Genomic DNA, 72,089 nt, shown 5'->3' with positions numbered 1-72,089 from the left:
TCCCAGAGGGAGAAGTAGGTTATAATATATTAGCTTCTGGGAGCTTGCTTTTAAGTCTCTGGATGTTGGCCATTGATGGGATTACATACACCTGGGTTCTGCTGCCGGTACCTTCATGCGTGAGGCCTGTCTGAACCTGTGGAGAGGGGCCTCGAGCATGGCTATGGCTAGGTTCCAGTGATCTTCGGCTGCCGGGAGCTCTGCTTGAGGTGGGGAGGGAAGCTGGAGCCCGTCCCCTCTGAGGGGCCCCGGGGAAGACAGACAGGCGTGCGGGCAAGAGACTCTCTGCATATACAATATTATGTGTATGCTGCATATGTGAACACATGTATATTTGCTGAATTGCATGTGCTGGTCTACATCCACTGTTCTGTACTATGCATGCTATATTAAAAAGACCAAGAGTATAATAGAGTTTAAGGTTGATGCCTGGCCATTACCTGCAAGAATTTTAAAAACAATTTAAATTGTTTTTAAAAACCAAGAGATTATCCGCTTGCCACAGAGGCGGGGCAGCTCTGGATGGGGGGCAGTGGGAATGTGGGAGGGATACTGGGATCATTGGTGGTGAAGAATGGGCACTGGTGGAGGGATGGGTACTTGATCATTCTATGACTGAAACATAAACATGAAAGTTTGTAAGTCTGTAACTGTATCTCACGGTGATTCATTAAAATAAAATAATAATTAAAAAATTAAAAAAAAACGAGAGTTTAAAAGAGTTCTTGGGAAATTATTAAATGCTAAATTAAATACAATATAGAGAAGCTTGCTTTCTAAGCTAATTAATTTATTTTTGTGTTTTGGATCACAAAAGACTCTGCTCAGTCTCATGCCTGCCTCTATGCTTGAGGCTTTTGTGTTCTGCATTCGTTTCTAGTGGTGTTCAGTGAACCATATGAAGTGCTGGGGATTTAACCCAGGTCAGCCACATGCAAGGCAAACTCCTTAACTGCTGTATGATTAAATAATTAAATGCTAAATTAAATACAATATAGAGAAGCTTGCTTTCTAAGCTAATTAATTTATTTTTGTGTTTTGGATCACAAAACACAGATCTATAAGAACCTACAACTCTTAGGTTCCTTATTTAACTTATTTATAGAATAGAATAGAATAGGAAGTTATCCTTGTTAGTATCTAAGGAAAGTGAAAATATTTGGATAGTGAAGAAGGGAGATAAACAGTTGTTGGGACTAAAATAACTATAGAAATGATGGTGTGATATCAAACAAAGACTTATTCACCAATGATATTTTGAGGAAGTCTTTGAACATTAATCAGAATAGTGAAATTAAAAAAAGAGGTTTTGTAAACTTTAGAAAGTAAGTTAATTTAATTTGAAGTACACTATAACTATAGAAAACTCAAAGCCTCTCCTATTGCAGATGCCCTTCTCTTTTTCGGTCAACACTTTCCTTGAGCATTTATCAGGATATGTCGGGATAAACCATTCTTTTTTCTCAGTCTTTTACTATTTCTGGTTGAATATATCTTCACTCTTGGGGCTGCCCTATGCATAGGAGAATGCTTAGTAACATCTCTGACTTCTTCCTGTGAGATGCCAGGACTTCTCTCACCAGTTGTAATAAGCAAAAATGTCTCTTGGTATCCACTGGTGGAATAATATTAGTAAGTATTACCTTTGTGGTCTCAAAAAAAGAATGCAAGTATATTTATAACAGGAATTCCCAGGCTACTAAAATGGCATAATTTATGCTGGCAATATGGAATCACTTAAAAATGCTAGATTTCAAAATACAGTTAAATACTGATACAGTCCAGTTGAGTGTCATAAACTCTGAGCGTATATCTTAAGGAAAAGATAGGTTTGGATGTAATTTTTGTTAGTTTTGGAAACCATCCATTATCAGTCATAAACATGTCAGCAAATTTGGCCTCCCCATTACTTTCTTATCATCTAAAACAAATTTTATTCTATTTCATATTAATTTTACTTGTTTTACTTCACTACAGTAACTTTACGTTGGTTCCTTCAGTTTTTCTCTTTTCAACCAAATCATAAACCTCTTGAGAACACTTTTCTTAGACACACATTATCTGCAAGTATGCTTTAAAAACTTCAATAAAACTTGATTTAAATGAGACTGTATTATTTTATATAACATTTCTATTCAAATCTATAGACTACATGCACACACTTAAAATATCAAAGATATGAATAATTTTATATAATGTCAGTTTAGTAATAAATAGCCAATAACCAATTTATGAAAGAATTACTAATAGGTAAGATACATTTCCTTTCTAAATTTCTAAAAATATTGATATAAACTCAAATAGTTTTAAATGAAGTTGAAAATTAAGTACAAAAATAATATCTTGCTTTTCTGGTTTTGGAAATTTTCTTGTATGCTCAAATTGAAATTATGTGATTTGAGTGCATGCTTTTTCAGTACAAATGCTATGGAAAATTTTGATTTGTAAAATAATGAAAATGCAATCACTTTAGTGAAGTGAGTACATCAGAGTTAAGCAGTATATTCAAGTGTTAAGAATGAATTATATATATAGGAATATGGACTTTATAATTTATGAGAGCAAATACAGCATGTTGACATCACCTTTTTCATTTGCCAGCTGGTACTGCCATCTGTGAACCCTGGTAGACGGAAAATGTTGGTAAAGAACCAGGAGTGTCTTCTAAGAAAGCCACCTGACAGTTTGGCCATCTGTTCCCCAAAATGCAGCCAGCATTCAATGGTCCTGCAATAATACACAGCAATAGTGCATCAGGACTATCTATACAGGCCTGTGTAGATACAGAGGCCTGTATAGCACTTACAGTGCTGTTTTTAGTACTCCTCCAGGGCACTCCCTCCTGTATTGCCTTCCTATGTCCATCTTTAATTTTCTATTTCTTATTTATAAAGCCTGCCTATCTATGCCCTGGAAACTGCAAAATTTCCATTCTTATACCTATGACCAAAGTCTGTCTTTTCTGTTATTTCTGCTATTTTCCTTAATAAAGAAATAAAATCCTCTCAAACTCTCAATCTGAGTATGCTAGGACACGTCTTACTCTTTGAGTTTTGTTTTTTTGTCCAGGACAACCAACCTGCAATGTCTCTAAAATGGATAGAAAATACAAACCAAAGTATCCTTGATATCAAAATGATTTTTCTCATTGGTTAGTGAGAATATAGAGTCTGGGACTGAGAAGGACACTTTATTGTCAAAGCACTTATAATTGGGCATTTAGTGCACTTTGGTTTCTTTTCATCCTGTTCCGGGAGGTCAAACAGCAAAAGCCATTTAATTCAGTTATTTGACTTTTCTCTCTCATCAATACTAGAAGCAAATTGTTGGCATAAATGCCTTTCCTTAATAGACATGCTACTGACCTTTTGCCAAGAATATGTCCTTCTAGAACAGTCCATTGAGTATCTACTTTAGTAGTTTTCCTATAATTCTCCAGGTTGTGGGAAAACCTATTCCTAGTTGCTAAACCTTGGGCACTCTAAAACTTATTCAAGTCTAACATTATTATTTGTGTTATTGCCGTACCAAGTTGCAGCTACGCAGTCATTGTATGCATTATATTTTTGGAATAATTGATTTTTAGGAAAGCAGTACACAATGCATTTCTATTCTCTTCAATATAAAAGAGTTTAGCATCTTTAGCTTTGAGCAATTTTAAACTTTGCCATTTCACTGAATCGGAGGGGAAATGCCTTAAGCAAATGAAATGACTCATTACTATTTCCTGAATCATGACTATATTAATCAATAATATGTAAAGGAGGGGAAGACATCCTTCCCCTCACCCTGCCTTCTAAATTCCCAAACATGTCATTTAGACTCAGGACAGTTCTATAAATTGTATCATTTAGGTACTATTTTATAGAATGGTATGAAGTAATTGCTGAATGAAAAGTAACATGAAGAAGGAAGGAAGAAAAAATTTCCACCAAGCACAATTTTACCTGGTTCTCTGTAGCCTCTGTGTTTGAAAGCAGGAACTATGATAACATAGAGAAATTGAAATGGCTACTAATAAGGAAATGGGGACATGAACTGTGATACTCATATAACAATATTGTATAATCATCAAAGTTAAATGTACAAAGATGATGGCAAGGATAATGGCACAGGGCAATGCTTATGATAGAAAATTATTTTTTAAATGCAGGATATCAATCTATTTGCCTGGATGGACTGATTGTAACTATTTAATGTATATACATAGAAAATAAATAAATGGGAAGCAACAAGGAGGTTATCAGGCTTACTTCTGGATAATGATATTACATGTTATTTCTATTTTTTATCACAATTTTGGTTTCCAACTTTTCTACCAATGGTTATTTAATTTTAGAAAGAAAATGGGGAACATTATTTTAAAAAGAAATAATATTTTAAAAAGAAATAAATGAATGTGGTGAATAGGGAAATATCCTGTAATATTAATACAAAGAAAGCATAGCTTAAAGTGAGGGTTGTGGGTGGAAGATATTACTTTATAGAGTATAACATCTTCTATAAATTGGAAAAAAGTCAAGTATAAAATAACATCTATGTAACCACTGAATAAACATAGGAAGATTTGGCATGTAAAGCTAACACTGAAACCAAAAAAATATAGGTGAAACATAAAATAATATCCCCTACAGAAGAAAGACAATGGAGGACTGTATGAACACTTTTGCTTATCAGTCTTTTAAAAACAAAATGAAATAAAAATCAAGTTCCGGGGCTGGAGCAATAGCACAGCGGGTAGGGCATTTGCCTTGCACATGGCTGACCCGAGTTTGATTCCCAGCATCCAATGTGGTCCCCCAAGCACTGCCAGGAGTAATTCCTGAGTGCAGAGCCAGGAGTAACCCCTGTGCATCGCCGGGTGTGACCCCCCAAAAAAATCAAGTTCCTTTTTGACCCCCCGAAATTTTTTTCTCCTTAATTTTGAAAATAAATTTTACTTAAATCTATGCAATCGGATCTGTCTGCTGAAAGTCAAATATTACGGAAAAAGACATTATCTGTGTTTTTTAGTGCTGACTCAGTACTTGTAAATAGAAATAGCAGGAGAGGAAAGCTAGAAAACAGAAAACAAAAACTAGGAAAAGGGGTTCTTCAGAGTTTTCAAACTAGAGCTGCACACATTTTGTTTGATAGAGAACATCTTAAGTTTTCTCAATTGCAGCTCCTTTCACCTCCCAAATTGGTATACAACCCCAGATACATACGTGGACAAGTAAAATATTTACTGAATAGACAATGTTTTAAAACAAATTTTAATTAAAATTCTTTTGGGATTTCATAGTGTGCAATATTATTGGAAGTCTTTGCTTTAGAGTTTTAGAACCATTACACCAACCCTTCCACGAGTGTTTCAGTACCCCTTGCAATATGGTATCCCATAGTCACTTCCACCTTCCCTCTCCTTTAACCTGATTTGTTCCTAATTCTATTGATCATATATCAAGAATTGTTTGCACCAGGGATAATCTAATTACTTTATTTGCTTATAGCCTACAGATGAGCAAAATAATATGGTGGTCATTCTCTCTTTCTGACTCTACTTAACATTACACTTTCCAATCCCATCCAAGTTTCAGCAAATTGCAAAGCTTCATCGTTTCTCATAGCTGAAGAGTACTCCAGTTCTATCTATCCACTGAATAGCCAAAGGAATAGAATATTTAGCATGCAAAACTAACACTGAAATGAAAAAGATATAGGTGAAATTAAAATGAAATACCCTATATAAGAAAGACACTGTATAGTAAGGGCTGTATGAACACAGGTGCCTATCACAATTTCTTTATCCACACATTTGTTTTGGGGTACTTGGAGTTTTCCATATCTAGACTATTGTAAATACTGCCATGATGAACATAAGTATGCATATGTCTTTTAGGATTAATATTTTTGGGTTATTCAGGCATATGCACAGGAGCAGAATCATTGGGCCATATGAAAATTCTATTTTGATGTTTTTAAATTTTAAATATCTTGGCCCCCATTCAGTTACACTATCCCATGTGGCTCGTGAACCATAGTTAAAGAAATTAAATTCCAATGTACATGCCAGAAAAATGTTGGATACTCAAGGAAAATAGAGGGAAGATACCTTACACTTGGAAGCAGCATGATGCAAAGGAATAGTTCTTGGAGGAAATAGGGAGTAGGGAATAGACAAATTTGTATGTGTACCATGTGTCAGTTTGTACATGCATATAGTGTATTAGAACTACAAGGCTTGGGAATTGGATTTAGTTCATGAATTTTAGAAAATAATATTTAGGAAATGGTATGGAACACTTGAAAATAAATAAGCAATTTGCTTCAAACTTTGAGTCTGACATAGAGAATCAGGAGAAAAGAAGTAAGAAAGAAGCAGTGGTCTATGCAATTTATGAATTGAAGTTAATCTAGAAAAGGGTCAATTACTCTAGTCTTTGGAAAATAATTTGTTCAGACCAGGTAAAAACCCTACTCTACTTTTAACACTTTGCCTTCTGCATTTTTAATAAAAACAGGATTATTTAAATCTGTATGTAATCATGTTAAATTTATTATGCTTTTCAAGATATTAGTCTCCCACATTCTAAAATCTTCTGAGGAGTTGAATTTGTACTCAGTTGAGCTGAAGTTCATCATCATCCCATTGATTGTCAAATTTCTCGAGTGGTCTCAGTAACGTTTCCATTCATCCTAGCCCTGAGATTTTAGAAGCCTCTCGAGCTGAAGTTACTGATTCTAAGTATGAAATTCTATTTAAGAAGTCATTATTACACTTAATAAGATAGTAGGGCTTTTGATGACTCTAGTAATAAAAACTTATGAATTTACATATAGTGCATTTTGCAATTCTTTTTGTACTTATAAAGAAAATTTATAACATTGTAATTTCTCTCAGAATGAAAGCAAAGACATCATAAAGGTAAAGGATGTAAATACTTAAATTATAAAAATAATTATAAACTTTCTAATATTAAATTTATTTTGCCTTATGAATAATTGGTATTCACAAATATTTTAATTAGTTATTTATTTGGTCTTGGTGCAAAATAAATCTCTTAATTCTAAATTTATTATTTGATTCTAACTTTTATTATTCTCTGGAACACAATTTATCCAGAGGACCTGTAAGCCAAGTCTACTTGGAAGGTATCTAATTATGACAAACCCTTAAACTTGTATTACAAAACTGAGATTTTTTTGAGTTGGGTGGTAGGAGAGTGAGAGGAGAGAATATGGAGGGGAATGAAGAGGTAGATGATAACAAGGGTGTGGAAGATTTGGGCACTTGTGATGGTGGTGAGGTCAGTAACTTTGTACATAAAAATGATAAATGCTAACAATATTGGACTGTGTATTCTAAACTATAACACTAATTTAAAAAATAAACTTGAAAGACAAAGAATGAGAGAGAACCATAAAATAAGAGAGAGAAATTGCAAACCAAGATGGGGACCACTCTAGAAGTAATACCTAAACAAAATATATTCTTCAAAGTTTGTGACTACTATGTATTTTCTTTTCTGGTGACAAAAATAAATTTTTATTTCATTTGAAAATAAAAACGAGTTGTAAAATATCATCCAAGTTCCCAAAGACAGATGACTGAACAAAGAGGCTGCTCTATATGTACGTACTATATACAATGTAGCATATATATAAATATTTGACTTATATATACATATTTGAGTATAAGAAAATATGAAATATTGAATTTTGCTATAAAATGTGTGAAACTAGAAAGTGGTATTTTAAGCAAAAGTCAGAAGGGCAAAGACAAATATTGGATGCTCTTGCTTATATAGCTAATATATAAACAAAACAAAGGAAAAGATAATGTCCAATGAAAAAAATCCTTAGGGAAGAATAAATGGACAGAAAGGATCCCATGGATAGCGGTGAAGAGATATTGTAACTCTCTGGTAGGCATGTTATGTTAACATTGTACCCTTAAAGCACATTAGCATTTCTCCTCTTTTTAAGCCAATGTTAAAATAATAGTGAAAAATAATAAATCACATTTTTTCAAAAATAAAAGTTGAGTTTTCATATCCTTAGTATAATACATTTAAAAATATATAACTGGGATAAATATGATATTAAAAAATATCTAAAAGTCAACCTACTGGTATTTTTCATAATCATTCTAGGTAGAGAAATTTCCGCTTTAGTGTTACAAAGCTTAATACTAGTGTTAAAAACTGCAGAAATAGCTTGATGAAGCATTTTATTTAGAGATTCTGATACTAGGCAATACTTCATTATGTAGATCAGAAGTGTATATATTAGAATGGGGTTTTGTTTGTTTTTTGGCCCACGTATGGCAGTGCTCAAGGGTTACTCCTGTCTCTGCACTTAAGAATATATACTTCTGGTGGTGCTGAGAGGACCACATATGATGTCACAGATTGAATAACAGTTGCCTGTGTGCAAGGCAAGCATCCTACTCTCTGCTATAATGTAAACTTATGATTGAACATGCTTTATAATGTCTCTAATAGAATTTTACTTATATTTTAATGATGTCTTTTCCCTCTCACAAATTGCAGAATTTCTCTGATTTCTAGAGATCACTACAACTCAGTAATATCCATAGATAATTTTTTATTACAATGGCAATATAGGTTTTGGAAAACAACTATTTTCTCTTAGCTTTCTAAAAAAATTCTAAGTCTCTAAGTATATTGCCAAGGGGGAAAGACACTATGCTTCTTCCCATAATGGGCACAAAATTTAATCTAACACTAACTTAAATGTTTATGTACAATTCCTTTTTAATGCAAGGAATTTCAATATATCCATATACTAAATATATACATCTATATTTATATATACATCTATATTTATACACCAAATATAAACCAAGCTATTAAAAGATAATTAGGTGAGACATGTATGTTTTGTCATAATTAATATTCTGTCAATAGGCTAGATAAGAAAACTCCAAGGGTTAATGTTTTGCTGAGCTGCCAGATACTGTTGCCAGTGAATTTTTCTAGCTCACTCCATTAATCCAGTCAGCACAATGGATCAGACTAGAGATGTGTCTCCATAAATCACTCTGAAGTGCTGGGGGTAGGAGTATCTAATTAATCAGCACTGTCATTATGTTTGACTTGTAGCTGCCTTACTGTGTTTGGGATGGAGATTCAGTGTGTTTAACCCAAATGCTCTTAAACAGATCTCCAGTGGTGTGTAAATTTTAACCCATTTACAGAAAAAGTCAACCAGTGTGATTTGGCCGTATTTTTCAACAGTAATATGTCTTTTAAAGATATGACCCCTCATTAGTTTTAGATAATTTTTCATTTACCACATAGGTCTCTTTTAATAGTAATAAAAAACAGAGTATATTTGAATTTAGCTTTTTGTTAATATTGTGACTAGGACAAAAATGTCTCATAAACAGTTTCTCAAGCAACGGCATAGCAGGCTTTCAAAATGGAAAGAACTTGACACTTCCAGTTTGCTGTCATCATCATCAATAAACTTTACTATTCCTTTTTCAAATATAAAGATATGAAACGGTGTGCCCAAAATTTCTCTAATATTAGAAACAAATAGTAAATGAATAAAATTGCATTTTTAAGTAAATAAAATATAAGTAAACCATGTGTGTCTAATTGGGAATTCAAAACTCTTACACACTATTTAGAAACCACTTGCATTATTCTGTTTGGTCTACCTTAGCAAAACAGCAAAGATTGAATGCTTTGAATTATAGTAATTAATTTTCTTGCAAAAATGGACTATGTATGTGTTTTGCTTTGTGTTTTGCTCCTGAGTTTCATTATTTGAAAATTATCTATCGTTTTATGATGCAGTTTTTAAAGAGACTATCCTCTTAAAGCAATTAGTTTATAGTTGAAAATTGTTAACTATATATGACTTATTTTGCAAATAAGTAAACTACCTCAAAGTCTTGCCCAAGGGCTTATAGCTAATATAAACTGAACTTGGTCTAGGTCATGTTTTATATGACTAGAAATATTAGGAATATATAATGGATATTTGTAAAATAAATGTATTTTCCCATGGTGCTTGAAGAACCAACCATATTTCATATTCTCATTCTCTTTTATGGCAACTAATTATAAAATAATGTTATAAATTAGAACTTTCTTCCCCAGAAAAACACAAAATAATGGCATATAGGTAACACTATTCACCTTATAAAAACAGTCATTTTTCTTTCTTTATATACACGTTTGTGTACAATCATATAAGCACATATAATGCGCATGAAAGATATTTCCCAAAACATGTGATTCCTAAGAGGGATAAAATAAATCGATCTTTTGAGATAAAATTTTAATAATTATGCTCATCAGTTACTGAATAATTTAAAAATTTTATTCAAGGAGCAAAACATACAGAGCATAAGCTTGCATGTTGTTTTTTTATATCATATTGAGCATCACTGTATCACTGTCATCCCATTTTTCATCGATTTACTCGAGCGGGCACCAGAAACATTTCCATTTGTCCCAGCCCTGAGATGTTAGCAGCCTCTCCTTACTTGTCTTTCGCAGTGATTGGAGACTCTTTCAGGGCCAAGGAAACGAGACCTATCGTTACTGTTTTTTGGTATATCGAATATGCCACGGGTAGCTTGCCAGGATCATGCTGAGCATAGAATGTATAATATGTGGTGTTACACTTTGTTATAATAATTGTGTGTTTTATTGAAAGCATATTTAATGAAATTCAAAATCAAATTATGGTATCTTTACTACTTTACTACTGTCCTATATCTTTACTTGGTTCCTTATAATCAGAGTTGATGCTGGCACTCCTCATTGTTAGATTGATTTAGTTTTATATTCTAGTGTCAAAAAAAATCTATTAATGATGTCCAATTTAACTGTTTATGTTTATTATGCTACCACGTTGGATGTGGCTTTATAAGTACTATTATATGGGAGGAATCTGAAATTCCCACCTATCATGAACTCTGGGCAAGGTTTTAACCGTAATTTTATGCCATCTTGGGCCATTTATATTCAACCTTGTTTCCAGACACTTTATTTGGGAACTATATTACAATGAAGAATACTTATATTTCATAGTAAACTACAAAAATAGAATTTTTGAATTATATTTATTAATAATTTAATATATATGTAAATACAATAATCAAAACATCTCTTTTATCCAATAATATTATTTATGAGCGGAAGATGGGCTTTTCTCAGATAAAATGGTAAATACTGGTTAGGAATATATCTCAGCTTTTAAATTTGTTAAGGAAATTTTCAATCCTCTACATCAAGGAAAAAATATTTTTGTATGGAAATATGTACCTAATATGATCATTTTACTTTTCAACCAGGCTGGAAAATGTTTTCAAGTTTGCGTGGGAATCTTGTTCTAGCACTACGCAGTTTAGAGAATGCCTGTGAGCGGAGCTCACAGTGGGGAAAGGGCACGTTCTTCAAAAGAGACCCTGCTCACGAGAAGCCATGACACTGATAGATCAAACAACCATAATCATGATAATCATGATTAAGTATAGCAGCAGGGCTTAAGGGATTGCTAAAAAGCAGGACAGAGGGCTGGGGAAGGACAGCAGGTGACAGAAATTAGAAAAACTGACGAAGGCAGGTTCTGAGGTAGTTGAAAGTGAAGTAATTTGGTTTCATATTTGGGTTTAGGAGGCAAAATAATATTCAGAAATAACCAAGAAATAACCAAAGCAATAGAAATAAGATGGTTTAAAGGACTTGAGAAACCTGGGGTATTTAATGACATAATGTGAGATTGAGGTGAGTTTATCAAGACCGATGAATTCTGGCCAATAATTCAGAGTTTCTGAGCAGAGTATGCACCAGGACAGCTATCAAATAAGATAACTAAGTGATACTAATGAGAACAGTAATAAAGTGGCCAAAGTTTTAAAACACAAATCTATTATTTGTGTGTAAAGGTCTAAAGGAAATAAGAGAAGCACTTGAGAGTTGCTGTGAAGAAATTATCTTTAGCAATACCAGTTTACTGTGACAAAATCCTATAGCAGTTTGGAAGGAGAGGATTTCCAAAATTAACTATGCTATTAGAATGATTGAAAATCCAATATTAGCCACATTTGGCAAAATATGAAAGCGATAAGAGGAATATTCTAAAAAAGAAACTGAAAGTTTTACTTCAGATTGGAATGTAAAAGTGATATTGGTGAATAGGATTTTTAAAATATATATATATAAATTATCTCAATGCAAATACCGGATGTGAAGTGACTTTGAGATAATAGTCTCATTACATTGGCCAATGTGAAACTTTACATTGGACTTTAATTTAAATTATATCATTGGGATTAAATAATTTCATTTGGTTTCTTTCGTGTAAACCATAATTCTCATTTATCCATTATACTTTTCCTGTACAGAATCAATCTGTGTGTGATTTATATATAGAAGCTAAAAGTTTCATAGTCTTAGTACATAGAATATTTACTTTATAACCATGTGTTGGTACTGAAAATAAACATAAATATCATGCACATTTCTGCCGATATGTTGTTTTTAACTTAATAGAACATTTGGCTTAAGGTTAAAGCAATCTTATATTTGTACTCACAAGATAGAATTGGTATATAATATGCATATATAATGCATATATTATATGCAATAGCAAGTTTATATTCAAGACCATGGGAAAGTTCCTTTGTACATTCAGAATAAGACACATTGCCATTAACTGGATTGTATTTCTTTTTACAGGAGAGACACAATGGATCCAGATCACACCAATAAAGTTACAGAGTTGGAAATTTTAAACACACACACACACACACATACTTCATTAGAATCAAATATTGTTGATTATGAGTTAGAAACACCATGGTGGACTGTGTTCAGAAAACTTGAAAAATTTCTAGATGATTAATTTTATAACCTTGTGAACTGCAGGACAGAGGTCCCTTTTATTTTATCAGCACTATATGCTTTAAGCAAACAACCCACTAAAATCACAGGCTGTTACCATTTGCAGCAGGGAAAACTCTTGGGTGGTCCTTAGGGGAAACCTTACGCAAAAAGACTGCTGTAATCCAATCTGTACAGCAAATCATGATAGAAATGGGAAAAGGGAAATGGTAGAATTCTCCACATCAGTCAAGATGTGGGAAGTAAAGCAAATCCATTAATGGTAACACTGCTCAGAATTATAGGAACTTCTCTAACTCTAGTGCATATTATTCACCACACAGAGTATGACCTCCATTCATTTCTATGTTCATGGGATAAAACCCAATTCTTGTTTGATATGACAAATAGACTGGTATTCCCTAGGTACAGTGAAAGAGAGTAGGTTTTCAGAACTCCTCCTAAAGAATAATTTATCCTAGGTCTTTTCTTCATTGTTCTACATTATTCAATAGCTCATTCCAATTGAAGGATTTTTCTGAAACCAATGGAATCCAAGATTTTCACCTCCTTAAGGGTACTGGAAGGCACTAGTGGAAATAAGAAACTAAGGGATGATTTTATTTAGACACAACACTGTGAGCCAATAAATAAAATTAGCTACTTATTACTTATTCAGTTGCTTATATGTCAAAAGCCAAAAATATCATAGTAATTCCAGTAATTTTGTTCACTCATTAATTTGTTTATTTCATCATATATGTTCTTATTCAACCAATAGTTACAACAGTTTTTACAATGAGTGGGCAATGTCTGTTGGCCATGGTGGGTAAAAAATTGAGTTTTAAAAGGATACACAACTTATTATTTTCTGGCATATGCTATCACAATGAAGAAGACAATAATTAATAATACAAAAACTCAATGTGAAATCTATAATTGATAGCTGCAATAATGGATTAACTCCACAACCACAGTTGTTTTGATATATTCTTTGAATATATATGTATAACATTTGAAAAGTGCATTTGTTTTACATAGAATTAATTTTTACTAAAAGATATGCTTATATGACAATTATATAGGCAATAGATTTTTTTCTCAGATTGTTCTGTGTATACACTTACGGATAAATTTTAGCACAAATTTAACACTTAGAAATAGTCAACTTAAATTTATAGGGAAATAAATGTTTTATTATTGAGATTGCATCGTTATCATAGCAAAAAAATTTACTATAGAAACAACTACTTAAACTAGCTTTCTAATCCTTATAGGTAGTTTGTTAGTATGACTACTTTTACATTAATTTTTGTAAATCCCGAGGGTGAGGTAACAAGGAAATCAGTGAAAAGAGGCGAGCAACTGTAATACCAGTAATCACAATAAGATATTTAATATGCTTAGAGAGAGTTCTGAGTTGACTTAATAAGACACCAGGAACAAGAACAATGGGCAGCCTCCTTATAAATCAGTTTTTCATCTATTGGGGAGCTCATTCCTACCAATGTGAATCTCTTCCATGGAAATGGCAGCAGAAGCCTCCTGTATTCTCTGACATCTGGACATACGAACATCAGTGACAGGCGCACCAACCATAAGGGCATAAAACGAGGGTTGCGGTCTGGATGCATCATCTGGTACCTGTTATAAGTCAACAAAGATACTGTGCTAAGTGGTTCCACAGATTGCACCAAGCAAGGAGCAAGCCCCAGGAGAAAAAGCCAAAGGCAATATTGCACTGAAGGGCTATAGAATTGTGGCAGTGGTCTCAGTTTGTGACATTGATGATACTGATGACAATTAGGAAAGAGGGTTTAGAACACTGAATGGGGAGCAATTCAGCTGCTACAATATCCATCAGCAGACTGTTGCCGGAGGCAAAAAGACCCTGCTGTCCTTTGTTTTTATGTTTTTACAGGCAGATTGAGTGGGGTGGGGAAGCACTTTTATAAAGGGAACTTTATAAAACCTATAAGAAATTTAAGCGTAAAAAATGTCGAAGAATTAACGTGACCATCTTAAATGGAATTAATTGCTGCTTCTGTCTTCAATATGGGTGAATTATTTCTTGTCAATGGGATTATTCTCAATGAAAACTGTATTTGAAGAGGAAAGGTTTATAAATGCTCAGAAATCAACAAATTAATGCTACTAAATGTTCAACTATTTCCTCGTTGCCTTCATATGCTTATGTAATAATCCCCTCGAGGGCATTTCTAACCATTGTTTAGACTATCACCACATCTATGGATGATTGCTACTTAGAACAAATCTGAGCAAAATTTGTACTAGATTCCAAATACAACCCTTCTAATTAAGCCTACTGTAGATTCACACTAATAGCATTTTTTGGCTCACCCATTAAAAAAATTAAATGCTCATTTATATAAAATTATATATATATTATAAAATCATGTTTTGCCATGGCAATTAATATTTTATGAAAGATATCCAATAATTAGGTTCGGTTTATTACTGATAGACAATATTGCCACTAAAAGCTAAAACATGCAAAACTTAATAATATATAAAATCTAGAAAGGGTCAAAAGATAATGTTTAACCCATGTTTTAGCTCTGAAATGGTAATTGCAGTTAAATGTAGCAGATTGTCTTTATGTACAAGAAAGAAGAAATACTAAGTACAACAGTGACTTTTTATCATGTTCCATACTTCTGAGCATATTACCTAGATTGCCATAGAAGTATATTTATAATATTTATTGAGAAATTCTGCTTCAGATCTCAGATTTAAAACAAAATTTGCAAAATATTTGAAGAATCATGATCAGTGTTACTTGATTAAAAGTTAAAATTAGTTTTTCTTGAATTTCAACATATATATAATTTTCGAAAGCTAAAACTCTAACATATTCTTCAATATATCATAAAACTCCTTGTTACACTCTTTGTAAAATGAAGCTTAAGCGAGTTATTTTAAACCCTTCTTTAAGTTTCCATGTCTGATGGCAAAATAGAACTTAGAAAATGACAAGTTTTTAATCTTTGCAGAGAATATATTTTATTCGAGATTCATGACTTTCTTATACTTTAGTTAACTATATTATGAGCAGGTTGCCTCACATGTAAAATCTTAAATGTAATGCAATGTAAACATAACTCCAATAAAAGATTCTGCTATATTGCAATGGGTTTTATTTTTGATACTCTGTATTTGTTGCTAATTATGTTTACAAGGAAAGTACTAAAAACAGCTTATCACCAAGAATTCTAAAATCATCCAAATTTGTACCTGAGAAGAATTTTTAATGGAGAAACAAAATCAGGGCAATCTCAATTGTGGCTTATTAAATTACAGCTGGTTCAAAACTGTTTGATATTCAAGCAGCTTAATTAGCAATGGAGATGCCTAATTCAAACTCTGAGCTTTGATCTCTTGCTTCTCCCAATATTAGGTTATTTTAAAAAGAATGAAGAGGGGAAAGATCCTGAAAGCTGGAGGAGACAGTCTGAACAGTAGTTTACTTATAATTTACAGACTGTGGTACTTAATATATAAAGCAATAATCTTCCTGTTGCCATTTGTCATTTGGATGCAGCCTGGGATTATAGCTTAGGGCACTGCATCTGTGCACAGATCTGGCAGGAAATGGTCTAAAATCTTGAACAGCTGAGCATGATGTTCCGGTACAGTTGGAAAATTCAACCTCTGCTCCAGAGGTCACTGCATGCTTCTGTCCTGACAGCCCAAATTGTTAAGCATGTGACTAATATGCATACAGAACACAGGCTGCCTGACGTCTGCTACAAGCTTGATGGCTGGTTAGTGGCTAGTCTTAATTTTATGTGACAATCCTATGTGGGAAGTGCTGTGTGGGTGACTAAATGGAGCATATTGATGTCCCACTGGGTGTAGCCCCTGTTGTTTTGACAAATTCTCCTTAGCATTTATCAATCAGGCCTTCAATGGGGAGTGTGCTGAATATCTAATTCAGACATGCTAGTCAGGGCTAATAGAGCAAGATAGCATGTTATTCAATTTGTACTTGTTAGCGATGTCCCACTGTCACTGGGCAATTTACCTTCACACTTCACAAATGAAAAGAGAAATTTGCTGGGCTTCAAACACTTACATGAGCTACAAGCAAAATTTTAATTAGCATGTCATTACAGCAATAATTTATTGCTTCTTTGTAGTTTTCCAAGCATACAGATTGTGCTTTTCCTTTTCCAGAAGGGATTTCCTCAGGAGCTATGAAGCAGGTAATGATGAGGACAGCTTTACCAAAAAGTGCATATTGATGTTTGCTCTTTGTGGAATTTTACATTTTTACGCATAGAAGCAAAATTGATTTCTTAAATTTCCCTTTTGTCATGATGCCTCTCAATGTTCCATCAGTTCTATTTTTAATATTGTTGTATTTATTTTAAGAGGTTTTATTGTCTTCAAAATAAGTATAATTTTGTTTATTTTGAAACTTGCACATGGGTAAACAAAAGAATGTACAGCTTGCTGCTAAAAAGTACTTAATGTAAGCTAGGTGAACTTCTGTAGTTCTTACAACGTGAGCACTTGAGAATATACAAGGGTCTTCCAGATTGTGAACAAAATAGCATTCTATTTTTGACCAACTGTTGGGAGAGTTGTCTAGAAACACAATCTTTAATCAGTTGGCACATAAAACATGTTAAGAAAAGGGAGCAAAGAGGAGGAGCTGATAGTTGTGTTCCATGTGTGGCCTTAATATGGCATCCCAAGAGTACAGAAGGACAAAACGACCTGTATTGTCCAAGACAGAAAAAAAAAAGGCAATGACATAAAATACACAAAATGACAATATAAAAGGAATAAAATATAAATGGAGAAAAGACTTTGATCATGGTATTGGCATACTTGAAAAGTTATCACTGTCAAAACTTCTTTCAGTGGAAAATACAGTCAGACACTTAAAAACAATAGTGTTTCATAGTAAGCAGAAAAGTGAAAGAAAATAAACACAACTAAGGTGCTGGAGTGATAGCACAGCGGGTAGGGTGTTTGCCTTGCACACGGCCGACCCGGGTTCGTTTCCCAGCATCCCATATGGTCCCCTGAGCATGGCCAGGGATAATTCCTGAGTACAGAGCCAGGAGTGACTCCTGAGCATTGCTGGGTTGCTGGGTGTGACCCAAAAAGCAAAAAAAAAAAAAAAAAAAAAAAACCCACAGCTAAGTGTTATTTCATCTACATTAAACTAATTATGATTGCATGTTTAAGTACTGAATTTCCCTCATGTATTTCAAAGTTCTTAAAAATAGGATTTTATGACTATTTTGCTACTGGATTATATATATATATGTATACATATATATGTGCATACACATGTGTGTGTGAGTGTATGTGTGTATAATCTAAAAGGTTGGGACCATTTTGCATCAAAATTTATTGTTGTGGTATTGATTTCATTTTGGTTATACTTAAAGTGGTAGGGAATGTTCTTTATATTTCTGTGTGCCATTAGTTAACTACCATGGTGTAGAGCATCTGGCAAGAACTCAATACATAGCTATTAAAAGAATGAACATATAAATGATTTGAAAAATGAATCAAAGAAGGAAGACTAGAGTAAAATCCTAGTTTGCCTTTTTTCCTTTATCCAAAATATCATTGAACATGTGTTCATATCTGTCAGAAATTAGAAAACTCTTTATAGAAACCTAATATTTTTGAAATTGGTAAAGAATATATGAGACAGAGAGGTTTGCTTGTATTGTGAGCCATAACAGCATATTCAATACGTATTCATCTTCCCTAGCTCAATACGTTCCATAATCAGCCTTAAAAAAACATAAGGTCTACATGTATATAAATTCATGAGACTGACAGTTAATTGACTAATTTCAAAATCACTGTGCTGAATATTTTGAATATATATATTGCTGGTGTATTTTTCCCTCTGGAATATTTTTGGTGTTACCCTTCTGAATTCAATTTTATTTTTCTAAGTCAGATTTAACTATATATATATTTTTCTGTTTTAAACTTTAAAAAAATAATTTTATTTGAGCACCATGATTTACAAACTATTATTAGTAGGGTTTCATACATAAAATGTTCCAGCACCACACCCTCACCCAGGTGTCTGCCTCCCTCCACCGTTGTCCCAGTGTCCTTTCACCAACTTCCTACCTGTGAGGACCTTCCTACTGAAAATAGTTCTCAGTTTTACTTGGTTTTGGACATTTATTTCCCAGTGATTCTTTGTATCCCATATATGAGAGAGATTATTCTGTGTCTTTCCCTCTCCTTTTAACTAACTTCAGTCAGTATGATACTATCCAGCTCCATCCACGTAGCAACAAATTTTTTTTTTTTTTGGTTTTTGGGTCACACCTGGCGATGCACAGGGGTTACTCCTGGCTCTGCACTCAGAAATCACCCCTGGTGATGCTCAGGGGACCATATGGGATGCTGGGATTTGAACCCGGGTCGGCCGCGTGCAAGGCAAACGCCCTACCCGCTATGCTATCACTCCAGCCCCGCGTAGCAACAAATTTTATGATTTATTTTTTTTCTCTTAGCAGAGAAGTAGTCCACTGTGTATATGTACCTGTTTCCTTATCCACTCATCTGTTCTTAGGTAACTGGGCTGTTTCCACTTTTTGCTATTGTGAATAGTGCTGAATAAACACAGGAGTGAAGTTATATTTTCTGAATGGAGTTTTTAGGTGTTTGAAGTAGATACCCAGAAGTGGGATTGCTGGGTCATATGGAAGTTCAACTGCATAGTTTTTCTAGAAAGGTGCTAAATAAACATGCATATTTGTCTTCAAAGTACATTTCACATGCTTACAAAAACATGTTACTGGGGTTGGAGTTATCACTCCATAGTGGGTAGGGCATTTGCCTTACACACGGCCAACTTGGGTTCGATTCCCAGCATCCCATATGGTCTCCTGAGCACCACCAGGAGTAATTCCTGAGTGCAGAGCCAGGAGTAACCCCTGAGCATCGCTGGGTGTGACCCAAAATGCAAAACAAAACAAAACAAAACATGTTACTATCTTTCATATGTTCATAAAAACATTTTAAGAATAACATACAGTCTTAGTCAAGGGTTGACAGCAATTTCAAACTCATTTTAACTTGATTTATAGATGTCTGCCTACCACATACAATCATATGTACATAAACATATGAGAGGGTATGAAGTACTCACCACAGTGCCCTACTCCCAATTTGGCTGCCAGTACAAATCAACATTTTCTCCCACTTTTTCATTCAAGGACTTTTACTTCCCCTTTCTCTAGTGTGTTCTGAAAAAGTCAACTATTTAGTATTTTAAAAATTTGAGACGATAACCAGGAAGTTTAATGGGTCTAGGTTTTAATGTCAATAAATATATTTTCATAATATCACTATGATCATAATACTGTCAGGGGCTACTGTGGAATAAGGCAAAGTAAATATTTTAAAAATCATATTAAAATGCAAAATGAGGGTCTCTAAAAATAACTAAACTTAATTTTTTGTTTTTGTTTGTTTTGAGGCCACACTGGGGAATACTCCTGACTCTGTGCTCAAGGATCACTTCTAGCAGTGTTTGGGAACCATACACAGTGCAAGGAATCAAGTGGGATCAATCAAGTGGAAAATTAGAACCTCAGCCCTATATTATCTCTCTAGCGTCTGTAAACATGATTCTAATTAGAAAATTAATTGAAAAAAGTGACATAAAAATAAAAGCCTAATGGGCCGCCGAGATGTGATCCTGGGGCCTCACGTGTGTGCGGCCTCTCCGCAGCTGCACGAGCGTGAATCCAGACCCAGCTAAACTACTTTTGGCATGGGCAGCTCCTCGCAGAATGTCTCCAGCCTGAGAACTAAGCCCGGCCCCATGCCCGCCCAGGAGGGGAAAGGTATTTCTCTCTCTCGCCTCTTCCTTTCCGGGGATGAAGGGCGTGGTGACCGCCATATTATGACGACCACAGATGGGGTTTACAAGCTTGCAATGATCCAATATCTGGAAGAAATCTCCCTGGACTTAGTTGTTAAAGTACAGATATCCAAAACCGGGCAGCCGCTACTGCGGCCGCGCGACCTCATTTCTCTTCACAACAGGTCTGACTCTAGTGGGGTACTCCTAACAATATTAGTGAGGTTTGTGTTGAAATATTGAATGTAACCAAAGTAAACAGAAAGTAAAGTGAAACTTATCAGTTACAAGGCGGGGAAGGGGTGGGCAGGGATGGGGGCGGGATGGTAGGTGTACTGTGTGGGTTTTTTTTTTTTTTGGTGGTGGGATATAGGCACTGGTGAAGGAATGGTTGTTTCAGCATTGTATAACTGAGACTTAGAGCCTGAAATCATTGTAATTTTCCACATGGTGATTCAATAAAATAAAATTCTTATTAAAAAATAAATAAAAAGCCATATGTCTGAACGAATGAAAATATTCAGATAAATTTTTGCTAAAATCTTGGAAAGTACATAACTGTGTTTTACATATATACATAGGAAGTATATATTCCCAAAAGCAAGAAGTGTCTAAATTATTTTGATAAAGAAATCAAGTGAAAATTTAAACTTATCCCTAATCATCTTCACGTCCATATCCAACCCATTAGATCATATGGATTTTACCATTAAAATATTTCTATAGATATTAAAATTACTCCATATTCATCTCTATCTCACAAATTCAATATGCTAAATTACTTTTCTGGATGACTCAAAAGATACACTTTTCATATTTTAATTTTATTTCCAATAATATGTATCTAAAGCAGTACACATGTGTTTGGTTTTAACATACTTGCTTGTATTCTCTGATATGCTCCTCGTGGCATATTTGATATGACAAATACAGTAACAAAAACAGGTCTCATTCCCCTGACCCTGAAAGAGCCTCCAATCATTGGGAAAGACGAGTAAGGAGAGGCTGCGACAATCTAAGGGCTGGAACGAATGGAGACATTACTGGTGCCTGCTCAAGCAAATCAATGAACAACGGGATGACAGTGATACAGTGATACAGTGATTCCTACAATATAGTCAGGGTAGTCTTTAAAAATGTATATATGATCATGCAATATGTTCTATTTGAAGTGTTCTCTTGCCTGTGGCCTCATCAATTCTCATTTTCTGTAAGTTCTATTTATCTTTTCTTGATTCTCCACAATGGTCAACAAGTCCTTCTTTCAAATACACTCAGAGTATCACATGTGCAATTCCATGTTTATTTGTATGCTTATTTGATAAATGTATATATAACTATACATATTTATATGTTAATATTTTTTGGAAGGGGGGCATACCTAGAAGTCTTCAGGATTTACTCCAAATTCCTTGCTTAGGGATCAGTCACTCTTCGAGGAGCTCATGGTACCAAATGTGGTGTTGGATTGATCTGGGGTCTGTGCATGCAAAAAATCTGCTTTTTTTAATCCTCTGCAAGTCTGTCTTGCCTGATATCTATCTTCCTTACAAAGTTGTAATTTCTTAATTAAAAAAAAATACGTAAGTTTCACATATTGCAAATAATCATTAAATATTTTGTAAATAAGTGAATGTGAAAATGAGGGGAAAAAAGGCTATAATTTTATGTTTCCAGCACTGTGATCCTGAGAAGGAAAGGAAAAAAGAATTCCTTTTGATCTCCCCCAATGGCCCTGCTTAGTCCTACCCTCCACCCACTTCGTACATTTCAGGCTTGCAGTGTCTTCTGGTGTCTGTGTGGTGTGGTAAGCAGAAGTGGATATGAGGGAGGAAAACTTAAAAGAAAAAGGAACAGTGGTTTAAAGGTACTCACTATCTCTGTAAAAGCTCTTGCAAATTTTGCCAATTATTCACTTAATTTTATTTATTTTTATTTTTTATTAAGGTTCCATAATTTTCCAAGTTATAGTTAAATTTCAGGCATCCAAAATCCATCTCCAATCCCATCACCAGTGTGAACATTCCTCTACCAATGTTCAGAGTTTTCTTCTACATAGCCTGACTCCTTGACTAGAACATTTGCAGTTTGGTTGTGTTGGTTTATATCACACTTTCAGTTGTGTTGGATCTGTGGCTCAGACACATAGGTCTACCATAGGTCTACACTGCCAGTGTGTTCAACTGAACTGGGCTCTCTCCTCCGCCCCTGCTTATTTAAATAAAATATATATTCTAGAGAAATGAGGAAATAGGAGAAAATCTAAGAAAATACAAAATTGATATATTGTGATTATAAGCTTCTTAAAGTTCAATGATAGACAAAGATAAATATTTTATGACTTTACTATTTGTGTACTGGAATGATAGCAAAGTGGGTAAGGCATTTTCCTTGCACACGGCCGGCCTGGGTTTGATTCCTCTGTCCCTCTCAGAGAGCCCAGCAAGCTACCGAGAGTATCCCGCCTGCATGGTAGAGCCTGGCAAGCTACCTGTGGTGTATTCGATATGCCAAAAACAGTAACAAGTCTCACAATGGAGACGATACTGGTGCCTGCTCGAGAATCGTTGAACAATGGGACGACAGTGCTACAGTGCAGTGCTACCACTTGTAGTAGATAAAAGAAATAAAGCAAATGAACCAACAAGAGAGTCTCTTGCCCGCACGCCTGGCTGTCTTCCCCGGGGCCCCTCGGAGGGAATGGGCTCCAGTTTCCCTCCTCGCCCAGAGCAGAGCTTCTGGCGGCCAAAGACCACCGGAACCTAGCCACATCTATTCTCAAGGCCCCTCTTCACACTTTTGGACAGGCCTCATGCACACATGAAGGTAACGGCAGAGGAACCCAGGTGTGTGTAATCCCATCAGCGGCCAACATTCAGAGACTTAAAAGCAAGCCCCCAGAAGCGCAAGGCCAAAAAGCGGGCAAAGAGGCTGCGCGATATCTTATAACCTACTTCTCCCTCTGGGAGAAACTGGCAAGCTACTGAGAGTTTCCTGCCCACATGGGACAGCCTTGCAAGCTTCCCATGGTCTATTCATATGCTAAACCCAGTAACAAGCTGATCTCATTCCCCTGACCCTGAAAGAGCCTCCAATGCAGCATCACTGGGAGAGCCCAGTGGAGAGAGGCTTCTAAAACCTCAGGGATAGGACAAATGGAGACATTACTGAGACCGCTCGAGAAATCCACAATCAACGGGGTTTCGTGATTTGTGATTCATGAACCAACAAGAGAAAAGAAAAAAATTTTAAGACTGCATAAACAAAATAATTATGAAGTAAGGGACAAGTGGGTAAATTGGGTAAAATGGGTCGACCGTATCAAGTATGGAAAATAGATTTATGATAAGAGCTTAGCATATAATGTATAGATTAGTATGTATAAATATTGGTATATCTGGACACTTGAGACCTAAACATCAAAAAATGTTGCTATTCTTTAAAAAAACTTAGATGTACTATGATCGTGAAAGAAATAACAGAAGAAAGAAATATGCTCATCTTCAAGTATAAACATTTATGAAATGTTTTTAAAAATATATTTTGAATACTAATAAAGTATGAGAAATAATTTTAAGTTTTTAATATTAAAATTTTAAAGACATAAAAATGCAAGCATATTTATAAAAGCAATTAAAATTTAAAGCACGAAGATATTTATAAAACTAAAATAGTCAAAATACAAGTTCAACATTAAATCTATAACCAAAATTAAGCTGTACAAATCTATAGAAACATAAGAACTATTTAAAGAACTATTTATAATATGATATTTTTTTAAATTAGCATGAAGGATATGGTCCATGTATAAGTTTATCTTCTTTTCTATACAAAATAAAATAATATGGCTACATAAAAGAAATCTACTGGAGGGGTTGGATTGATAGTACAGTGGGTAGGGCTTTTGCCTTACACGCAGCCAACCTGGATTCGATTCCCAGCATCCTATGTGAACCCCCCCAGCACCACCAGGAGTGATTCCTGGGTGCAGAGCCAGGAGTAACCCCTGAGCATTGCCAGGTGTGACCCAAAAAGCAAAAAGAAAAAAAGAAATCTACTGGAATAGTGGCATGAGTAGTTGACTTTAAATTTCCAAATAAATTTCATGTAGCTATATTATTTCTATCACTTAATATAGGAAGAAATTTGGAGTTAAAAGACATTATATTGCACCCTATTTTGAATGCACAGTTGAAGGAAAATTCAAACTCTACTAGCCAATACTTCAATTGATGAGCAAATTTAGGAATGAAGAGGTTATGTATCTTTCCCAAACATTACCATTCTCTCCTGGGTGCCACTTGAAGATTTTCATTTTTGTGATGCTTCACAGAAAGTCAGATTCAGGAGTTTTTACTTGGGTCACATTCCTGAATGTAGACCAGAGTCATGTTGGAGGTGATAGAACTAGAAGGAATTAGATGCACTATCGTCGCAATATTGTTCGTTGTTCACTGATTTGCTCGAGCAGGCACCAGTGACATCTCCATTGTGAGACTTGTTATTGTTTTGGGCATATTGAATATGCCATGGGTAGCTTGCCAGGCTCTGTTGTGTGGGCAGGATACTCTCGGTAGCTTGTTGGACTGTCCGAGAGGGACAGAGGAATCAAACCCGGGTTGGCTGTGTGCAAGGTAAATGCCCTACCCGCTGTGCTATCACTCCAGTCCTTAAATTAGTATAAGAAATTGCAAGAGGAAAGACATAGCCCACTGAAAATAAAATCTGCATGTAATATTAAAAAATGGAACAAATTCCAAGATATTAGCAACTGGGACCACAAAAAAGTTGTAATCTATAAATAGCTCTTCAGGAGAAAGACATCAAGAAATAAATAAACATCAAATTCACAAAGGAAAAAATTAATACAGTCAACAAATATATAAAACTAAACATCTCAGAAATAAAGAAGAGGTAAAAATTGGGGCAAAGAGGAATCACCTTCCAGTTACGAGGAAACACTTGGAGGAAATTCCATGCACTATGAACCTGACCTTTGCCAAAATCATCTGGAACCTACTCTGGGAAGTGCTTTAGGAACACACACCCAAAGTCTCCATTTCAAGACTGGTTAGACCCCTTTAGGAAACTGTTCAAAGGAAATGCCCGGCAAGTATAGAAAAGAAAAAAAAATTGTCTTGGTTTGGGAGCTACACCTAGCAGGATTGGGAGCAACAGCCAGTGATGCTCAGGGGACATGTGGTGCCAAGGACTGAATCCAGGCCTTCTGCATGAAAATAATGTACTGAGTCCTTTATTATTATTATTATTATTATTTTAAAATATTAAATCACCATGAGATAAACAGTTACAAAGTGGTCTATGATTGGGTTTCAGTATAATAAAACATTTTATTTTTGAATTTTTTCCAATACCATCCTCTTATAAGTTTGTAAGCACTGCACTGTAGCACTGTCATATGGTTGTTCATCGATTTGCTCGAGTGGGCACCAGTAACATCTCCATTGTGAGACTTGTTACTGTTGTTGGCATATCAAATATGTCATGGGTAGCTTGCTAGGCTCTGCCTTGCGGGCGGGATACTCTGGGTAGCTTGCCGGACCATCCGAGAGGAATAGAGGAATTGAACCTGGGTTGGCCACCCTACCTGCTATGCTATCGCTCCAGTCCAAGATTGTAAGAAATAAATAAAATTTTAAAGTCTTGTACATTTGATAGTGTTTTGGATATTTTTTTCCAAGTATTGTATTTGAACTTTTTGTTGTAAATATTAACTGCTGAATAACACATTTCTACAATTATTCTTGGACCAGAGATATAGTATAGTGGATAGGGTGTTTGCCTTGCATGCCTCTGAATATCGCCAGGTGTGGTCCAAATTGCCTCCCACTCCACACATACATATTTATTTTTTAGTCTTTTGGTTTATTTGACTGTATTAAATCTGTTATCTACATTTTCTAGAAGTTTGAAATCGTATGTATTTGGGTTCCTGCATTTTATACCATGAATGCTGTTAAATATTCTAACTGAAGTTTATGTTTCTGAACATGTGAAAAAATCATAGTTTTATAATAAAATATAGATATCTATTAAATGCAAAAGGAAATGATTTTCATAGAGAGTTGTGACACTAGTCAACTTTTATTGGCTATATGCTTGTACAGAATGCGAAGTAAAGATTTTAAAGTAGCTAAAGACATATACTATGCCTTAATAGCTTTAATGAATCATTGTTTTTCTTTATAGTTTTCATGTCATTGTGGATCTTTTCAAGTAGTTTTTTCCACTAGAATATTTATAAGATACTCTAATGTATGCTTTATATTTTAATGTATAATACACATATCAAATATATGGAATTGTGTAAAATCACAAAGTCAAAAGTACACAAATTTTTAATACCCATATGAAAAATTTATGATGTAATAAAAATAGTACTCAAATAGAAAATTAAATTTTAATCTTTAAATTGAAAGGTTTGACTTAGAGATCTGACTTACAAAGTTGGAACCAATAGGAAGGTACAAACAAATTTGCACAGAATTGTTGAATCACGTTAAATTAACGTTCATATGCAAGTGATTTTATTGATTTTTAAGGTCATACATACACTTCTTTATTGCCTATTAAAATGTCTTGATTAGTTTTGTGTGAGCCATATTTATGTGTTTTGATTCTGATTTTAAAAGAGACAGGATTTTCTACACAGAAGACATACGTAGGAGGCTTATATCTGTGAATGACACTCTTGTCTATGAACAACACTTTGCTCTATGCTTTCCTTGATTTGGCCAGGAAATAAATGTGACACAGTAAAGAACTTTCCCCTCTCCATTCTTTGAAGTGCCTCAACTCACATGGCAATTCACCTAATGATTTCAGGGAACTGTGATTTGGAATGATCCAAAAAATCTTCACTTGGAAAAAGGATAAGGATGGAGAGGTTGGTTGATTATAAGAATACTATATAGAACAAGATTATAAGAGATAAAATTTCCATGTAAGATAAACATAATTATGCAAATAAACATCATGATTCCTAACATAAAAATATGTTCTGCAGTTCCATTGTCATTAAATGATTTTAAAACACTAAGCCTCTGATATGATGAATATTACTCTAATGTCAAAAATTATGGATTCAAAGAAGATGAGCAGATTTCACATATTTTATTATCTCATCCGCAGTTTAGCATTTCAATTTTCCACTGACTCACATAAACTGGTACATTTTATGATGCGGATGTGGAAAAAAATCCTAAGATGAAAAACTTAATCTAAGAAAGGCATTGTTTTTCCTCTGTTGATTATTTTTTTAAAAAAAGGTAAAACAAAGCAAATGATCATTTTCCTCATTGTATCTATCTTTTGATTTTCTGCTTCTGAGTTTTCAGTCCTCAAGTTCAGAAACTCTTTGTTAGTTTGCTGGAGTTTGAACATACACCTAATTAAAAAAAAATAAAACTCAGGCACCAGGAAAAGCATTGTCACCAAACAATAAATAATGCTGCTCTCTAAAATATCACTTAAAGATGAATACGTTTGGGGAGTTGAAAGATGGCCTCGCACCTGCGACACAAACCTCAAATGAAAAAATAAAGACAACTGGGTTGAGGGGTGCCTTTTCCTCTTCAAAATAAAATTCTTTACAACGTACAAGACAAATGGCATAAAAGCGAAAGGGCAGCGATGCAGATTGGATAGGCTTACAGCGTAATTGAATTAAGGCTTGTGTGCTACATATGACCACAAAGCAGGCTGAGGCTCGGGCGCGCTGAATGGAGGTGGCCGGCCTGGCAATAAAGACCCTTTAAACTGGTTAAATACATCATAAGCGTGTTGCAGAGCGCTTTCTAGCTAACAGGTGGCTGAGTAAACCTCAGCTGGTGCCACACGGGGCTGGCGCATTGACCTTCTTTAGGATAATTTCAGTCCTCCTTTTCAAAAAAATTTGTTACTGTACTTGCTGTGGTGGAAACAATTTAGGGATGAATAATTTCTTTTGGTCCCTAGAGGCACTGGTGGCTGTGTGCTTCCCCCTCGCTTTTTTTCTTACACATACACACACATACACACACACACACACATACACACACACACACACACACACACACTCTGTCTCTCTCTCTCTCTCTCTCTCTCTCTCTCTCTCTCTCTCTCTCCCCCCCCCCTTTTTTTTTTCTCGGTCTTGCCACTGAATTAACATAAAGGAACAGTGACAACAGCAAGCTGAAAAGCATAGCTGGTGGGAGGATTAAGTATATCATTGAAAGGAATTATGTTGTAAATGCCTGGGAGGGGTAAGGGCTTCTGTTCCGTGGTCCCATCTGGTCCTTAAAGAATACCTTGTTGTAATTACCCCCAGATGGTTTGTGCCCCACTGGGGTCTGGACAGCCAGGTGCCACTGTGCCCTGCTGGGTGTGATATTCATTGCTCCACGCAGTGACAAAAATGGACTTTATTGGAACCTAATTTCTTCCACGGGTATTACACAAATATGAAATGAACCTAGCTCATCTAGATGGAGCTTTGTTTCCTACCCCAAACAGTCTCACCTACGATAACGCTGCCTGGTTATTTCAATTTTAACATCTATCCTAAAAGGAAGAAACAACCATTTTTAATGAGGGTTGATTTTAATTCCGTTTGGTTTTTTTTTTTTACAATGGAAGTAACCAACATCAGTGGCACACTTTTTTATTTCCCACTTTTAAGGTTTTAAAATTTAAGGTTTTAAAAAACGAAGATTTTTAAGAGCATGTTTAGACCACTTTAGAAATGAACAGGAAATAAAATGAATTACAGTATATCCACATCTAAACACTTTTTGATGGCAAATATTTATGCAAGTGATAATTTAGTCCAATATTATTCGTAATAAAATATAGTTCAGTTATTTTAAAAAACGAGTTTGAGCATTTTTTTCTTGTACTTTGGCAAGGATAGTATCACTGGAAAATAGGAAAATGAAAAAGAAACCATTTTGTGAAGTTAGCTCTTTAGATGTACAACAAGTTGGAATTTTATAAAATTATGCTCGCTTTAATTTCTATTGGATATTTAATTTTTAATATGCTTAACATATTTTTACAACAATTACCTTAAAAGATTAAAAACTCTTAGCTATATTTTTAACAGAATTTTTGTGCATTCTTTTTATGTTTGTAATGTCTACTAATTCTTACTTGACAAATCACACAACAGTATCTTCAAAGTCTTGTTAATTTAGAAAATGAATATTTATCCTATTGCTGCATACATTGATGTAAAAGCGAAGGTACTGGGTTCATTACTTTAATATATTTATCAACATAAAATTTGGAACATTAGAATTTGAAACTCAAACTGGAATTAAAACGGACAGAGAAAAATACTTTTGATAATACGTCTCTCTTATCCCAAAAGTGATGGTTATAGATACTACATGACACTAAGTGAATATAAACAGGGGAAATCTAATTAAGAATATTTAAAAATACAGTCTATAATAAGCTGGGACAGTGTCGACTTAAAATAAGACAAAATAAAGATGCCTGACACATACTGAGAGGAGTAGGCTACATAAACTGACAAATGGGGGGATGGTGCCAAAGACTTACAACTTTAGAAATTGTAACACTAAATTTTATCAGCTAAAGAATAGGTTTTATGTAATTTGTAACTAAGATTTTAAGATGAGCATATTTTTGTCTGAAATGAAATCTCTATTCTCTCAAAATTTAATTTTGGTGTGAAAATAATTGAATTAATATCCACAGTATAAGAAGAGTAGCTAAGAAGACAATGAGGTTATCACCTAACCTCATTATTATTTATTATATCTATCTATTTATTATATCTAAGTGCAGAAACTCTGGTGGAAAAATTGGAGTCTCTGAATCTCTGATCTTGGGCATCCACTTAACTTCATAACTCTTGGTATCCTCCATATATAAAATGCTTATAAAAGAAATAGGTTAAAAGATCAGATTTGTGTTTTTATTTTTTTTAAGAAAAAAATCTTTTTTAAAAAAAAAAACATTTTTATCCTGGGAGGTAGAAGAGAAGCTTTTTTATCTACATAAAAATCTACAGCCTATGCATTTATGATTTGGGTTTGAATGAGAACCAGTTCAGATGCAGTAGAGGAGGGTAAAACATTTAGGAGCACCAAGTTTTAATTATGACTTAAATGGACTGAAGTATTCCATCTCCCCTACTATCTTTCATATGCTTAAATACATTCCCTTAAATGCAATATACAAATGTGTTTTTTAAACTGCAGCTTTCCATTGTTGTTCTTTTCTGGTTTTATTTCATTTTCTTTGTTCAGTGGAATATTTCCATAGAACCTAGTTCCCTCATATTTTAATCACTTAGAAAAGGGTCTCTGAGAAAAAAAATTAAATTCTCTGCTTTCTCTCCTGACAAACATAACATTTAGGTGTCGGTAATTTTTGCTTAAATTTTGAATAATTATTTGTGCAAAAGAATAGTTTGGTGTCTCTTTACTAAGTAAAACACTCAAAAAAGTTCTGTTTTACAGTTGGTATAGCTAATGCTCAATTTAATATCCTACATCCACTTAGATTATCGCCAGCCTTTTTTTCTCCTTTTCTTTGTTTAGATATATAGAAATAGAGATGTAGATATAGATAGATATAAACAGATAAATACATATAGAACCTATGATGACATTTTAGGCCTTAAGAAATGAAAATTAGAATTCCTGTTACTCGGAAAATAGAGTGAATTTTGTTTGTGAATAGTTACAGTAATCCTTCAAAGAACGATTTTAATAAGACATCTTCTAATATCATCCTTCTTTGGGCTTTATTTCCGATTAAGGTTTTTGACTGAAAATTTATATCTTTTGTAGTAATTTCTTGGCACTTATAAGTATACTTATACTTTCATTATGCACATTTCACTTGATAGCCAATAATCTAAATTTTTACACCCTCTCAGTGATAGAAAGTGTTTCATGTTTGCAAAGCAACATGTTTCAATATGGAAAAGCTCTAAAATATTGCCCCCTATATGAGTTGAAATACACCTACTTATAGCTCAGGTATTTACAACCTTAACAATGATGTGATAAAGAATCAAATAAAGAAACAAAATTGTTAAGCATGCCTGAATTATAGATCTCTCTCACTAGATTTCATTCATCTTCATATTTTACTCATTTTCAGATTTTAATCTGAAGATTGTGTGTGTGTATGTGTATGTGTTAGGGCCACATTTGATCATGCTTATGCCTGGCTTTATGCCCAGGGATCATTCCTGGTGGGGTTGGAGGCACCACATGGGACACCTGAGATTGAACCCAGGTTGACCACAGACAAGACAAGCACCCTAACTGCTGTACTGTAGTCTAGCATCTCCGTATTTCTTAACACTCTTTCATCTTCTGCTATTTTTTTCTGCCTACTGTGTCCTTTCTTCACTCTAAAATAAGTACTTTTCATTTATATAAAGATATTTTGATATGAAAGACTATTTCTTATTTATTGATTAATTTCTAATGACTGACAAATTTTGCCTGGTTGTCATACAACACATTTTTCTGAATAAGTATCTGTTACTCATTCAGTATGTATTATTTATTACATATTATTATTTATTATACCTATGCACAGATACAGGATGCTGGCCAATCACCATCCACAAAGTTCAACTAGTAGAACTATGCCAATGAATTTCTTGGAGTAACTTAATAGCTTGTTTTTGTTTGCACAGTTCTTAAGAACTGATTATGATTTTAATATATAGGTACGGACTGTCAGAAATCATCCCAGAGGGAAAGGACTGTGAAAATGGAAGCTAATCAGAAAAGCTTTCAAATTTTAAGGTAATGAATTCAGACTCTATTCTTTGGGCGTAAACCATGAAATGTTTTTGAGTGTGTTGTTTGAAGAGCAGTGTATGTTGCAAAGATCCGGAAGAGAATAGGACTTGAAAGGTCAACTCTCTCACTAGGTGAAATAGAGTCCGATGTAATCCCAACTCTGTGTGTTGTCAACTCCAGGAGCCTCTGTCTTCATTTTTATCTTCATCCTGATTAGCAAATCTTTGAGAGACTGAAAGTCATAAAGCCTCCTATATTTTACAAAAATATATATTCTTCCTTTCATTTGGATTCCTTTTTCCCTGTTGCACTGTAGCTCTGTCATCCCATTGTTCATCTATTTGCTCGAGCGGGCACCAGTAATGTCTACATTGTGAGACTTGCTGTTGCTGTTTTTGGCATATCAAATATGCCATGGGTAGCTTGCCAGGCTCTGCCATGCCTTTTTCCCAAAAATAATTAAATTGAAATGTCTTATTAGCAATCAATAGGATACAGAATCAAGTAGTTAACAGAGAAATGAATAAATAAGATGCAACATATACAATGCAATATCATTTAGAAATATTAAAGAACAAAATCCTGACATTTGATACAATATACATGGACTCTAAGAACACTATTCTCAGTAAAATAAGTGAGACAAAGATAAATGCCAGACTTCCATGTGGGATAATAAAAAAACACTGGACTTATTGAAACAATTCAATGGGGACTACTTAGAATTGTTTAGACTACTTAGAGTTTGGAGTACAAGAATTGGGAAGATGCTGCTAAATAGAAGACATGCAAATAGAAGACAGAAAGTTCTGGATCTAAAATCTACTACAATGCTTCAAGGCTAACATGTCTTTATTATTATTTCAAAAATGCTCTGAGGTCTGTCTTAAATGTTTTCACCACAAAGAAGAAAACACATTTAAGTTATCTATTATGTTAGCTAGCACTTTCAAGGTACTTCCAGTGCATCACATGAATACATTGGCTTAACATACTGTACACCTTACACTTAGATAAAGGTGAATCTCAATTTCACCTCTGTAATAATTAAAGATAGAAAATTATTCACACAGGACATTAGAGAGATTATATAACTAAGGATGCTAATGCATCCACTTTGCTGCACAAACTATGATGAGAGAAAGGAGACTGGACTCCATTGAGGAGAAATGTCAGGTCAAGTGTTTGTTTAGGGGATGGGGGAAATAGTATAGCAGGTCAAGTGCTTGGCTTGCCTGAGGCCAACCTGAGTTTGATCTCCAGCATTCTGTATGGTCCCTCACAGTCAGCACCTCCAGGCCTGATCCTCAAATGAAGAGCCAGGATGAACGTGGGTGCTGTCAAATCTTTGATAAGGGAGCAAGAATGTGAAGTGGAGCAAGGAAAGCCTCTTCAACAAATGGTGCTGGCAAAACTGGACAGCTACATGCAAAAAAATGGGCTTAGATTACTACCTACCACCATGTACAAAAGTCAGGTCAAAATGGATTAATGATCTCAACATCAGACCAGAATCCATAAGTTACAGGGAAGGCAAGGTTGTCAAACCCTCCACGACATTGAAGCTAAAGGTATTTTCAAAGATGACACCAATACCCATCTGATTAGGGGTTGATACCAAGGATATACAAGGCGCTGGTTGAACTCCACAAGAAGAAAACATCTAACCCCATGAGAAATGGGAGGGTGGAAATGAACAGAAATTTTCTCAAAGAAAATATCCGAATGGCTAAAAGATACATGAGAAAATGCTCTACATCACTAATGATCAGGGAGATACAGATTAAAAGAACAATGAGATATCATTTCACACCACAGAGACTGGCTCACATCCAAATGAACAAAAGCAACTGGTGTTGGCACAGATGTGGGGAAAAAGAGACTCTCCTTCACTACTGGCGGGAATGATGAATGGTTCAGCCCTGTTGGAAAACAATATGGATGATTCTCAAAAAATTAGAAATTGAGCTCCCATTTGACCCAGCAATACCACTCCTGGGAAAACATCCTGGAGAGGCAAAAAGGTATAGTAGAAATAACATCTGCATTTGTATGTTCATTGCAGTACTATTTACAATAACCAAAATCTGGAAAAAAACAGAGTGCCCCAAAACAGATGACTGGTTAAAGAAATTTTGGTACATCTACACAATGGAATACTATAAAGCTCTTAGAAATGATGAAGTCATGAAATTTGCATATAAGTGGATCAACATGTAAAGTATCATGTTAAGTGAAATGAGTCAGAAAGAGAGAAACAGACATGGAAAGATCGCACTCATCTGTGGAATATAAAATAACAGAGTGGGAGAGTAACACCCAAGTTTAGTAGAGATAAGGACCAGGAGGTCTGCCCCACAGCTTGGAAACTGGCCTCACATGCTGGGAGAAAAGGCAACTGAGATGGAGAGAGGAACACCAAGTAGAGGATGTTGGGAGGATCCACTCGGGTTGAAAGTTGCGTGCCGAAAGTAGACTATAGACGAAACATGAAGGCCACTTAATACCTCTATTGCAAACCACAACACCCAAAAGGAGAGAGAACAAAAGGGAATGCCCTGCCTCAGAGGTGGGGTAGGGGAGCGGGGGTGGTGGGGATGAGGTGGGGGAGGTGAGAGGGATACTGGGGACATTGGTGGTTGAGAATGGGCACTAGTGGAGGGAAGGATTAATGATTATTGTATGACTGAAATACAAACACGAAAGTTCATAAATTTGTAACTGTACCTCACGGTAATTCACTAATAAAAAATTTAAAAAAAAAGAGCCCCCAGGGGTTAAAAGTAAATCTGGGAGCCAGGGATGTAGTTCAGAGGCAGAGCCTTGCATGTGTGAATCCCCAGAAAATAAATAATTATTTTCTAAATTTAGATGATGACCTTGACTTCTCTTAATATTTTACTAAAATAAATTTTTTCCAAAATGTCAAGCTTAGGGAGGAACATGTAGGCGAACATGCTAGACACACAGTGTGGATTTATTGTTTCATAGAGTATCTGGTTGGATATTGGTGATGGTATTCCCAAGCTCTAAACATACTTTAAGTCTCTATACACTTTAAATGGTTCATATAGTAGATTTTGGCAAGTGTATTTTTGGCACAAATTTTTAGAAACAATTAAAATTTTGAGTTTCCTTTCTGCAACCACCATACCTCCTGAGAGTTGGGCATTTCCATTATTTAAACAGTAGACTAAACTTGTTATACCATAAGTAATTGTTAAGGACTGTAACCTTAAACTTACCTGCAGCATAATACTCATCAGTAACTCTGTTGAACAACATAAGTGCAGAAGTGTAAAGATTTGCCTTAGTGGTACATTGTTTCATGTATTTTTATAGATACAAAACAAAATCTTCCTCAGAATAAACCACACAAGCAGAAATCCACACATCTGGACCATATGGTTTGTCCTCTAGTAAAACTGCTTTTATTAAATGTAATTTAGCATTATGTCATCATTGGTCCATGTTAAGAGCCTTATAAGAAATAGCCCTATGAAATCCATTTTCTATACAGATGATGTTAAGGCAAGTTCTCTTTTTTATTACCTATAAGAAAAAAACTCTTGTTTCTATCCCAGGAAGAGGCTTCTTGTCTCTTTTTTTTCTTGAAGCTAATATAAAATCATAATTGATTATGTTCTTAATTTACCCTTTTTGCTACAAAACTAGAAAGCCAAATGATGAAATGCTGTACTCTGCCACTTTCTATTCCTTAATTATATATTCCATATGCCCATTTTGATCCTGACTTTATATTATCTCTTCAAACCTGTTTTTTCCCCTTTGAATTCACTTCCTTGTTTTTCCTTTCATTTCATATTGTGAGTAACTTTATTTTTATTTTTTTATTTATTTATTTATTTATTTATTGCTTTTTAGGTCACACCCGGTAATGCACAGGGGTCATTCCTGGCTCATGCACTCAGGAATTACCCCTGGCGGTGCTCAGGGGACCATATGGGATGCTGGGATTTGAACCCAGGTTGGACGCGTGCAAGGCAAACGCCCTACCCGTTGTGCTATCATTCGAGCCCCTGTGAGTAACTTTAAATAGTTATTTTGCGGGGCTGGAGCGATAGCACAGCGGGTAGGGCGTTTGCCTTGCACGCAGCCGACCCAGGTTCTAATCCCAGCATCCCATATGGTCCCCTGAGCACCGCCAGGGGTAATTCCTGAGTGAAAGAGCCAGGAGTAACCCCTGTGCATCGCCGGGTGTCACCCAAAAACAAAAAACAAAAAGAAATAGTTATTTTGCTTTGAGGCACACCCTTGTGCTCAGAGCTTATTCCTAGCCTGCCCTCAAAGATAACTCTTGGAGATGCTGGAACCATATGAGGTATTGAAATGGGGTGGGCTTTACTATCTCTCTTGCTCCTGTATTTGAGGGTTTTTTTAGTACTTAATGCATAGAATTATTTTTATTTCTACTGTGATTTTTACAATATTTTATTTTATTTATTTATTTTTTAAAATTTTATTTTATTGCATTGAATCACCGTGAAAAAAAATACAAAGCTTTCAGGTATAAGTCTCAGTCATATAATGATTGAAACCCTATCCCTTCACCTGTGCACATGTTCCACCACCAAGAACCCCAATATACCCCCCTCCCACCCAGCCCCCACCTAAGTAGCTAATGATCTTCATTTTATTCTCTATACTTTGAATACATTTAATAGTTCAATAGAGAACTCACTATTATTGTTTGGAATTTTCCCACAGCAATCAGGCCTCCTGAAAAGGCATCATTTATTAATTTCTTTTCATTGCTGAGAATGAAGATTCTATGAGCAGTTGCGGCCTCATGGTTTTGGATTTCTGATATTTTCGTTCAGTTCACAGTCTAGATGCATTTCTGTAAGAAGCCGCTCTGGGTGCCAAAATGGGTTAGGAGTTCTCTTGGATCATAGTCTTTAGGAGCAGAGAGTCTGTTTTGAGAGCAGCAGCTCCGTATCTTATATGGGCCGAAGGCGTGCTGGTACTGCCCCCTTCCCATGATTGCCTATGAGCCACAACATTGCAAAGTTCCTACCTCTGGGTGGAAGTCTTAGGGGGTGGCTCTCACCACTTGGATGATGCCGATGCCGCCATTTTCCGAGCAGAAAAACAGGGTGGAGAGGGAAAATCCCTCCCTGGGCGGCACATAGTTGTAGTACAGCTCACAGTCTAGATGCATTTCTGTAAGAGGCCGCTCTGGGTGCCAAAATCAGTTAGGAGACCTCTTGGATCATAGTCTTTAGGAGCAGAGGGTCTGTTTCGCGAGCCTGTATTTGAGTTTTTAAATCCTGTTCCTTCATTGTATTATTTACTATTTGTAGCAGTTTTTAGAAAGATCTTTAATATTTTCTGTGTATATTATTATGTTGTATATATATATAGCAGTAGCTTTAGTTTGTTTTATAATTTGGAAGTGTTTATCTCATTTATGTGCCTAATTACTCTGGGTAGGACTTCTGGTACTATCATCATAATCGTCATCATCATTTTCTTCATCATCATCATAATAGTGTAAGAAGTGTATATTATTAGAAGAACTTTGGTCTTTTATCATTGAGTGTAGTATTAATAATGGGTTTGTCACATATGAACTTTTCTATGTTGAGATATATTCTTTAAACCCAATTTTGTTCAGTTTTATCTAGAAGATATTAAATCATTCAACAGGTTTCTATGCATCTACTGATATGAAACATTTTATGGTATAGTATATTATGGTATATATGTACTATATATACTATATACTATATATACACATATATACTATGTGATATAGTATATATGTGTGTGTTGAGCTATCCTTGCATTCCCAATATATTCCCAATGCAATATATCCTGCCTGGTTTATGCTATATGATTCATTTTATATGTTTGAATGTGTTAGCTAGGATTTTTTTAGTGTCTTTGCAAGAAACTGGTGTGTAGTTTTCTTTCTTTGTGCTGTCTCTGTCTGTTTTTGATATCAGGGTAATATTGATATCATAAAATATGTCTGCAAGAAATTTCTCTTCTTTGGTTTCTTTTGGAAGTGTTTGAGAAAGATAGCCAATAGGTCATATTTAAGAGTTTGCTGGAATTTATTAGTGAAACATCTAGTGCTGGGATTTTTGTTTAGGGAGTAATTTTTATTATAGTTTCCTTTTCTTTACTTATTATAAATCTGTTGAGGATATTTCCTAACTCACTATTGGAATATTTTAAGATTATTCAAAATTTTTCAGTTCTTCTAGGTTTTTCAATTTAATGGCATAGTGTGTTCCTAGCAGTCTATCATAGTTCTTTGTATTTCTGTGGGTCTGTTGCAACTTCTCTCTCTTATTTTAATTTTCATCACTAGGATTCTCTATTGTTTTTACTTAGTGAACAGAGCTAAATATCAGACAATTTTGTTTATCCTTTTGCATAACCTGGCCTTGATTCAATCAAATGGCTTATTTGTTTTGTTTCTGTTTGGGGGCCACATCCATCAGTGCTCAGGGTTTCTCTGACTCTGCAAGAATTACTCCTAGCAGTCTCAAGAGAACATACGGGATGCAGGGGTTGGAACTCCTCCTGCTCACAAGCAAGGCAAGTGCCTTGCCAGCTATTATGCTTTCTCTTTGGTTCCTGTTGCATCATTTTTTTAAAGATATCTTTTTTAGGGTTTTTTTTGGCTTTTTCTGTCACACTCAGCGATGCACAGGGGTTACTCCTGGCTCTGCACTCAGGAATTACCCCTGGTAGTGCTCAGGGGACCATATGGGATGCTGGGAATAGAACCTGGGTCAGCCGCATGCAAGGCAAATGCCCTCCCCGCTGTGTTATCGCTCCAGTCCCCTCTTTTTTAGTTTTATTCCATTTATTTCTTGCATAATTTTTTCTACTTCCTTCCTTCCATGATCTTTTAATTTTATTTAGGATAGTAGAAGAATGATGGTATTACTAGATAGTGGGGTCATTTGGGCAATACAAAGATCAAAATACAAATTTAAAATCCCTCATGCAACTTCTCACATCGTAATTTCCATGTTCTTTTGACTTCATTAAAGAGCAAAAATGAGCAAGAAGAGAGATAGAGAAAAGAGGGTGGGAGACAGGGAGAGAGAAGAGGAGGAAGAGAGAGAAAGACAGTCTGGAATAAAAGTAGAAATACATAGCCTATTCATATTTCCAAACCGAAAGAAGTTCTGTATTCAATCTTCTTTTGGGCCTTAATTCTGTTTTGCTTTGTTGTCCTCCCCTGACAAGGTGAATGTCACTTGTGCTCTGTACGTTCTTAAGGCTAATAGCTGCAACTCTGCTTCTTCATCCTCAAACACTTTTTCTCTTTAGTCTCTTTGAGCCAGGGGTTAACTAGCAGCATCGCAGGAACCGGGCACAGAGTTTGATTTCCTCTTAAAGGCAGTAGTGAATTATTACCTTTGTTACCTAGTTCTTCATAGACCTCTTGTTAGGCTTATAGCTCCTCTTATAACACTTTGCCTAAAATTATCCTAGTACAATATCAGATTTTCAGTCGGGTTTTTATATTAAAAACAAGAAAGATGCAGAGCTTGATATAAAAACATTCTCACCCTAAGTTTCAAATATTAAATATTTTGACATAGTATGTAGTAATTCAGCAAACACACATATATGTATACATGCACACACATATATGCTCTGGATGTTCTATCTTCTATTGTACAATATAGAGTAAAAAAGAACTCTTTATGTATTTATAGGTGCACATATACATATATATAGCATATATAGAAATTTTTCTCTTTCCAAATATTTGCCATAATGCTATTTCAATTCCTTATAGCTAATCTGTGTTCTTATTAGGTTACAATTGTTATTTATAGTCAAACATAGTATAAAATATTATTAATATTCTTAAATTTGTATAGGTTCTTCGTTAAAAATTATGCAAAGAATGTTGTTTCACTTGTTTAATAGTGTCTTTACTTGCTGGGTTATAGGGTGTTAATATATTCAGCTTCAAGAGATATGTTCAAGATATTTTCTAAAGTGTTCTGAACTAGGAATTATTCTATACTCTTGCCAATATATGAAATGGTTTAAATGTTCAATTTTAAGTTGCAGTTTCTATTAACAGCAAGGTTCAGTGCCTTCTATTTCTTTGAAAATTTTTCAGATTTTTCTCTCCTAAATTACTGTTTAAGACCTAGATCATTTTCTTCTTGGGCTGCACTTTCCTTTCCTTCATCTGTCTGTTGCCCCGACTCTCTTTTATCTAGTATCTCCCCTTCATCACACCCCCAAATGTCTTTACTTTTGTCACAAATTGTAATAGTAGTCTTTCTAAAGTACTTTCTTGGTATGAAACGTTTTTTCCATTTTGCTTATAATGTTATTTGTCTAACTGATAACAAAAATATCACATTTTGATAGAAAATAGCAAGCATATTAATGTAGTTATTGAACTGATCTATGTATTTTTTTTAAACATCCCCTTCCTATACCAAGTTTAAGGAGATATTCTGTACTCATCTAATACTGTCTTCAAAGATGTTTTTCCACATTTTGAAATTTAGTCCATCTGGAATTTATTTTATTTCACAATCCTAGGTAAGGATTAGTTTACTTCTTCCCATGCACAGAGCCAACTGTTTTAACATTATTTATTGAGTGGTCAAAGCACCAACAAAGCTGGGCTTCGACTTCGAAGTTATATAAGTACTTATATTTCCTTGGCTTGTTCTTGGACTCTATTTTTATGGACCATTATCTATTCCAGCATCCAACTCACATTGTTCTAATTATATATTTATAATAGGAATTAATATCTCTCTGTTTACCTTTCTTCCTTTTTCCTTTTTAAAATTTTTTCCTAACTGATTGATCTACATAGCCTTTAAATAATTTACTTTGTTTTGTGTCGGTGGCTTCAGTTCTAGCAAAAAGTGTATTAAAGTCTTGATTAAAAATTATGTAAAGCTTTTATATTAGTGTTGGGAACTTATTTATTTATGCAAAATTTTATCTGTGTTTATTCGTATCTATTTTTGTTTCTTGAATTGCATTTTAAATTTCACATTACAGTTCTTGGGCCTCTTCTCTTATATTTATTTATTCTTATATTTATTCTCTTATATTTATTCCAAGAAATCATATAGATTCTGTTGTTATTCTGAATAGAAAATTATTTTTTGCCTTTCCTCGATTGATTATAGCTGGATTCTGTTCATATGTAGTGATTATATTTTATTAACTGGTAGATTAATTTAGAGGTTCTACAATAAAAAATTATAATGTCAACAAATGATACACACATTGCTTCTTCTTTACATCTAAAGTGTTATTTCTTCATCTTTCATCTTTAAATAAAACCCTGTATTACTGATAAACATTTGTCATTTTTGCATTGGATTTCTAACTACAGTGGAGTTGCTTCTTAGGTCTTATAATAATCGCTCTCACTTTATTAAAAAGTTACTATTATTAACTTTCAGAAAAGTTATAACATTTGACAAAAATGGCTCTCACATAATTAAAAAGTTACTATTATTAACTTTCAGAAAAGTTACAATATTTTACAAAATAATGTTGAGTTTTATTACATTTTTAGTTTCTGTCTATCAAGAAGACTTTGCTCTTTTCTCTAATTTTCTCTATGGAAAATTTTAAAGATACTTAGAAAAGGAAAGAAAGATGCGGCATTTGTGGAAAGTGCCTCACTGCTTCCTTCTATTTAGTTGGAGCAAGTATTTTCCCCAGCCAGTGAACACAGATGTCTTTTTCCTCAAGAAACACTTTTGGTGCTTTGCTTTGTTTGTTTCTTTTTGGGGTGTGGGGTACATCCAACAGTGCTCAGGATTTATTCCTTGTATATGTTCAGGAAGCAGTGATGGTGGTTTTTTTAGTCTATTCATAGAACGAGATAGGGTTTGACAATACTTTGATTCACAAGACTATTATTTTTCATGATTATTAAAACTATATTGGAGGTGGAATGAAAATTGAGATGAGATAAATTAGAATATTGATAATTGAGCCTCATGGTTCTTCCACTGTATAAATTTTAAGTGTGTTTCTTTTTATGTGTTGGGAAACTGTCTTATGGAGAGACATTGATCACAATTACTTCAGACTGAATCTAATTACAGGATTCATATATTGAACTCTACAGATCTTGGGTTTTTCTTCAAGGTTCAATAGTTAGCTCTATCTCTAGAGATTCTTTATAAATAGTTACACCTATAACATATAACCTAAGTGATTCTGATATAGATAGTCTATGGAGTACACTTTAAAGTATACTTTCTGTGCCTTAGAAGAGTCACAGAAATCACCCAGAGCTATTGTATTTCTTATTATGCTCAATCTATGAAGGTACCTATATACACAGAATATATCAGTACCTAGTAAGAAAGTAAGAAATTGTGGGTGGAATGTTAGATAAGTAATGTAATATTCTAATCTAGAGTAAGCGAGAAAGTTCTTGAATTACTTTGAGTATGTCATTTCATAATGAACTTTATCATAGTCATCTATAAAGGTAATGAATAAATTGTTAAATAATTCTAAAGGCCTTTTAATAAAAATCATAAAAAGATTCTTCTCTAAATAGGAAACCTATAAATCTAGCTTTTACAAGTCTTCTAATATGGCAATAAGATCAAAATATAATTTTAATTTTCTTTCATAGTAACCATAATTTTTTTGTAAAATACAAACCAGATTATATTTCTCATCAAACCTCTTATGATATCCTATTTCAATGATCTGAACTCCGTGCCGTGCTTCTGAAAGCTACCTGCCTAATGTCACACCTTACTTGTTCCACTCTCCCTGGATTTCGTTTACTATCCTGACCTTCAACTACACCGAACTGCCTCTAGTGTTCCACTTTCTACTTTAAGACTATGGAATTTGCTGAACTCTCAGAATACAGAGCTCACAGATCTCCCGTGACTCTGCTTCATGTCAATCAGATCTCCTCTCAAATGTCAGTTCATCAGAGAGGACCTCCTGGCCATGCTTTCTTAAGTAATGTAACCCTCTGCCTCCCACCCCCCGTCATTCTGTACCCACATTTGCCATCTTTGCTTTCTCAGGATACAAAGTTGTATCTTTATATGCTTTTGTGCTGGCAACTCCTTCATTAGATGTGAATTTCATCAGAATAGTAACCTTATCTATTTAGCCAAAAAAAAAAGCTTGTTTTTTTTTGGGAGGCACAGAGGGCACCAAATATCCTGTTTGAAATATGACCCTTCCCAGTGAATCAAATTCTTTTAATAAATTACCCTTAATTTCTTTCAACTTATTTTAAACAAAATGACATGTTAGAAGTATATATAACTAGTTACTGAAATCTGCTTGCCAAATATTTCTATGCTCAAACACTTGATCAATGATCAATTATACAAAGATAATGGGGCAGGAAACTATTAATATCTAGAAACGTTAACTGCCTTCTTTAAATTCTTTTCAATAAATAACGCTTATTTTTTAATAATTTTATAGAATTATGACCCAAGGAGAGTGTAGTGTTGAAAAGTATCAGTGATCTTTAACCAAAACCTGCTCCATTCCAAAGAAAAGGTTATCCTTCAAATAAGGAACCAAATACTAGGCATAACTGTGTTTCACCTCAACTCTCACCTTCTCAGAGCTTGCTGCCCTTTGAGGTTTGCTTCTTTATTATCTCAAAATTCTTCTGTGTCATGAACATCTTTGTTGTCACATAACTTGAAAAACTTTCACTAGATCCTTTACATCATCCCCAGATACCTAATTGTTTTCTGCTCTCTTTATGGATTATTTCTAAGAGTGGTTAATTTGGATGGGCTACAGTCAACTTTATGTTTTAATTCTTGCAATATCACATTTGTTTCACATAACCTCATGAAACAGGTTATGGAGAGCTCCAGCAATTCAATTTCTTCCAGACCCAACAGCATTTTTCTCTATTCTGACTTTCTCAGGAACTTTAGCATTTGGTATTTTCTAGAGCTACAAAAACAATGCCATGAATCATTACTTACAATTCTGATAGTAACCTTATGCATTACCCCATTTTATAGTTTGGCAAGATGTGATTTGGAGACAATATATAGCAGCTTAGAAGTGGTATTATTATAAATTATGTATTTCTACTTGTCTGAAGGAACCATCAGAGGAACCCAGATGGACGGGACGCGGGGCTGAGATCTCCAAGCCAAGAGGACAAAAAGTTGATTTCATTCCCAATTCTACAACCAACTGCAACACATTAATAGCTTTAAAACACACTATTAGCTATGACTATTTACTGCATGGAAATCGACAAGTAGAATATGGAGACAAGACCTTTTATAGAGAGACCTGTAGATTTGGTGGTAAAAATCCAGGTAAGAAGTAGAGAGACTTATAAAACAGAAACACAGAATTTGTTCGCCAATGAAATATTGTGTTAAGGAAATGGAAATTTTTTTTAAAGTATTATAAAATTTCTAGTTTAGGTTGCTATATCTATGTTTTCATTACCCCAGTGACAGTAAACATATGAAAGGAAAAGTTTGTTTAACAGGAAGTGGAGGAATTGTTAAGGGGAGTTTCAGCATGTTGAATTAAAAGTCACTGTCATTGTCATCCTGTTGTTCATCGATTTGCTTGAGCGGGCACCAGTAACATCTCCATTCATCTCTGTCGCGTGCTAGTGTAGCCCGATGGCATATTGGAGGATCTTTCAGGGACGGGGAATGAGGACTGTCGTTGTTTTTGGCATATTGAGTACAACATGGGTAGCTTGCCAGGCTCTGCTGTGCGGGTGGGATACTCTTGGAATGCTTACTAGCCAGTGGGTCTCCAGTTATTAATCCTGGAGACAGAGATTGCAACTAGAGGTTCTGATCTAGGATTCATCCTCTTTGCAAAATTATGCTTGAAGTCATAGTAATAAAAGGGATCAACTTAAAAGAGTGCACAGAGTAAGAAAAGTAGATGACTTTGATGGACACTAGAGAAAATCAAGTATTAATAGCCAGTCACATATGAAGTGCTAATCATGGTGACTAAGGGAGTTGGCCAGAAGGAATGGAAGAGAAGAATTGAGCAGTGTAAGTGAAGTGCAGTGTAAGTAAGTGAAGAAAAATAGGTAAAGAATGCACTGGAAGCTCTATAAATGTTGCAAAAACATAATGTAAGATGAGCTAATAGTAGTGGGTTAAAAGTTAAAAGAATAAAAAAATTATTTTGACAGTAACTATTTAGAAAAAAATTTGGAAGGACTTAATAGTTCTTTATTGTCAGTGTTCTAAATTTGAAGAGATGAACACCTTAAATATAAACAAAATTGTATCACTGGAGAAGAAACTGTAGGAGGGAGAAAAGTAAAGAGAGGCCATCAGGGGCTGGATTCAGAGCATTAGGAAAGGGGTAGTGGTAGTGCAGACACTAACTTTTCTTTTCTGTACTAGTACAGAGGAGGAAACGGTTCAGGACAGCTGCTAGAAATTTGCAACATTTTGAGAAAGAAGTTCAATAAATCTGTAATGTCTATTTGCTTTGAGAAATGAAAACCAACAAAATCTACGAGAAGAATCAGAAAGGTTGTAGATCAAAGTTGGGAGATTTCACAATTTTAAGTAAGTGCTGAGTAGAACAGGAAAAAGAAATGTTGGCGGGTAGAAATGCAGACATGGATGGGTGGGAGATGGTGTTTCAACACCATCCCTCCATCAGTGTGCATTTCCCACAACCAGTGTCCCGAGTTTTCCTCCTGCAACCCTCCCCCCAGCCCTGCTTCTATGTTCTATGGAGGCAGTTTTCTTCTCTGCTTCTCTCTCTCTCCTCTCTCCCTTTCTCTCTCCCTTTCTCTCTCCCTCTCTCCCTCTCTCTCTCTCTCTCTCTCTCTCTCTCTCTCTCTTCTAGCTCTGTCTCTTTCTCTCTATCCTTTTGGGAATTTTTGTTTTCAATACAAATATGAGAGGTTGTCATGTTTGTTCCTTTATCAAAGTATTCTTTAGATGCAAAGACTGTGAAGTCTTCAAAGATATTGATTTGTTTTGATTTATTTACTTATTTTTAGAGTACATGCCTGACTGTGATCAAGGCTTATTCCTGGCTCTGCACTCAGCAATTACTCCCAGAGGTGCTCAGGGAGCCATATGGGACTCTGGGGCTCAAACTTGTGTCGGCCATGTGCAAGACAAATACCCTGCCCTCGTATTATTTTCTCATCCCCATTATTAAATTGAATTGTTTTAAATAAAACATATTTAAGTGATATGTAAGTCTTATTCTCCCTCCTAGAGAATATGACAAGCTACCAAGAGTTTATTGCCTTCATGGGAGAGCCTTGCAATCTTCCCATGGTGTATTCATATCCCAAAATACAGTAAAATATATATGCATGCCTCTCGGAGAGCCCAGCAAGCTACCGAGAGTATCCCGCCCGCACGGCAGGACCTGGAAAGCTACCCGTGGCATATTCAAAATAAGCCCAAAACAGTAATGATAAGTCTCATTCCCCTGACCCTGAAAGAGCCTCCAATTGTTGGGAAAGACGAGTAAGGAGAGGCTGCTAAAATCTCAGGGCTCAGTGTAATAGAGACATTATTGGTGCCTGCTCGAATAAATCGAAGAACAACGGGATGACAGTGATATAGTGATTTTTAAGTCAATATTTCCAGGGCCAAAGAGATGGTACAAAGGTAAATCATTTGCCTTGCATGCAGTGCCCCTGATTTGGTTCTGCAGCTCCTTGAGCACCTCTCTAAGTCTCAGTACCACCAAGTTTGACCTAAAACCAAAACAAAACAAAGATTTTTTCCTACAAAGATTTTTTTGCCCCTTCACTAACACTAGAAGGTCTCAATTAAAAGATAATTTGCTATGTAAAATTTGCTATATAAAAATGATTTGCTATATAAAATTACATATTATGTATGTGGCTTATGATGTGGTTTTATTTTTCCTTATTATATTTCCTTTCCTTTATTTTGGCTCCATTTTTCCTTTGTAGCTACCTGGAGAGCTACCCATGGTATATTCAGTATGGCATAAACAGTAACTACCAGTCTCACAAGGGAGATGTTACTGGTGTCTGCTCAAGCAAATCGATGAGCAGAGGGATGGACATGGCAGTGCTACAGTGCTAGAGCTGCCACTGTGGTTCACTGACAGTGGTGTTCACTGACCTTCTAAAACATTTTTTCTTTGCCCCCACCCCCAATTAATTTATTTTCTTCTTTTTCTAGAAGAAACTGCTTAGGAATACTTTTAGAGAAATGTGAAATGTACCCATAAATATCACTTCAACACCATTCTTACTTGAGAACTCACCTTTGTATTTTATTTTACTTTTATTATTATTATTATGGGCACAGTGGATAGGGCATTTGCCTTGCACACAGCCGATCTGGGTTCGATTCCTCTGTCCTTCTCGGACAGCCTGGTAAGGTACCAAGAGGAGCTCATTTACATGGCAGAGCCTGGCAAGCTACCTGTGGCATATTCAATATGCCAAAAAACAATAACAAGTTTCACAATGGAGACGTTACTGGTGCCCGCATGAGCAAGTCGATGAGCAACAGGATGACAGTGACAGTGACAGTGATATTATTATATTTTTTTGTCATTTGACTTTTTGGGTCACACATACCTGTGATACTCAGGGGTTACTCCTGGCTCTGCACTCAGGAATCACTGATAGCGGTGCTCTAGGGAACATATGCCTCCTAGGGATCGAACACAGGTTGGCTGCATGCAAGGCAAACACCCTACCCACTGTACCTGGACTCCAATCCCTGTATTTTAATATTACGAAATGACTAGACAGCCTCCAAGATGTGATCCCGGGGGCCACATGTGTGTGGCCTCTCCGCAGCTGCATGAGCGTGACTCCAGACGCCAGCTAATTTTTTGGCATGGGCACCTCCTCGCAGAATGTCTCCAGCCTGAGAACTAAGCCGAGGCCCCATGCCCGCCCAGGACGGGAAAGGTATTTCTCTCTCTCGCCTCTTCCTTACTGGGGGTGAAGGGCGTGGTGACAGCCATAGTATGATGACCACATATGGGGTTTACAAGCTTGCAATGATCCAATATCTGGAAGAAATCTCTATGGACTTAGTTGCTAAAATACAAAAATCCAAAACCGACCTCATATCTCTTCACAACAGGTCTGACTCTAGTGGGGTACTCCTAACAATAATAGTGAGGTTTGTGCTGAAATATTGAATGTAACCATAGTAAATAGAAAGTAAAGTGAAATTTATCAGTTACATGGCGGAGGGGGTGCGGGGGGGCGGGATGGGAGGTGTGCTGTTTTTATTTATTTACTTATTTTTTTGGTGGTGGGATATAGGCACTGGTGAAGGGATGGTTGTTTCAGCATTGTATAACTGAAACTTAAGCCTGAAAGCATTGTAATTTTCCACATGGTGATTGAATAAAATAAAATTCTTAATAAAAAATAGCAATGTACAATAAAAAAAAGAAATGACTAAACAGTGTAGTATAGCAACTTTCCTAGTTGCTGTACTGAAATTCTGATTTGACTCCTCTTAGTTAAAATTTAACCTGATATTTCGACTCAGAATAAGTATTTTGTGGTAAGGTGAGAAAATTGTATTATGATAGCCTTAACTTGGGGTCAGATAAAACTGAAAAAGAGAGATAATGAAAATGAGGTGATAAAAACAAGGACTTGGAGAAATCAACTGGTTGAGGAAAAGGCAATGATCAAAACTATAAGAAAAATAACATGTCATGAATTTGTCTGTAATCATTGCACAGGGTTTATACTAAAATTGGTTTTATTTAGGCTAGGGATGTGGTAGAGAACTCACTTACCTTGTAAGTATGAGTCCCTGATTTCTATTCCCAGCATGACATGGTACCCTGAGAACCATGGAGAGTATCAACAAACATAACCAGCAGGTATTGCTGTGTGGCACAAATATTAAAAATTGCTGAGAGGGGGCCTGGAGCTATAGCACAGTGGGTAGGGTGTTTGCCTTCCATGGGGCCAACCCGGTTTCGATTCCCAGCATCTTATATGGTTCTCTGAGAACTGCCAGGAGTAATTCCTGAGTGCAGAGCCAGGAATAACCCCTGTGCATTGTTTTCTTTTTGTGACCCAAAAAGAAAAAAAAAATGCTGAGGGAGAAAAAGAATAAATGTTAAACTTACTAATAGACTGTTAAAAAATGCATTATGATTCTAATAACTAACCTTGTCTAATTTAAAAATATAGTGCCTTTTAATGTTTTAATATTGATTGTTTTGTCATTGAAAAATCTTACAGATTATACACTGACTACACTATTACATTTAAAAGGCTTTTGGTTTGATTTAGTTTGATTGTTGGGTTTTTTTTTCCTTTGGTGTTTGAGTCACACCCAGAAGTGCTCAACACTCATTCCTGGCTCTTCTTCATTGAACGGTCAATTCTGGTGGGGATTGGAGGACCAGATGAGGTGCAAATGATCAAATCTGGGTGCAAAGCAAGTGCCACTGTACTTGCACTGGCACCAACATGTTTTTTGTTAAGATGTAGGTCTTTGGTTTTCCGAAAGAATTTAAGGGGTGTAATTACAATGGATTTGAGAAACAACAATAATTTTAGAAAACTATCTTCTATAAGATTTTACTCATCATTTATTCCATAATATCTGTTCTCCATTCACATCTACAATCACATTAAGGATCAAGAATTAGTTTGAGCACCCTACTATGTAATTTGAAAATTATTTACTCATAGAAAGCAAATGTTTTGGGGCTGGAGCAATAGCACAGCGGGTAGGGCATTTGCCTTGCACGCAGCCAACCTGGGTTCGATTCGAAGCATCCCATATGGTTCACTGAGTACCGCCAGGAGTGATTCCTGAGTGCAGAGCCAGGAGTAACCCCTGTGCATCGCCAGGTGTGACCCAAAAAGCCAAAAAAAAAAAAAAAAAGAAAAGCAAAAAAAGAAAGAAAGCAAATGTTTTTCTGTGTGTTATCTCTAAACAAGATCTTAAAAATTAAATAAATCAAATAATATATAATGTCAAGAAGGTAAACTCTGCCATGAAAAATAGATATAGACAAAGTAAGAACTGCAAATTAAAGGATATAGGCCCCCCAAAATGAAAATCTTTGAGAGCACAAATATATTTATAAAAATTTATCTTAGATTCTACATAGTTAGACAAATAATTTAACAAAATTTGTAAAGAAGTGGATCACTATGGATTTATAAAAACACCACATGTTGATATAACCTACTTTTCTTTGCCTCTTTCAAATTTACAAGCATATGGTACTTAGAGTACAGATTGTGATATACACTACTACCCAAACTATGTCTTTTTTGCAAATGGGATGATTTTTGATCTACCCATAAATTAGTATAATCATATTTTGGTTTATAGAGTAGCTTTCTGTAATAATGTCTGATATGTCTGCAAGTACAAGGTTGGTAAGAACTAGAATTTTATAAAGTGGTAAAAATCTAGTCCCCATTATCCTAAAGCAGATATGTTTTCTATAACTTTTCTGGATTAAAAGAAAAATTCGATGATTTGATTTACTCAATGGTTATATTTTTAGAAAAAAATTAATTTTATGTATATACTATGCTAATTTATTAATCAATGTATAATTAATAGTATTGCAATAAGGTATTGTTTAAGATATTCTGATTTCAAGGTAGCTAAAAGTTCCAACTTTAAAATTAGCCACGCTTGAAGACCAGAGCAGTAGTGCAGTAGTGGGTAGGTCACTTGCCTTCCACACAACCAACCTGGATTCGGTCCCTGGCATTTCACAGGGTCTTCCTTTGCCCAGCAGGAGTGACTTCTGAGTGCAGAGCCAGGCGTAAGTCCTGCGCATCGTCAGATGTGGCACAAACACAATCCCCCCAAATGCCAATAAACTTAGCATCCCTGACAGTACTCTCAATACCTATTAATTGTAGCACTGTAGCACTGTTGTTCCATTGTTCATTGATTTGCTCGCGCTGGCATCAGTAACGTCTTCATTGTGAGACTTCTTGTTACTGTTTTTGACATATGGAATATACCACAGATAGCTTGCCAGTCTCTACCGTGCAGGCTGGATACTCTCTGTAGCTTGCCGGGCTCTCTGTGAGGGACGGAGGAGTTGAACCCGAGTCAGCTGCATACAAGGCAAATGCCCTACCTGCTGTGCTATGGCTCCAGCCCTACCTATTAATTAGTTAATAAATAATACTAAATTTTGTAACTGAAAAATATAATTTCAAATATAAAACTTTCACTAATACCTTATCTTATTTTGAAACACTCTAAAGTCAATGGGTTAAAGGGCATAAAATGAAAAATAAATACTTGGTCTAGGAGAAGAGAATATTTAATCAGTTCCTGGAACTAAAATGATATATCATCCTTTGAAAAACAGTTGCAATGTTTTTGTTGTATTTCTGCTCTCTTTTGTATAATAAATCCATTTTTAAAGAGCCAAAAAAAGATAGATAATATTTTCTAAACTTATGCTATACTTAATGTGTCTTTTTCAATTTTAGTTTTCTTTTAATGTAAAATACTTTACTGGAAAATAACTTTGAACAAAGATTTTAAAATGAATAGAGATACTTTTGCCCTTTTTATGAATGTGACTAAACAAACACCAAAGGAACGATGACAGATACATTACTCATGTCTTTCCCTTAGACACAGATTGTTGAAAATATGTTTGGGCTTCATTAAACATGTGACTGAATTGTAAATTAAATGTATTTTTAGTCAATATTAAAACTTACATCATGCCTTCACAAGTGAAGATTAATTAATTTGGTGGGATATAATCCATGTCTAATCTTTTATCTGCTCATTTACCTTAACCCTTAGTCCACTCTTTAATGTTTGGTGCTTTCTCACATGTAAACCTTTTCTCTGTCTAAACACCAAATCATATTTTATACATTTATGAATAAATGGGATATGTTAGGACATGACTCACTTTAAACTTTTTACGAATGAGATTATATGTTCACTGTTATTGATGAACCAACAACGAAGCACTAAGCCAGACAGCCATTGCTAGCCATACATATACTGATATATGAATCATTCTCTCAGAAACTTTTCCATGAATGTTTGCTCTGCTCTGTGCATTTTGCATTGAATTCCAAAATTTCCATAGTTTTAGTTTTGATACCTTAATCTGAAATTTAATTATGTAATAAAAAAGGCTCAACAAGTTTATGGCTGTATTCATTTTGCATCTCACCACCTGCATCTTCAGAAAACTTTACTGTATGTTCTCTGAGGGTACATTAATATTTTATGCCTTCCATATAAATTTTGAGACTTTTAAATGTATTCTTCCATGTATACAAACCAATTGTTTTATTTTTTGATTTGATGCCCAAGGATTAGCTTGTTGTATTAAAGAAGTCATCTAGTTCACTCAACCCATGTTAATAAAAACAAAACAAATGTCTGAGCTGTTTTTCAAGCAAATAGTTCAGTATGCCATATCATAATCATCATTTGAGCTATATATACATAAGTGATAATTCTTGAAGAGTTTTAGCATATAATAAGTCCTTTGACTAAAAATTATATTCATAAATCATAATATGAACTTTCAGGGAAAAGTTACACTTAAGATTATCTTCCAAATTAATAAAATAAATTTCTACTACTATCATATTTTAAGTTTATTTTCCAAATACAGAAACAAAGATGAGGTACAGGAGGCTAAGAGAAAAAGCTGAGCTGTCCAATAGTGAGAGACAGTTAATTACCTTATGCTACCACGAATCAAATTCTTTTGTTACAGGGGGAGTGAAAGTAATATGTTAAAATATTGGTTTTAATTTTACTTCATAGACCCTTTCAAAAATCTTCATGAAAACAATTTTTTGAATAAGCAAATTTGTTTTAGAAGGAAGAAAGGGAGAGAGGAAAAGAGCAAGAGAGTGAGTGAGTGAGTGAGTGAGTGAGAGAGAGGCAGAGAGAGAGACAGAGACAGAGAGAGAGGGAAAGTGCCTGCTATACAGGCAGGCTAGAAGGGGAGGTGGGGGATGACAGGGGTGGGTAACTGGAGACATTGGTACTAGCTAATGTGCTCTGGTGGAGGAATGGGTGTTGGAGTGTTGGAACATTGTATGACTGAAACTTAATCATGAGAAGCTTTGTAAGGAACTGTTTCACATAAAAAAAAAATCAGTGTTAAATCTCCCAAAATAAATTTCTCCATTTTGTTTAAAAATTGTTTCAATGTTGAGGCTGAAAAAATAGTACAGAGATTAAAACACTTGCCCTTGAAGCTGCTGAATTGGTTCTTATACCTGGCACCACATATGTTCCTTGAACACCAGGAGCAATACCTGAATACAGAACCAGGAGTAATCTATGAGCACCACTTACTGTGTCTCCAAATACAGGAGAAAGAAAGAAAAAAAACTTCCATTCTTTCATATTCTTATTATATTTTTAATTAATGAGTAGCATGCTTTTTGGAGCAGTATATCAAGCATAAGTATATTTCTAAACAGTGAGTAAATATCCTGCTGCTTTATTTTAAATATAAGCTTATACAGGGGATAATCTTAGGTTTAGAAATCATAAACGTGTTTTATAACCTAGTTTATTTTTTCACTATTGCCAATTTGACAGCTTAAACTTTATTGAAAGAATCTGATGTTGTTGGAAAACACCAGTATTTAAGAGCATTATTGTAATCAAAACAGGGAAACATGATTTATTTATAGTTCAAATGAAGGTCAGAACCCATAAACTGCAAAATATTTTGTATTCACTTTTATTGAAATTTTCATACTTTGTCCAGAATCCTGTAATTCCACACATAAGCCACACATAAGCCACACAATTCCACACATATTATGTAATTCCATAATAGATAAAATGATCTAAATGTCATTTTATCTATTTCAGTCAGATTTGTGATAGATCATTTTTGAAAATAAGTGTTTGCAGTGTTTTCTGTTTCTCCTATTGTTTGTTATGGAATTTTGAATTTTCACTGTCTAATTACAGCAATTTAGTATCTTGATGCACATTATACTGAAAAAGAGTGTTGTACCATAAATGAAAAAAAAACACAAATATAGACAAGACTTCATAATCTTCTTAGAATACTTAATCAGGTTTTTCCCTTTAGTTTTGTGAGAAATTTTCTCCTATATACTTCATGATTAGCATGTCTATTTATTTGACTTGGAACTCCAGGCATCTAAACCAACAAATCATTTCTTTTTAAATTTTGACATTCTTCTTAAATATCTCCAAACTCCTAGCTTTCCAGGCTCATTATATACAACCAGATTTGATTTTCTTTGCCAGCAATTAACAGGTTTTTCTATATCTTCTGAGTGCAAAATTCCCCATGATTAAGCTGATTCATAAACCCTGTCTTTATTCTAATCCAATAATGTATCTTTGTGCATTTGAACAGCAATAATAGACCATGAAACACTCCTTTACACTATTTATTTTCAATTATAACTTGAATTGTTAATGAATCCCAACACTGGCTTTGTAACCTCTCATGAAACTCTATGAGTTGGGCTTTGTTACATGTGGAATATAAATTGCTCATTCTCACCTCTCCAAAACTGATCATGGAATGTGAGGGGCCCTCACAAAACAAAAAAATTGGTCATATAAATGTTCTGTAATGTTCTATGTACTGTTACATATAAAGTTAAATCCCAAGTGTAGTGTCTTCATTATTAATATGAGAAGATAATCTTGGTTTATCTTAACTTCCTCATTATTCTATAGAATTTAAGTAATGTCAAGTACTTGCTTTCCATAAAAACACTCTTCTATTGACTTAACTGTAATTTTTTGTTAATGATAATTTTATGTAGATAATATATATTTTCTCTGTTACCTTTCTATTTTTTTTTTTGGTTTTTGGGTCACACCCGGCGATGCACAGGGGTTACTCCTGGCCCTTCACTCAGGAATCACCCATGGCGGTGCTCAGGGGACCATATGGGATGCTGGGATTAGAACCCGGGTCGGCCGTGTGCAAGGCAAATGCCCTACCCGCTGTGCTATCACTCTAGCCCCTCTGTTCCCTTTATCTCTGTGGCAAAGTTCTAGCTAGGAAGAGTTTAGATGCTTGATGTTTTAAACAATTCTTTGAACCAGAATCTAAAATCTCTGGTTCATTGTTTTTAATGCTAGATCTTACTGAAACATGTCAACAGAAACATTTCATGCAACTTCATTGTGATCTCCACATGATTGAGATATTTAAGGTATCACTAAAGATGAGAAACCTCCTTAATTCAGATAAATCTGCATAAGTCTAAACCAATGTTTTCAAAGAAAATCTAGCATGTATCAGAAATTGTACACTCTGATTCTTATTTTATTTACATGGATATACATAATAACTTGGTAAATATAAACCATTTTGAGATAACACGGAAGATACACTTAGACTTTAACTGAATAAGAAAGCTCTGTAGAGTAGAGATTATCCACCTTTTGGGGGGTACAGTATTACATTGAAAGTTCTCATGTATGTTCACATTTTGTTCACTTCTCAACTAGCCATCAACTTTATTTATTTTTTTGCAGTTTCTTCTTTTTCTTAATTGAATCACCACGAGATACAGTTTCAAAGCTTTCATGTTTGAGTTTCAATCATACTATGATCAAACACCCATTCCCTCCACCAGCACACATTCTTCATCACAATGACCCCAGTATCGCCCCCATTTCCAACCCCCCTGCCTCCATGGCAGAAAATTACCCCCATACTCTCTCTCTACTTTTGGGCATTATAGTTTGCAATACAGATAGATACTGAGAGGTTATCATATTTGGTTCTTTGGGCATTATAGTTTGCAATACAGATAGACACTGAGAGGTTATCATATTTGGTTCTTTGGGCATTATAGTTTGCAATACAGATAGATACTGAGAGGTTATCATATTTGGTTCTTTGGGCATTATAGTTTGCAATACAGATAGATACTAAGAGGTTATCATATTTCGTTCTTTATCTACTTTCAGCACACATCTCCCATCCCTAACTATTCCTCCAACCATCATTTTCTTAGTGATTCCCTTCTATATTCCAGCTGCCTTCTCCCCCAGATCATGAGACAGGCTTCCAACTATGGGCAATATTCCTGGCCCTTGTCTCTACTGTACTTGAGTGTCAGTCTCATATTATGTTATTTTATCTTCACAAATGAGTGCAGTCCTTCTATGTCTGTCCTTCTTTTCCTGACTCATTTCATTTAGCATGATACTCTTCATGTCCATCCACTTATAAGAGAATTTCAAGTAGTCATCAACTTTAAATTCATAAAAATAGATAAAATTTCCAAGAAGTGTTTGTCAAAATGGCAATCTAGGAGGTTGGGTGGGTGGGTGGGAACCGGCAGAGAGAAGTTAATCATGGTGGTGGAACTGGTGCCAAACATTACATACCTGAAACTTAACTATGAATAACTTTATAAATCACAGTGCCTTAATTTAAAGAAAATAAAAGTATTAAAAAATTAAAGATATGGTTGTGTAAAATAAGAAGTTTCAATAATTAGCTCGAAGGAATTCAAATATTTTGAAACAAAAAAAAGTAAAGATTGTTGAGAGAAAGAGGAAGACAGGGAGTAGCCATTGAATTATGGAAACCATTATTGTGAAAGTAACAAGAGTTAAATATTTCAAGAAGGAGTGAGCGATGAGACTGGCAAAGATTACTGAAACTTAAAATCAGGAAGCAGTTTGTTGAAATTCATTAGTTAATATTAAGGTGATCTTGATAAGGGAAGTTTAATGAATTATAAGGTAAAAAATCATTCAATAGTGGGTTGGCTTGAGATCTAAGACATGTAAACTGTTAATGTGTGTGGTTCTTTTGAGAGCCTATGGTATAGAGATATGATGAGGGAAAAGGATGTGGTCTTTATTTGTGATGGGAGCGTGTAGATGCTCTAATAAACATTGAGGATGATGGTGTCTAAATAAAAGAGGGAATACCTATAAGAGCAGAAGTCATGATCACTGAGATAGGAAGTAGGATCTAGAAGAGTGTAGGGATTCACAATTAATGCTGAGAAGCGGGAAGAATGCTCAGTTGAACTAAAAGGAGGAACCTAAGTGATAGCATTAGAGAATGTTAGATTGTGCAGAGAAAGCATACAGCAGTTCCTACTGAAAAGCTATTTTCTCAATAAACATAAAGTGAGGACATCATATACTAGTAAGAGTTGAATAGAAATGGGGCATGTTGAGAAGCATCCATTTTATAGAAAAGATGGATGAGTATCAATTTGCTCTTTGAGCTTATCATTTATTTATTTGTGTATTTATTTAGTGTAGTTTGGTTTTCACTGCAGTTCGGGTTTAGGGTCACCCAAATCTGCAGCGCCACTAACAGCCTCCTGTATGACCCATATATTCTGACCCACTGAGTTATCTCCCTGCTTGTTATCCTGTTTTTCCCCTTCTTTAAAGTTTTAGAGTGACATTATAAAAGTTCACCAGAGTGATTTTCTCCAGTAATATTCATGAAGGCACAAAGACGGTTGATGCGAGATATTTTTCACAGTTTAGGTTTTATAAAAGCAGCGTAATCATGGTAAAGAAATCAAGAAAGAAGAAGGTATCTTTAAGGTGCATGAAAATGATAGACTTTAGGCTGGATAAGGAGGAACATAAAGCTGGGAGGGTAGGAAAGCTTTTAAGTAATGAGCACATGCTAAGAAAGTATTAAGGAATTCATGGGCTGTAAGGGAGAGGAAAGGGTGTTTGAGCAAATTACTAAGATTGAATGTTTGAAGTAAAGATTTTAGGAGTTAAATATCTGTTTAAAGCACATGTAAGCTAAGAATGAGATGGAATTGTTTAGGTAGAATGAAGCAAAAAAGTAAATAGAAAAGAAGAAATTGAGGTTCTAAATTTTGGTGCACTTACTGCCATGGCTTTTAAATCACAAGGAATTATGATAGGATTTTGGGATAAATTGAAGACTATGAGGTGAAAGAGAAATCTTAAGTTAATAATGAAGTGTTTACAAGATTATAGTAGGGAAGAATGTAATTTAGAGATAAGATTGGTGCCTCCTATAACCAAACAGAAGTAGTAATTATAATAATGATTTATAAAATCGTAAGAAAAATATCAAGTCAATGTATTGGTCCTGGCTGATATGTAGAATAGAATTTTTAAAAATCGTTGTTTAAAAGAACAGGACTGAATACCATGCCTTCTCAGGAATTCAAATTTCACCACTTATGATATCTTTTTTTCCAGTATTCAGATTGTTTTTTCTCCAGAGATTGGAAAAATATTATTGTAATTAAAAATTTTCAAGATATGTGTTTGTAACCTAATCCCATTATAGTCAAAATGATAGCTTTCAGTGGGTTGAGAAAATTGATGGATTTATCTTGTGCTTTATAAATTATGACCAAACTAATATCTCAAAGTAGTAATTGTGTATTCTACATAACTGTGAGTCAAGCATAGGATCACTTGAACTTAGTCCTCAAGGACTAAATTCTCTGGACATTCTTAGTAAAGAAACTGCACATAGGGAAATAAATTTTTTTTTACTGAACTGCAGCAAGATGCACAATTACCAGGTTGTTCGTGATTTGGTTTCAAGTTATTTAATGTTCCAACACCCATCCCTTCACTAGTGTACATATCCACCATCAACATCCCTAGTTCCACCCTCACACCTCCACTGCCTCCGTAGCAGGCACTTGTCTTGTCTCTCTCTCTCTCCCTCCCTCCCTCTCTCTCTCTCTCTCTCTCTCTCTCTCTCTCTCTCTCTCTCTCTCTCTCTCTCTCTTTCCCCCCCCTCTCCTCTTATTCTCTTTGGGCAGTATGGTTTGCAATACTGATACTGAAAGTTTATCATGTATATTGGGAAATTATTACTGTTGACCAAATTCAGCTCCTCACAGTTGTAGGACTAAGCTCACTTCTCATGGTTGTAGGACTGAGATCACTGCTTTTTTATTGGCTGTCAGCCAGAAATTGCTTTCAGATACTAGAAATAAACTGTATTTTCTGACTTATAGCCCCATTCACTAACTTTCATGCCAACAACAGGGTATCAAATATATTTCATGCTTCAAATCAGAGTGTTTGATTTCCATTCTCTTCCTAACATGAGAAACTCTACTTTTGAAGAGCTTGTGTAATGACTATTGAATATTCATATGAACATATGAATATTCAATAGTTATTATTAATTATGTCATTTTATATAACAAATTATGGCCAAACAATTTATCATATGTTAATTACCAAAGATTAGGAAAGAAGATTTTGGGGATCTTTTTTATTATTATTCCCCATCCTCTTGGTAATTAGCAGGAGGGTGGGGAATAATACTACCTTGGCACTGAAATAGATTTTTCCTGGAGAATAGGCTCAGAATTGCTTCTTCAAGACTCCTCATTGTCTAGGGCATGAAATAAACCATTTAGTGTGAAAGAAAAGCTTTTATGACTGATTCTTAAATATATATCTGGCCTCATCTCTCAGATTTCTCTCTTTGGATCTCTATGCAACATGGAGTTTCAGGCCATTAGCAAAAAAAAAATTTTGAAAGATACATTTGAAATCCAGAACCACATTTCTAGTAAAATATGTATGTGTAAAAATTCTGAAAGGATCTATTTATTTTTTTCAATTAAATTATAAGTTTTGGTTAAGTTATTCCTAAGAATGACTTCAAAGGACTGTTTGCTTCAAATGCAATGAATGGTCTTACTGACTTGGTAACTTCATTCAGGAACTTGATAGTATATTGAATAATCGAGTGTTTTAGAGAGTAAGAACAATGACACACAGTTGTTTCTCCAGGCTTTGGAGTCAGACAAAAAAAATTGAACCCCAGATATGCTTCTAAATGAGTGATAAATCATGAACAAACCATGAAACTGTTTCAATTTCAGCCTTTATAAAGAACCTCCCCAATGACAGCTATGGGGCCTGTCAACTCTTTCACTTGTTAGAAAAATTGTAGATTCATAAGAATGAAGACTTCAAATGAACATATGAACGGGAAGATGATACTATGATTGTATATTTTTAGTTCATAACCAACACTTAAGCTTTTCTAGTGTAAAATTAAAGGAATAAATTCATTTAAAGTAATAATGCATTGATCTTTGTTGTATAAATTTATAGAACAATTGCTGCTATAGAACACATAAGATTTTGGAAGTTTATGAGACATAAGACTCAAATATGTAGAGAGTGCATGGTTAAATCTCTAGAAGTGAATTATAAGATATTTTGTATGTCTTAACTTTATATTAACATAAAAATCTTAAGAGTATCTCCCTACATATAAGAACAAACAAACCTATAGTTCTCCCTAAATATATATAAATAGTTTGTAAATAAGCCACACATTTGTTTCTAGAATCAGGGAGAAAGAAGTATAAATACAAATTTTTAAGATGAGTTAAATATAAGCATTCTGTTGTGAAAAACAATAAGCAAATAGAGCCCTTATAACTTGGAGTTCAGAATCAGAAAGGAGAATGTGAAAAAAAAGTGGAGTCCTTCTTTTCTTTTATAAGACAAAGGAGATTTGTGAGGAAACTTCACATTTGTAGCCTTAGAAGGGCAGGAAGTTGATATTTTCCAGAGTCAAACTAGTGAACTTAGTAAGATAGTAAATTTGTGTCAGACCATAAATAGAATGTGTTACTTAGAGTGATACCAAGATTGATGTGTTAAAATTGACTGCCACATGTAGAGAAATGGAGTCTAAAACTTGAAGATGTTTTAAAAAACAGAAGAGCTACAACTATTCATTATTCAGTATGAACAAGCAGTACAGAAAGACAGAAAAAACAGTTGCATTAAAGTTTGAAATATATTTTATCTTTTTTAATTTACTTTATTGACTATTTGAAGAAATAAATAAATATTTAGAGAGATTGCATTCTGGTTAAATGATTGACATCAAAACTAAAAACCTTTTGGGCGAAATTTTGCTTCTGCATCCTCAGTGTTACTATGTGCAAAATAAAATAAAAATAAAACAGAAATATCATTTCATAAGGTGGTGAAAGAGTAGAAACAGATTTGATGACTAGAAAGTCTGTGCCCAAGAGCATTAATTTTTATATATTTAAATATTACTCCTGCAGTCAGACATTATTGCAATTTGAATAAAACTTAAGTCCTTTTGCAAATGTTCACATTTATTTCAAAACAGTTACTAACCAGAACTCCTAGAATAAGTGAAGTGAGTACTGGAGAAATAGAGTTCTGTAACTTCCATCACAGAACTGTGCAGTCATGATAGCTGAGAACCGCTTGGGTTCAACGTTGAGTGTACTAGCGATTGATTTACAGGAAAAGTGAGAGCAAAATAAAGAATCACAAGACATAAGCTTAATAAATTAATAAGTGAAAGAGAGAAAGGAGAGCTAATCAGCTTAAGTACTAAATGGAAAGAAGAAAATGTCAGCCACCAATTTCCTTCAAACTGTGTTTCTATCTGTAAAAATTGTAATGACGGGGCCGGAGCAATAGCCCAGAGAGTAGGACGTTTGCCTTGCACGAGGCCAACCCGGGTTCCCTGGCATCCCATATGATCCCCCAAGTACCGCCAGGAGTAATTCCTGAGTGCAGAGCCAGGAGTAACCCCTGAGCAACGCTGGCTGTGACCCAAAAAGCAAAAAAAAAATTGTAATGAAGTACTCATTGAAGGGAAATGAAGTATATGAAAATCCACAATCCACTTCCTTTTTCAGTTTTAATCTTCAAGTTTCTTATAATCAACTTCATGTGTGTTTTGAAGTTGATTTTAAAATGTAGCATCTTTCAATAAATATACTGAAAAATGTCAATAATCATCTGTGCTTGATTCCTCCTGCAAAAACAGTCTATCAGAATAGCAACAGCAAGGAAGTAGGGATGAAACGATAATATATCAGGAGAGCACTTGCCTGCAGGAGGAAGACCTGGGTTTGATGTAGTCCCCTGCGCGCTGCCAAGAGTGATCCCTGAGTGTAGAGACAGAAATACACCCTGAGCACTGCAGGGTGTGATCCCAACCCCAAAACCCAGAAAAAAAAATGAAAAAGCATTGAACACAGCTTAGTTTTGTTATTTTAAGTTTTACCACATGCAAAGTTTTAATACACTAGATTAAGATTTGGGTATGTAGGAAACAAACAATTTTTTATTGTCAATTTTACTAATTTACTTATCTTGCAGCACAATTCTATTAAAATTTAATCTTATTGTTTATTGTTTTAATTGGGAGTCAAATAGCTCATGTGAGCAATATGAGTTATTGATACAATCACTGAACAAATGTTTTCCTGAGCCTAATTAATAACAAGACAGACAAGGAGCATCCATATATAATCATTGATGTGCTGGTGTAATTTAATGAAAGATCACATAAAGGGTTGATTCTTCTAAATATCTGCTGAAATAACATATTGATTCATTTTTAAAGTAACTTGATAAAGAAAATAAAATTGTTCATAATTATTCATTCTCTAGTGAAAATCACATAAAATAGCCTCCAATAGGTCAAAACAAATTTTAATTTACACTATTTGATAAATACCCTGGTAATAATTTTGAATGGTACAATTGACTGGCAGACCTCAGAAGCCAATTCTTTTGAAGAGCAGGGCAAATTATTGAAGACATTTTTATCCTTTCCCTACTTGGATATTGATTCATTTCTATACAACAGGGGAAGAAAGAAAATTGTAATTATAGCAGTGCTGTTCATTCTATTATAAGTAGAGGAGTACCAACATTTCTATTATTAACCCCTATTGCCACTGGTTTATAATCCCAGCAGTAAACTTGGCATGGAAGATACCTCCTTAGGAGTCCTTTTTTCATGATGTTTCATAAGCTATTTGTCTATTTATGAATTATAAAATTGCCACAAATGATGTACACTTAAAATAGGCTTTTGATTTTCAATCATTGCACAAAGGTTTAATGTTTTTAAATGAATGCACTGGCTTCAATATCTTTTAAATTTCATTTAGCATTTTCAGTTTGTCCATTTCATTTTCTAAATCCTCCAATTCAAGGCTAAATTTTAATATAAATTAATAAATACTGGTCTCAAGCAATTGGCTCACTTCCCCCACCGTAACAATTGGTGCAGATTGCTAGGTGGAAAAGTCAGCAGCGGTGATTGGTATCAATTGCCAGGGTGCCTGAAATAGCACCATTAGCTGTGTGGCAGCTGACTCGCCTATCAGGTATGGCAGGCACCGAGAGTAGTTAGCATGTATTTTGAAACTTTCATTTCCCTTGGTGTACCAGATACCATAGAAGTGTTTCTAAGCTAAGAGTGTTGCATCATGAAATAATTATGACCTCTATGTGCATATGTGAAGATGCAAAATGTCTGATCATATACAGTATTTATGTATTAAATATAATACATATATATAATACATAAAAATCAAAATAAATATCATTTACCCTCAGCTTTCCAACTAGAGGCAGAACTTGACCAATGTTCACTTTTAACTTCCTTACAACTTTCTCTTTTTTGGCATTTCCTCCTTACTCCAGTAGCCTAATTTTCAGAAATCATTTTCATAAGATTTAGCTGGTAGGCCTTGCATGTGGCCAACCCAGGTTTGATTCCCAGCATCCCGTATGGTCCCCTGAGCACCGACAGGAGTTATTCCTGAGTGCAGAGCCAGGAGTAACCTCTGACCCAAAAAGAAAAAAAAAATCTAAGTCTTGCCTACATTGATCCTGTTCAGCTTATGTCATTGCATGACTCCCATTACCATCGGGAGCAACCGTCAAGCATAGAGTCAGGAGTAGCCCTTAAACGTTATCAGGTTTGTCCTAGAAACAGGACAATTTGCTAATTTATTCTATTTATTTATTTATTTATTTATTTTTGTGGCCAATCTGAGGAGGGCCGATCGGAGAGCTCGGCAACCTACCAAGAATATCCCACTGGCACGGCAGACCTGGCAAGCTCCCTGTGGAGTATTCGATATGTCAAAAACAGTAACAATAACAGGTCTCATTCCCCTGATCCTGAAAGAGCCTCCAATCATTGGGAAAAACGAGTAAGGAGAGGCTGCTAAAATCTCAGGGCTGGGACAAATGGAGACATTACTGGTGCCCGCTGGAGTAAATCAATGAACAACGGGATAACAGTGATACAGTGATATAGTGAAGATTCTTTTTATATTAATCTGTAAACAATATTGATAGTTTTCCTTTTTCCAATGTTTAAATAACTGCAATGATGCTTAATTAACCATCAAATTTAATAAATGAATAATTCATCAATGCATTGTCATTTAAGTATTTTGTGATTAATCCATCTACTTTGTCACAAATAGTTCTAGCTCATTTCTACTACAGTATAAAATTTCATTTTTAGCCCATTATAGGTCATTTACCCGTTGTACTAACAATTTACTCCTTATCCCAACTTTAGGATGCTTCAACTTTTTTTCTTAACAGAAGTTGATTTTACTAGTATATTTTAGAGTCTAATTAGTAGCTAAACTTTCTTTAAAAAATTGCATGACTATAAAAATGATGCCTTTCACAACTAGAAGTTTTGAGCATAATTTTTACCTAAATTGCCTTAGCCTAACAAGCTTCTAAATTATAAAACCTAACAGATTTGCAATGCAAGCAAGTTTAAATTTCTTGCTCTAAAGTAATTTGTTTTTAAAGTAGGAGAAATGCCTCCAGCATTTGTCTTGAAACTCTATGACTACGGATGCATTGTTCCTAGGGACCAATAGGGACAATATTACAAAAGAAATACTTCTTTGCAGCCAGTTTCTGTTTAGCATTTTGTTTTCATTTTTTTCATTTTTCTCCCCTTTTGTACTAAAACACAGTGATATATGTGATATATAGTGATATATGGATTTCCTAGTATACATGTTTCCCACCTCCACCTACACCACTTCTGTGACCTCATCCCCCCACTACTTGCCCTACATTCCCTCTTATTCCCCAAACTGATTCCTCGATTGCTACATTTTTAAGTTTAATCATTGTAATTTGGGTCCCCTGCTGGTTTGGATCTATACAGATACTTTGCTTCAACACCAGACAGAGGCCTAAGGCCCCTGATCCTCTCCCCTGTTTTACTACTGATTCTCTTTTTCTTTCTTTCTCTCTCTTTTTCTTCCTTGCATTTATGGGACACAGCAAATGGTGCTCACGGGCTTACTCCTGGACATGCTTGGGGAACCATGTGGGGAGTCTCTCCCTCTCCTCCCTTGCTCCCTCTCTCTCTCTCCTTCCTTCTTTCCTGTTTATCTTTCTTCTTTTTAAACAATTCCTCTTATGCCACTCCTTTCTTTAAGTCTTTCTAGTGCTTGTTCCTCTTGCTCATGAATCCTTCATTTTTATTATTTTATTTTTAAAAATTTTATTAAAACACCATGATTTACAAAGTTATTCAAAGTTGAGGTTTAGACTGATAATTCCACCTTCAGTGTAGACTTTCCTCCACCAGTGTTCCAAGGTTCCCTCCCATATCTCCTCTCCATCTCCCACCATCCCCAAACCTGTCCACTTGACAGGCACCTTTCTAAAGTTCAGTTGTTAAAATTTGGGTCTCATGATTTCTGTGTTGTTGACTCTGTGATTTGGATATTTGTCTTTATCATCCTTAATATGACCAATGTTCCTGAATTCCCTCGACCTGCCCCTATACTTTTCTCAGCAGTCTTTTCTCCCCTTACCTTCCAATCTATTTTTTTCCTCCAGAATTCCTACACTCTGGAGATTGGGTTACCTGGGCATCCCCTCTTTACACCATTACATCTAAATACCACATATAAGTGCTATCATCTGTGTCTATCCTTCTTCTCACTTCATTTAACATGTTTTCTTTCTGTCTATGATGCCACAAATTACATGATTTTATCATCCCTTAGAACTGTACACCACATGTTTTTGTTCCACTAATCTGTCATTGGACAAATAGGTTGATTCCAAATCTTAGCGATTGTACTTAGTGCTACAATAAATAATGGTGGCCATAAGGGCATATGCTCTTTTGAATGTATTTTTATTCGTCCTTAATGAGATACCTAAAAGTGGTATTGTTGGGTCATATGGGAGATTAATTCTGAGTTTACTAAGAATCCTCCATTCTGCTTTCCAAGGGGGTTGTATCAGAAAACATTCCCACCAGTTGGATGAGAGGTCCTTTCCACCACATCCCTAACAACAGAGATTGTTCCCAGTATTTTTGATATGTGACATTCTCACTGATATAAGGTGATATCTGAGCGTTGTCATGATTTGAATTTACCTAATAATAAGTGATAATGAGCAGTTTTTCATCTGACTGTTGGCCATTCGTTGGTCTTCCTCAGAGAAATGTCTGTTTCCTCTCTTAAGAAAGGATGTTCTTAAGAAATAGCATTCTTCTTTATTTTGTCCCTTTTTATTTCCAAGGTGCTAGTTTTTCTACTACTTCTTCATAAGAAAACATTTGAATGTCAATGCAAGCATATCTGCTTCATAGTGGCATGTCAGTTGTTTAGATGAATAATATAACTGAAGCAAGTGACTCACTATGAATCTCAAGTATTGTTGCTGTTAAATGGAGATAGCAATACCTGTTCTATTTAGAGAATGGTCTTGTGCATATCATATAGCTTCATTCTTAAGTGAATGATAGCTACACGGTAGAGATCTGCATTGCCCTTGGGAGTCGTGTGAGAGTGTTGCTGCTGACACTGCAGAATTCAAAGCAGGATGATCATGAGGTGGATGACAAAGAGTGTTGGAATATGGTTTATTATGAGATATCATGGACTCAGTCAGGCTATCCAGAACCAATAAAAGGGTGATAAAACAAATCATTTAACAATGGGTACAACTGCTCCTGGTAAATGGGCAGCCCAATGCTCTAAATATGGGAAGTGCTCCTACTACTCAAGACCCCAGAACTTTCTGCTACAAGTATTTTGAGAACACCTTTCCTAATGTACACTGCCTTTCTGTTCTCACAAGGCTTCTTTCTTGAAGAATACTGATACTTGGAAGTCTTGTGTGGTCCAACCTTCCCAGTAACTGATTTGGAAAGATTTATGGTATTCCTAATTCCATAACTTTAGAGTTATATATGAATTTTTCTCAAATATTTGCGTCGGCAGATGGTTGCCAGATGATGAGTTCTCAAAAACTAAATCTTTACTGTTTTATCTTTGCATTCCTTTTGGTCCTTAGCACAATATCTTTAAATAACCTGCAACTGAAGTGATTGACTGAAATAATAAGTAAAAGAACAAGTGCAATAAATCATGAAAATGGTAATAAAGACATACTAAAGGAGAGCAAATGGATGAACAAATCTTAGGATTGCTAATATCAACATTTAAATAAAAGTATCCTAAATTATTTTATTGAAAGATTTAATAGCATATCAGCAGAATTAAACCAAAAGACTAAGTTGCAGTTACTTGGGCCAGAGAATTGGTCCAGTGGTTAAGGTCCTTGCTTGCATGAGCCCAGCCCAGCTGAGACTCTGATCTGAAACCACATATGGTTTATGAGCATAATCAGGAGTGATCCGTGAGCACAGATCCAGGAATAACTTCTGAGTTCCATTTGGTATGGCTCTAAATTCTCTTAGAGGAAATAAGCAAAACAAACAAATTATATCTTTTAAATGAAATGAAAATAAAAAATTAAATCAACCATGACCATTATATTTATTCCTAAAAGGTGTGCTGCCAGTGCGGTTTATCCTTTAGATTAAAAATTAAAATGGACATGGACTGTAATAAATAGTTTGGAGTCAAAATAATTATTCAGATGTTTTTAACGAACATTTTGTAACAAAATCATATATTCTCTTCTTTTGAACCTGTAATATAAGAAGGTAGCCCTCGTAGAGGCAAGATCAATAATTACTTAATTTCTAGGTTCCAAAATGGCTAGTCATCAAATCAGTGACTAAAGACAATAGTGTCTGAAGGTCCAAATCAGTTCCACAACCTTCTGACTGGAACCCTTAAGTCAATCCAACATCCCCACAGTACATGCAGTATCACAGGCAAATGCAAAGCTGGCCCTGAATCTATTCACAGGACAGAGGCCAAAACCCCTCATGAACTCGCTGAAAGAGTAGCCCATATTTCTGTATCTGACAAACTTGCAGAGGAGCTGCCAAGCTTGATTGCAGATGTGAAGCTGAAGGACACAGAAACGAAGGACAAGAGCAAAGAAACAGTGAGAAACAGAACGGAAACGGAAGGGAAATGGAAGACTCAGAGTGCCAGCCGTGAGTCCTTGGAGGATACATGCTGGAGGAGAGGGGTATATTCAGGTGAGCAGCAGAGCAACCTGCTTTTGGCCTCAACCAATCGATTTGGCTCTAAATGGCAAGAACATGGTAAGAAATCATGAAATAAGGAAGATAAAAAATATTTATTTGTTTTTTTGGAATCTGGAGCTAGTGCTTTGAGCATTGATGTATGACACCATGATTTGAGATATTCCACAAGATCATTGTCACTTTCTTGTATGTGCCTTTCGATGTTCAAAATTTCTGATACAACATGAGCCCTGACACATAAAGGCATTCCTTTTCACATGACAAGGAAGGCTGAAGAAGGGGCATTTACCTCGCCTTACATTTCACTGCTTGCAAAATGGGCAAGTGAGCATGTAACACTGTGTAAGTTGCCAGAGAAACAAGTTCTAATCTCAGCTACCACGTGCCTCTTAGGAAGAAGGAGAAGAGATATGGCCAAAGATAGTGAACAGTCTCTCCTATGCCAGCTAATGTCATGGGTCAAGTAAATTTATCCCCATACTCACAAAAGAGCATGATAAAGAGAAATATGATGGCTTCATGATTAATATAGAAACATGGCAATGAACTTCTCTGTTTCCTTATCCCTAAAAGCACCTTTGAATCCTCAGAAAACCATTATTAAATTTTTAAAATATAAAACTGTACTATAGCAGCGTTAGGATTGTGGTGGTGAGGAGCAATTCTGTTGACCATATAAAAATTTTTGAGTTTCGAAGTTTGGAAATTCAAAGGCTAAGGGGCCTTAAGAGCAGATTTGGCATCCTTTAAATTTCTATGTTGCACTCTCAGCACTGTCATGAAGATTTATTACTACCTTGGTCATTTAAAAGCAACAGAAGTCAAATTCACATGACTCCAGAGGCCAGAAATTAAAAAAAAAATTGTCAGAGGACTTGCCCTCCCTCTCCCAGCCACCATCATCGCCACCAGCAACACCATGTTCATTCATCCCTTGACTCCTGCCAGTTGCCTTCGTTTTGTGGAATCTTCAGCTTGAGGCTGCATGACTCCAGCTTCTGCCCCGGTGCCTTGCAGCCCTTTCTGCTTTTGCTGGTGTCTCTCTGACTGAGGATACTGGTCATTGGATTTAGGGCCCACCTAAATCATTTTGACTTCATTACATCTACAAAGACCATTTTTCCAAATAAGGTCACATGCACAGCTTCCAGGGGTTAGGATATAGATGTATCTTTGGGGAAGGGCCATGTTTTGTTTGATTCACTACACACTCTGGCTGTTTTTACTACCATGTCTTATTTTTCCAGATTCGGTCACTATTATTTCACGTCGTTTAATCAATCTTACTTTCTTTAGAAGCAACTAAAATATACTTGTAATATACTAGATCTTTCCATATGTCTGAAAAATATAAATGCTGAAGAAGTTGACCCTGAGCCTAGTGTTAATAATTTAATGTCCTCTGTTCTCAACTTATTTCCTTCATTTGCTAACAAGATACCTCATTGTAATTTGTCTTCCTTTCTTAAAACTTGAAGGTTATGCTAGAACAGGTACATATTAACCCATAATCAAATACTTGAAACTTACCACAAATAATCTTAGAAAACAGTGTCAGAGAGTCTGATTGAATGCAGGCAGTGTGAGGCATTGGGAAAAATGAAGAGGAAAATAAAATTACTAAACAAGACATCATAAAAGAAATATGATGGGATTCTATTCTTCTAAATTCATAGTATTTCTTGAAATGGATTTCTTCTATGTCACAGTAAATGCTCCATGTGGAAATAGCAATCTTTTTCTAGCCCATATTTTTCTGAAAATATTATATATTTCAGAAGTTTTCCCCCCATTCTTTCTCCCTTTTTTATCCCCCATTTTATGTTCTGTCTGTTCTTTATGTATTAAAAAAATTAAAGATGAGTAACTGAAAATATCTGACATGCCATTTCATTGGTAAAGACGCATATGGCACCTGGTCTGGACAAGGTGGACCTGAACACCTGAAGAATCTGCCGCCAGTACTCATCAATACACTGGCTCAGTTCTTCACACGCTACCTGTCTGAATTCAAGGTTCCATCTCACTGGAAAACGAGCAGGACCGTTCTGTTGTACAAGAAGAAAGATATCCACAACATCGGCAACTATCGCCCAACTTGCCTGCTGTCTGTTGTCTACAAGTTGTTCACTCGTGTCATACTGAATAGAATAGCAGAACACTAGACAAAGAACAATGATTCAAGCAAGGTGGGTTCCAAAGGGGATTCAGCATGATAGACCATATCCACACAGTGACCAAACTCACTGAAGTTTCGCGAGAGTTCAAGATGCCGCTCTGTCTAATGTTCATTGATTTAAAGAAGGCCTTTGATTCTGTTGAGACTGAAGCGGTCATCAAAGCCCTAGCCAAATAGGGCGTTCAAACTCAGTATCTCAAAATCCTCCTTGAGCTATATTGTGGATTCACCACCAGGATCTCACCATTCTACAACGAAGTGATCATTGATGTAAAAAGAGGGGTGAGGCAGGGTGATACCATTTCACCGAAACTCTTCAGTGCCACCCGCGAGAACATCATTCGACGACTGGAATGGGAAAGAATGGGAGTGAAGATAGACAATTGGCAATTACACCACCTCTGCTTCGCTGATGACATCGTTCTCATAACACCAAACATTAGTCAAGCAGCACAAATGCTGACCAACTTCGACCACGAGTGTGGAAAGGTCGGATTGCAGCTGAATCTCAACAAGATGATGCTCATGAAAAATGAACTAGTCCCTGAATCTCCATTTGCTCTCAATGGAATGAACATCTCCAAATGCAGCAGCTATGTGTATCTGGGTCAAGAAATCAACATGAGGAATGGCTTGGTGCCAGAACTACGCAGGAGAAAGAGAGCAGCGTGGAATGCCTTCAAGAGCGTCAAAGAAGTGGTTAAGAGGATGAAGAACCTCTGACTCCAGACACATCTTTTCGATTCCAACATTCTTCCTGCACTAACATACACCTACCTCAGAGACCTGGGCTCTACGAAAACAGGATGAGAATGCTATTCAGGTATTCCAAAGAGGGATCGAAAGACATATGCTGGGAGTATCACATCTCACTCAAGTGAGAGAAGGAATCCGTAGTCCTGACCTTCGTTGACAGTCAAGACTCAGGGACACTGTCTCGTTTGCGAAGGCATCAAAAATCAGATGGGCCGGTCATGTAATGCAATTCAGAGATTACCACTGGATTAGAGCTGTTACTGACTGGATTCCACGGGACATCAGAAGACCTTGTGGCTGTCCACCAACTAGATGGTCAGATTTCTTCATCAAATCCCTGAATGAACGATTTGAGGCTCTTCCTTTTCCTGGAGCAAGCAGATATCATTGGGCTG

Source organism: Sorex araneus, chromosome 1 (assembly GCF_027595985.1).
Source record: "Sorex araneus isolate mSorAra2 chromosome 1, mSorAra2.pri, whole genome shotgun sequence".
Classification (NCBI taxonomy): Eukaryota; Metazoa; Chordata; class Mammalia; order Eulipotyphla; family Soricidae; genus Sorex; species Sorex araneus.
The sequence above is the reverse complement of the archived record's forward strand: the minus strand, read 5'-3'. Positions refer to the sequence as shown.